This window comes from Lycium barbarum, chromosome 8 (genome assembly GCF_019175385.1).
Source record: "Lycium barbarum isolate Lr01 chromosome 8, ASM1917538v2, whole genome shotgun sequence".
Classification (NCBI taxonomy): Eukaryota; Viridiplantae; Streptophyta; class Magnoliopsida; order Solanales; family Solanaceae; genus Lycium; species Lycium barbarum.
This window is the reverse complement of record NC_083344.1, coordinates 6088020-6160108: the sequence shown is the minus strand read 5'-3', so window position 1 is coordinate 6160108 and position 72089 is coordinate 6088020. Positions and strand designations below refer to the sequence as shown.

Below are 72089 nucleotides of genomic sequence, written 5' to 3'. Positions count from 1 at the left end.
TGGAGTCTGGTACCTCGCCGGACCAGCAGAGCCCTCATACCTTGCCTGAGGTAGTAAGGTACCTGATGGATCCATTAAGTGTAAAATTAAGGTATCGTCCTATCTGGGCGGAGCGATCCTTGTCCTACGGTGGCTCCGTAGTTTCAGGCTATCTGAGCCTTCTCGGTAATTTGTGCAACTCCCAAAAACATGAACAAAATATATTTGGCTAAGAAGCCCATGACTTTCGTGAATTTACTTGTACTTGTCTTGGAATCATGATTTCACGAAATAACTTGTAAACATGGTTTCATGAAATAGCTTGTAAACATGGTTTCATAAAATAATCTTGTAAGCATGGTTTCATGAAATAACTTGTAAAATAGTTTCATAAGATGACTTGTCATAGTCTTGCAAACATGTTCTTGATTCACGAGTAATACAATAGTTCATAATCATATATTTGTAGTTGACTTGAAAACATGTTTATAACTTGCAAAATAACTCATGCAGTTTCATATGAACATAATGAGAACACATGAGGAAAAAATCATGATTCATGGATTAAGCTAGGATCCCTAATGTCCGTAATGGAAGATTAGGAATACAATAACGAACATAGATACGGAATTCATGTACATACATACATAATTACGGGCTACCAATATGTTGGGTTTAATGCCCTACGATTTGAACTTCATAGATTTTACGAAACGGATCATGGGGAAGAACGTAGAGATTCCCACATGTGGATGGAAGTTCTACATACCTTAACCTCCCGCTTTTGAACGTATCACAATGTCTTTCAATCCCTTCAACTTCAATCTATAGCAATACAAGTCATAGGGATTCTATATTAGCAACCATATCCATGTTTTGTTCATCTAAGCATTTTATCAAACACTTAATAGGCGTGAAGCTTTATAACCCTCATTAATGGTGTTTTCTTCACCAAATCCCCATCCTTTTACTTCTAGCTAATTCTACAATCTCCATTAGATGTAATTAACATCATTTTTCATCAACCATATGAATACAACAATCCCAAGTCAACAATCCAACAATTCTAGCATAATTCATATAATCATCTTCAACAAACCCAATTATTATTCTCCCAAGAATTCATCAATTCACAACTACAAGTGAATAGGGAGTAGAAATATTACCTTTTGGGTAGTCACCACGAAATCAACACCCCCAAGTCCGATCTTTAGCTTAAAATGACGACCACAACTTGTACTACAAATTATCCTTCACGAACTTTGGGATTTGGGGCCTTAAAATTGGTTGATTTTCTCCTTCTTCTCTCTAGATTCCCTTCTCTCTCACTTCCTCTCTCTAAAATCTGAATTTTGGAGAAAAAGTGGGCTGCTAGGGTTTTATTTTCTATATATACCAAGGGGAAAATGGGTTGACCCAACTTGAAAATGGGTCGGGACTGTTCTGTCTTAAAACGTCCATATCTCCCTATCCCGACGTCACCTGTGAACTCACAACCTATGGTTGGAAAGGTATTTCAATTATCTACAACTTTCGTTCTTTGAGTTTTCCCAAATTCTCAACTTACGATGGGGTTATGGCCTCCCGAAGTCAGGTGACCCGAAACTCAACTGCGGACCAAAACACGCCCATGTTACGGTCCTGTAACACAAGGGACGGACTGTAACGTGGCGTCGTACCTTGTCGAAAATTTCCAGAAAGTTTCTGGAAATTCTCCCTGTGTTACGGTACACTGTTACGGTCCGTAACACAAGGTACGACCCGTAACCCAAGGGACGGACCGTATCCTTGGACCGTATCGTGAACAAAATTTCCAGTGAGGTTCTGGAAATTTTGTCTGTGTTACGGCTCACTGTTACGGCCCGTAACACGAGTTACGGTCCGTAACGTCACCGTAACGCAGACGACTTTTCCAGCGAATAGGCTTCACTCAAATGGGCATAACTCTTTGCACAGATGTCCGTTTAATCCTCATAATATACCGTTGGAAAGCTATTCAATAGGGCTACAACTTTCATCAAGGAGGTTCTTCCAGATTCGCAATGGATCAAGGAGTTATCGCTGCCCGAAATAAGCCTATCAACCATTTTTGCAAACGTTCAAACCTACAGTGTTTTCACTAGACTTCTAATGATATGAGCTTATACTTAGTTCCAAGATGCGGGGTGTTACAATATCTCCCCCTTGGGATCATTCGTCCTCGAATGATGGATAATGGTTGAGAATATGTCTGGACATGGCTTGACTACATGAACATGAAGGAAACTTGACATGAAACATGGAGACTGAACTAACATGACATGGTTACATGGAAACGTGAATACTGAGACATGAACATGGGCACTGGATAGCTGACATGAGCGTGGAACATGAGACATAACATGACATGGGGTATGGAAACTAACATGATATAGTTTCATGAAAACATCAGTGCCTAAACATGAGACATGAATAGTGAATACATGAACTCGAATGTGAAACGTGAGGCAGGAATACATAAGGGACATTATAACTCGTCTCCAAAATGTCATTAAGCCATCATTATGTCGATACTCGTAATCCTTGTTCGACACACAACATATACCTTGCTTTCCTTAACAACTTTCGTCTCCTACCTCAAATGTCTTTGAAATCTCATTTAGAATCATTAAATATTACTCCTTACTCATCAACATGTCGTATACGTCATACCCTTCGTGGGTCTATTCGCGGTATACTAACGGAGAAATTTCCTAGGTGTAACATTCTCCCCCTCTGTTGGAACATACGTCCGCAATTGATAACATTCAGGATTCTACAAAATTTTCGCCAGAGTTTCCCCTGTATTATGGCACTACCAACCTGTCACAACAGCCCATAATATCATTGCCTCACAGGGCTACATCACAATAGCATTATAAATTGGCCACACACGACCAAAAGCATGAAAAGAAAGCTTACATACCTCAAAATCTTGGTGTTTCATCATAAATCTCTTCTGCGGGATGAAACAAGTGCGGGTACATGGATTTCATATCCGTCTCGGCTTCCCATGTAGCTTCCTTAACTTTCTGACTCCTCCACAGGACTTTCACTGAGGCTACTTCCTTAGTCCTCAACTTGCGAATCTGACGGTCAAGAATGGCTATGGGGATCTCCTCATACGTCAAACTATCCTTAACTGTTATAGTATCAGTAGAAAAAACCAATGACAGGTCTCCTACACACTTCCTCAACATGGATACATGAAACACTGGGTGTACAACAGCCAAATCTTGTGGCAACTCAAGTTCATAAGCTACTAGACCAACCTTTCGTAGAATTCTGTAAGGTCCAATATATCTGGGACTTAGCTTCCCTTTCTTGCCAAATCTCATGATACCTTTCATGGGTGAGATTTTAAGGAACACCCAATCATCTACTGAAAATTTTAAGTCCCTTGGCCTCACATCTGTGTAAGACTTCTGGTGACCCTGAGCCATTTTCAAACACTCCTGTATTAACTTAACTTTCTCTATAACCTGGTAACCCAAATCTGATCTTAATAACTCTGCTTCACCAACTTCGAATCAACCAATTGGTGATCTACACCTTTGCTTAAAAGGGTTTCCAACAGTGTTATCCTAATACTAGCATGGTAGTTATTTTTGTAAGTAAACTCAATAAGAGGCAGGTGGTCATCCCAATTACCATTGAAATCAAGGACACATGGTTACTGAACTGAATGAATACATGACTACTAAACTGCTGAGATACTAGATTGAATGTCTATTGAATTGACTGAAGACTGGCTGACTGAATACTGAGCTAACTGAATACTGGATTAGCTGAATACTGAGCTGGCATGAATACGTGAGTACTGGACTGATACCTGAGTACTAAGCTGACATAAATATCTGAGTATTGAACTAACATGAACATCATAACATGAGATCTGAATAGCGTATCTGTCTGACCATTTGTCTGAGGATGAAAAGTTGTGCTAAGGTTCACCTCCGTACCCAAATCCTTTCTGAAAGGATTTTCAAAAGTTCGCTGTGAACTGAACACCAAAATCTGAAATAATGGACACTAGGGTCCCATACAATCCGGAAATTTCATTAACATATGACTTGGCATAATCTTCTTGTTCAATCTGTGGTCTTAACTGGCAAGAAGTGCGCTGACTTCGTAAGTCTGTCCACAATCATCGAAATTTAAATCATGCCTCCTAGCTGAATGAGGTGGACCTGATACAAAGCCCATATTGATCACTTCCCATTTCCAGACAGGAATATCAGCATTTTGAGTCAAGCCACCAGGCCTCTGGTGTTCGGCTTTCACCTGCTGACAATTCGGGCACTTAGCTACAAAATCTGCCACATTCTTCTTCATGTCGTTCCACCAGTAAATCTCCTTAAGATCATGATACATCTTAGTGGAACCTGGGTGAATGGAATACCTGGAATTGTGAGCTTCTGACATAATTCCTCTCTGAGTCCATCAACATCTGGAACGCGTAATCTGCCTCGATATCTCAAGGTACCATTATCTCCCTCCTGTTCAAAAGCTAAGGCTTTCTATTCGGGAATCCCCTCTTTCATCTGCAGTAAGTAGGAATCACCAAACTGCTTCTCTCTAACTTAAATGACCAAGCAGGAATGCCATGTCCTGGGCAATAACTCCACCCACTTCGGAGTCTGAAAGTCGAATTCCTAGCTTGGAGAAGTAGTGAAATTCTTTCACCTTAGTTCTCTTGTGTGCCTAAATCATGAGCCATACTTGATTTTTTTTTTTTTGAGATATTTCCTAAAATACTCATAGTACTGTTGTGTGCTAAGTCTTTCACTAGCACCTTATATATTAGAGTCTTGTGCAATGGCACTATCCTGGTGACACATATCTAGGCATAATCTTATAGCTTTTCTGTGATCGCCTAATCGATAATAATTGAACTTGACATGATTTGTTCGACGATCATTCTACTCATTTCGGGTTAGGCATATTCCTTATGAAGACTATCTCATTATGCCAACTTAACTGAACTGAGGTTCTTCATGTCTCATACTAACCATTCAGGTCTTCAATTATCTCGCTGGACTTACTAGCGATTTATGCATCTCCCCCTTAGACCAAGGCTAACATCTTATACTTATAAATTCTTCCCTTCTGATGGGATTGCAATTAACATTCCTTATCTTCTGTAATTTCTTTGTACTCTCCAACACTGACGATTTTTTTTGACTCATATCTGAGCAATTTCTCATGGGGAAAAACTAAATTTACTTACATAAACAGGTTGCTACTGTATTCGTAACTGGTATACTCCATCTTAACGACTTAACTCTGCTCACACTGTAAATATTAGGACAACCCCTTTTTGACAACTCTTAAAGGCTATTCTTCTGTAGTTTGCTCTTTTACGGCTTAGCTGATTTCTTCTTCCACTAATCTCTCTACTCTGAACTTAACTTAAGCCCTTGGTTTCTAACACACATTCGGATGTATCCGAACTGCCACCCACTCAAGGTGTTCATCTGAATAGGAAATCAAATTATATTTCTCAAGGTCAGCCGTACTCGTAACTTAGTCAAATCTTATCATTACTGTTGACATGGCTTTTCCAGACATATTACGAACTTATATCTTATTCTCCTTCTATTTCTAGGAAATATTTGGCAGAGTTTCCTCTGTATTTCTTACTATCCCAAAACCTGCACGCAGGAAATACCAACAATGCCTCACAAGGCCAACATATATACATATATCATATCATATCGTAGCCACACAAGGCTCCCAATTTCGAAAACAGTATAAAAATGATGAACTTACCTCATATGTCCAACTCAAACTGTACCTGCTACACTTTCCTGTTTATTTTCCCTTTCAATCTTTAACTGCAGATGGAGTGGGTCCTGATGACTTCCGGTAGAAAACTGTCTACCACCACTCCCTTGAGATCCTCCATGATTTACCTTTTTCCTGTTGACTTAGCTCCTTTTCTAATTTCTCTGATATCCTCTCCCTGTTGTATTCCATTCTCCTTTCTCAAGAACATCATTATCATTCAACATACCATTCATTCGACTACACCCCTTCTCGGGAAACTTACATTGTATTCCACTTTCAATAGCACTTGAAGTCTCATTTGTTACCAGTAAGTACTGCACAATTGTACCCCCTATGGGTAAACATCCTTACTTGGACCTTGAATTTTTTGTTCATCCCCTGCGCATTCGAAACTTACGTAATCCGAGAGGAAGAGAAGTTTCTTATTGCTCTAAGCTTCATGGCACGATCTAGAGTAGAAAGAAATGAGACAATCCTGAATGTCTTGGTGGTCAACTGTTTATATGTGTGGCGCGCACACACATATAAAAGTGACCCCACTGGACACGGTTTCATAGACTCCCTAAGACACTTGAACCTAGGCTCTGATACCAAGCTTTGTCACGCCCCGAACCATGGCCTGGACGTAACACGGCACTCGGTGCCTGACTGCATGTGACCGAGCGAACCACATGGCTTGTTGAACTATCATGAGGCATACATGAGCGAAAATATAACGTGAATGCATGATGAGCCTTTATAAAACGTAGTAAGTCATAATACTTAATAAAAACACTTGTTCAAACATGAGTGCGGAAATAACATGAATGAGCCAAAAATGGCTATACGACTCCGAATGTCTGACATAACATAACATAACTGACTTGTCTAGTCTATGAAACCTCTATCATGAGTCTGACTGGAAAACATACTTACTGGGACAAGGCCCCCAGCATACCTTTAGATGCATAATTAATCATAAAATAAAAGTTGACTAAACCCCGAATGAGATGGGGCTCACCAATAAGCTGATACGAATGTTGTCCTACTGAGCAGATGTGTCGTCCTGTATATCAGTACCTGCATCGTGAAATGCAGGCCTCCGGGCAATAAAAAGGGGACGTCAGCACATTGAATGTACCGGTATGTAAAGCAACCGAGAGAAACAACATGGGACATGGAATAACATGATAAGAACTGAAACTGAAAACTTGGACATGAACATGAGCATGAGCATGAGTACATATATATATATATATATATATATATATATATATATATATATATATATATATATATATATATAACATGAGTAAAACATGATAAGTAGGGAGAGCATTTCATAACCGACGTATCATATCATATCATATCACCACGTGGGTACGTGGAGTCTGGTACCTCGCCGGACCAGCAGAGCCCTCATACCTTGCCAGAGTATAAGGTAGTAATTTACCACGTGGGTACGTGGAGTCTGGTACCTCGCCGGACCAGCAGAGCCCTCATACCTTGCCTGAGATAGTAAGGTACCTGATGGATCCATTAAGTGTAAAATTAAGGTATCGTCCTATCTGGGCGGAGCGATCCTTGTCCTACGGTGGCTCCGTAGTTTCAGGCTATCTGAGCCTTCTCGGTAATTTGTGCAACTCCCAAAAACATGAACAAAATATATTTGGCTAAGAAGCCCATGACTTTCGTGAATTTACTTGTACTTGTCTTGGAATCATGATTTCACGAAATAACTTGTAAACATGGTTTCATGAAATAGCTTGTAAACATGGTTTCATAAAATAATCTCGTAAGCATGGTTTCATGAAATAACTTGTAAAATAGTTTCATAAGATGACTTGTCATAGTCTTGCAAACATGTTCTTGATTCACGAGTAATACAATAGTTCATAATCATATATTTGTAGTTGACTTGAAAACATGTTTATAACTTGCAAAATAACTCATGCAGTTTCATATGAACATAATGAGAACACATGAGGAAAAAATCATGATTCATGGATTAAGCTAGGATCCCTAATGTCCGTAATGGAAGATTAGGAATACAATAACGAACATAGATACGGAATTCATGTACATACATACATAATTACGGGCTACCAATATGTTGGGTTTAATGCCCTACGATTTGAACTTCATAGATTTTACGAAACGGATCATGGGGAAGAACGTAGAGATTCCCACATGTGGATGGAAGTTCTACATACCTTAACCTCCCGCTTTTGAACGTATCACAATGTCTTTCAATCCCTTCAACTTCAATCTATAGCAATACAAGTCATAGGGATTCTATATTAGCAACCATATCCATGTTTTGTTCATCTAAGCATTTTATCAAACACTTAATAGGCGTGAAGCTTTATAACCCTCATTAATGGTGTTTTCTTCACCAAATCCCCATCCTTTTACTTCTAGCTAATTCTACAATCTCCATTAGATGTAATTAACATCATTTTTCATCAACCATATGAATACAACAATCCCAAGTCAACAATCCAACAATTCTAGCATAATTCATATAATCATCTTCAACAAACCCAATTATTATTCTCCCAAGAATTCATCAATTCACAACTACAAGTGAATAGGGAGTAGAAATATTACCTTTTGGGTAGTCACCACGAAATCAACACCCCCAAGTCCGATCTTTAGCTTAAAATGACGACCACAACTTGTACTACAAATTATCCTTCACGAACTTTGGGATTTGGGGCCTTAAAATTGGTTGATTTTCTCCTTCTTCTCTCTAGATTCCCTTCTCTCTCACTTCCTCTCTCTAAAATCTGAATTTTGGAGAAAAAGTGGGTTGCTAGGGTTTTATTTTCTATATATACCAAGGGGAAAATGGGTTGACCCAACTTGAAAATGGGTCGGGACTGTTCTGTCTTAAAACGTCCATATCTCCCTATCCCGACGTCACCTGTGAACCCACAACCTATGGTTGGAAAGGTATTTCAATTATCTACAACTTTCGTTCTTTGAGTTTTTTCCCAAATTCTCAACTTACGATGGGGTTATGGCCTCCCGAAGTCAGGTGACCCGAAACTCAACTGCGGACCAAAACACGCCCATGTTACGGTCCCGTAACACAAGGGACGGACCGTAACGTGGCGTCGTACCTTGTCGAAAATTTCTGGAAATTCTCCCTGTGTTACGGTACACTGTTACGGTCCGTAACACAAGGTACGACCCGTAACCCAAGGGACGGACCGTATCCTTGGACCGTATCGTGAACGAAATTTCCAGTGAGGTTCTGGAAATTTTGTCTGTGTTATGGCTCACTGTTACGGCCCGTAACACGAGTTACGGTCCGTAACGTCACCGTAACGCAGACGACTTGTCCAGCGAACAGGCTTCACTCAAATGGGCATAACTCTTTGCACAGATGTCCGTTTAATCCTCATAATATACCGTTGGAAAGATATTCAATAGGGCTACAACTTTCATCAAGGAGGTTCTTCCAGATTCGCAATGGATCAAGGAGTTATCGCTGCCCGAAATAAGCCTATCAACCATTTTTGCAAACGCTCAAACCTACAGTGTTTTCACTAGACTTCTAATGATATGAGCTTAAACTTAGTTCCAAGATGCGGGGTGTTACAGATGCGGAACAGAACAATCTGTCACTAAAACTTTGCCTCTGGCGTGAGGGTGTTTTTCCAAATTCGCGTAGCAGTTGTCAACTTTGGCACTACTGCCCATTCGGGATCTGCCGACCGTGCAATCACTGAGGCCACCCATTTTCTGATGGAGATTGTATCTTTCTATTCAACTTTGTAGACAAACTCCCCTTCCTCCGCCGCTGTAGGCGCGGTATAATCCTCCCCGAATAGTATTTTATTGATGGCTGTCGGGGAAACATCAATCTTCTTCTTTCGCACGACTACCTCATTCATGGCCGGCACTTGAGTTGCTCGCTGCCCTTTTTTCTGTGCTTTGAATACAGCAGCCCCATAAGAAGCGTAGAATTCCAGAACAAGAGCCTGGATGTAGGACCCCACAGAGTTTTTCAAAAACTCTAACTTATGGAAGCGGATAGTGTCACGAATGCCTGAATATCCATCGAGACCATCGAAGCTGACGTTCCTCTCCTCGAAGATACTTCGCTTTGGGTCCTGCCCCTCATTCTTTGCCAGCTCACACCCTATGTTGTACAAGTCTTTAGATCCCTCCACAGAAAATCAGAGGTCCTACTCATACATAACCCTCATCCGAATGTCAGTTTCTCTCCTTTCCTGCTCGCACTCTTTTTTGCGCTCCTCCGTAGTAGGTTGTCTAATGGGTGGTTGAGGTTGGTGTGTTAGTGTGACAGCCCGCCTGGGTTCACTATGTCCCATCCAACTAGACGAACTCTCCTCATCATACGAGGAGGAACTTTCGGATGGTGAGGCTGGCCTGGGAGGTGCAACTGGCCTCGTTGTAGCCCTGGTGTCTTTGATTTGATCTTCGTCACGCAACCGTGAGGTTACTTTGCCTGCGCCACGACCCTTTCCTTTGCCTGCAACCTTGGATGAAATCTTTTTTCCTTGCCTTGGGTTACCCATACCTGTGGAAGGCAAAGTTAGATAAGAAGCTGTTCAATTTATACAACTCATTGGTTGAAGGTCAGGACTTCACTTAGCTCATGCACCGTAACACGGTCGACGGACCGTCGATGGTGTTATGGGCCGTAGCTTCAACCGTAACTCAAATGGTTCATTTATAACACAGGAAACGTAACATGATCGACGGACCGTCATACGAGTTATGGTCCGTAACATTGAACCGTAACTGGACCCAAAATTCCAGAAAGTTTGCTGGAAATCATAGGTGTTACGGTATGATATTACGGACCGTCACACGTGTTACGGTCCGTAACACCTCACCGTAACGTCACTCAAATTTCCAGAAAGTTTTCATGAAAATCCTCGATGTTACGATGTGGTGTTACGGTCCGTCAACTGGGTTACGGTCCGTAACACCTCACCGTAACATCAGCCAAATTTCCAGAAATTTTTCATGGAAATCATCGGTGTTACGATGGATGTTACGGTCCGTAACACACGTTACGGCCCGGAACGCTGAATGACGGGCAATCAGTTCACAGAATGCATAGCGTGGCCAAATTTTCTCGTTTAAGCACGAGTCCAAGATTTTCGACTTTATGCTCCTTGGGTATGGTGGAAAACACCATTTATCCCCTCACATACCTCGGGTTACTCAGACTTCACTCGGTTTTACCAAAGTTTTCTTTGGAACCTTTTATCGAACAGTTGATGGGCAAACCAATTTAGTAATTTCACGAATGAAACTTTCAATCGGGATGCCCTCCGACTCAGTGGGAGACAATGTGCTTGTGCCCACGAGTCGCTCAAATAGCAAACATACCAATCCCAACCCCCAACCATTGTTAAATCCCGCGCAATTATTCAATGGGGATTCGAACTCATTCAACACATTCAACACAGTAATTACAAGGCATTGCATACGAATTTACTCATGAAAGATCATAACAATCTTGTCGATAGATTAAAGAAGAAGAAGAGTCAAGACATGGTGATACCTGATCGTTGGCGATGCTTGGATGAAACTCAAAATTAAAGTAGGGATTTTGACAAGAAAATAGCAACTATGGTGAAAGAAATATGAGGGAGAGTGGGAGATGAAGAGAAGAAGAGGGAAGTTATTAGGGAGAGGGAGTTGAAACGTTGAAAGCACCGGTTAATTTTTGAAATGGTAACCGTTGGGTGATGTATTTAAACATGCCCGACCGTTACATTCCATGTTACGGACCGTAACATGAGATACAAGACGTAACTCGTGTTACGGTCAACCAAACGACCTCGTTTTCCTTTTTCATTAATGACATGGCACTACAGCCGACGGACCGTAACTCGTGTTACGGTCCGTATTACCTGGCGTAACGGGTGCAAAATTTCCAGTGAGTGCCCAGATTTTTGTTAAAGTTACGATCATGTGTTACGGTCCGTAACATGGGCGATGGTCCGTAATTCAGACCGTAACACTTTTCCTCATCCTTCAGTGATTTCTGGATTTTCTGTTCGCTTGTTACGCTCCATGATACGAATTGTAACATGAGTTACGGGCCGTAACGTGGAGCGTCTCGTCTGTGAAAACTCAGCAGTTATTTTGCCTCTTCAGTTCTCAGAATCCTACCACATTAGCAACATCAAAAACACAAAAGAAAACAAAGGAACTACAAAATTTAAACTACTTACAAAGCGGTAAACATGGGTTGCCTCCCACACAGCGCTTGGTTTAACGTCACAGCTCGACGTGATACCTCGATTTCGAGTTCAGGAACCGTATTTCAAACGATATCTATCAACGACCTTACCATTATCAATACACCAATGGTAATGCTTCACTCTTTGTGCATTCACTTTAAAAGTCCGAGTGCCATCCTCGGACTTCACCTCAATGACGCTTCCATTTGGGGAAACATTTGCAATTTCAAAAGGACCTGACCATCGAGACATTATCTTGCCCGGAAAGAATTTTAGGCGTGAATTGTACAACAAGACCAAGTCCTTCGGCTGAAAAATCCCTTTTGAAGATTTTCGAGTCATGATAGTATTTCATCTTTTCCTTGTACAGTGTTGCACTTTCATAGGCATTGTACCTAAATTCATCCATCTCATTGATTTGAAACAACCTCAGCTTTGTTGCTTCATGCCAATCCATGTTCAGCTTCTTCAATGCCTAAAGGGCCTTATGCTCAAGCTCAATTGGAAAATGACATGCCTTCCCAAATACCAACTTATACGGTGAAGTCCCAATAGGCGTTTTGAACGCCGTGCAATATGCCCATAGAGCATCATCCAACTTTTTGAACCAGTCAGTGCGATTCACATTGACCGTCTTTGCCAAGATTTTTTTTATCTCTCTGTTTGAGACTTCAACCTGACTACTCGTCTGAGGATGATATGGAGTGGCAACCCTGTGATGCATGCCATATTTTTCAAGAAGATCAGCAAATGGTTTGTTGCAGAAATGAGAACCACCATCACTAATAATAGCTCTAGGAGTGCCAAATCTAGTAAAGATGTTCTTTTTTAGAAAGGCATTGACTCTCCTTCCATCATTGTTAGGCAAGACCACCGCCTCCACCCACTTAGAGACATAATCCACCGTAACAAGAATATATTTCAGGCCATATGAGCTCACAAAGGGCCCCATGAAATCAATGCCCCACACATCAAAGAGCTCCACCTCACGCACAAAATTCATCGGTGTTTCATGCTTCCGACCTATTGTGCCCTGGCGTTGGCATTTATCACAAGAACGTGCCAACATATTCGCATCACGATAGATGGCTGGCCAATAGTAGCCACACTCTAGCACCTTGGCTGCAGTTCTATTTCCACTGTGATGCCCACCAACCGGAGAATCATGACAGGCCTTCAAAATATCCATCACCTCAGATTCAACCACACATCTTCTAATCATATTGTCTGCACAAGTCCTGAATAAGTAAGGCTCATCCCAATAATACTGTCGACAATCTCTCAAGAATTTCTTCTTTTGATATGCCTTCAAATCTTCAGGAACAATGCCAGTTACCAAATAATTGGCAATATCGGCATACCATGGTGCCACATCATTGGAGATTACCAAGACTCTTTCATCCGGAAAAGTGTCATCAATATCCAGCACATCAATCGGTCTCCCCGGTGCTTCCAGTCTGGAGAGATGGTCAGCTACTTGATTTTCTAACCTTTTTCGGTCTTTGACTTCAAAGTCAAATTCCTGTAGCAACAACACCCATCTTATCAACCGAGGCTTAGCATCCTTCTTAGCCATCAAGTAGCGCAAGGAATCATGGTCAGTGTGAACCACTACCTTGGCACGCAACAAATAAGCCCGGAACTTTTCAAAGGCATAAACAATAGCAAGTAGTTCCTGCTCCATTACTGTATAGTTCAGTTGAGCTCCATTCAGTATTTTGCTGGCATAATAAATTGGGTGCAAGATTTTGTTGAGCCGCTGACCAAGCACAACGCCAATTGCAAGACTACTGGCGTCACACATTAATTCAAAGGGCAACGACCAATCCGGGGACACAACAATAGGGGCTGAGGTTAATTTTAACTTCAACTCGTCGAAAGCCTTTATGCACTTCTCATCAAAATTGAATTTGGACTCCTTTTCCAAGAGTTTGCACATTGGATTTGCAATTTTGGAGAAGTCTTTGATAAATCTTCTATAGAATCCGGCGTGCCCCAGGAAACTCCGAACTCCTTTTACTGAAATGGGTGGAGGGAGTTTTGAAATCACATCGATTTTGGCTTGATCAACCTCAATCCCTCTTTCGAAAATCTTATGGCCAAGGACAATTCCCTCCTTTACCATAAAATGACACTTTTCCCAGTTGAGAACGAGGTTTATCTCCTCACACCTTTTCAGCACCCGATCAAGATGGTCTAAACATTCATCGAATAAATCTCCCACCACAAAGAAGTCATCTATGAAGACTTCAAGAAAGTTTTCAACCATGTCAGAGAATATCGACATCATGCATCATTGGAAAGTAGCTGGGGCATTGCAAAGACCAAATGGCATTCGGCTGAAAGCGAATGTCCCATAGGGACAAGTGAAAGTAGTCTTTTCTTGGTCTTCTAATACAATGTTGATTTGGTTGTAACCTGAGTACCCATCCAAGAAACAATAATAAGACCTTCCAGCTAGCCGATCAAGCATTTGATCAATAAAAGGCATAGGGAAATGATCTTTGCAAGATGCCGTGTTCAGCTTCCGGTAGTCCATACACACTATCCAACCGGTGACAGTTCTTGTCGGAATCAACTCATTTTTTGAGTTAGGGACAACAGTGATGCCCCCTTTCTTTGGCATACACTGGACTGGACTTACCCATGGACTGTTGGCAATCGGGTAAACCACCCCAGCATCTAGCCACTTAATAATATGTTTCTTCCCCACCTCTTACATCAGTGGATTCAATCTTCGCAGATGCTCAACACTTGGTGAACTTTCCTCCTCCAACTGAATTCGGTGCTCACAAATTCCGGAGGGAATCCCCCGGATGTCTGTAATAGTCCAACCCAAAGATCTTAAATGCTTTCTCAAAACTGCGATGAGTCTTTGAGTTTGGCCCTCGTTCAGAAGCAATAACACAATAACTGGGAGGGTGTTATTTGCTCCAAGAAACACATATTTAAGATGGGATGGAAGTTTCTTGAGTTCCAACTTCGGTGGATCAATAATTGATGGTTTTGCTGGAGGAGTTGTTCGTTTCTCTAAATCAAGAGACAACTTCTTGGGCTCATAAGAGTAAGACCCCAGACCGGTGAGTGAATTCACTGTCTCAATATATCCCTCCATTTGTTCTGCATCAAAATTCAACAAGATGGCCGATAATGCTTCACCCAAGCATTCCTCCTCCATTTTGAATTCTATCGCTTCATCCACCACATCAATGGAATTAATGACTGAAATACTTTGATAAAGACTAGGTAATTTCGTGCCTTTGCTGGCGTGAAAAGTCACCTCCTCATCGTTCACCCGGAACTTGATTTCATTCTTCTCGAAATCCATAAGAGCCCTCCCCGTCACAAGGAAAGGTCTTCCTAGAATAATAGGAATTTCTTGATCAATAGCACAATCAAGAATCACGAAATCTGCCGGCAGTAGGAATTCCCCGATTTGAACAAGCACATCATCAACTACCCCCACTGGCCTTTTTATCGATTTGTCAGCCATCTGCAACCTCATGGTAGTTGGCCTTGGAATCCCTAATCTTGATCTCTTGAAAATTTCCAGGGGCATAATATTTATGCTAACCCCGTTATCACACAAAGCCTTGGTAAAATCCTGCTGCCCTATGGTGCATGGAATTGTGAATGCTCCAGGATCTTCCCTTTTTTGCACTGTGGTCTTAGAAAGAATAGCACTAACGCGATGAGTGATACCCACAGTGTCATGTTTCAATGACTTCTTCTTCTTTGTTAAGAGACCCTTCAAATACTTAGCACACCCAGGCATTTCTTGGACAGCGTCCATGAAAGAAATGTTCATCGTCAACTGCTTGAGTTGATCATAAAATCGCAAACACTTGTCATCTTCTGTTTTCCTCACTAGCCTTTGAGGAAAAGGCGGTGAAGATTTGAACAATTGGCTCAAAAGGCGTAGAGCGCCAGAAAGTTTTGCTTTCCCCTTTTCCTGGTTTTCTGTTTGTGCCTTGAGATTATCAAGATTCTGCTCCTCTTTAGCTATAATAGGGACTTCCTCCTCTGTTTCTTCCTCCACAATATCATCAGATACATCAGGCTGCGCTTCTTCTTCAACAATTTGCTCGAGATCAATCACCTTTTTATCAGCACCTTGAAGTATTTTTCCACTTCTGGTGCTAATAGCTGCTACATTCTCCACAGAGTTTACTCCACTACCTTTTGGATTTGGAACTGTATCACTTGGTAGTTGTCCACGTTGAGGAGTATGCACTTCTCTGGAAAGGTCTCTGAATTGCGATTCAAGCTTCTGAATGGAAGCTGAATGAGATAGTTGAACCTGAGACATTCCCTTGATTGTGCTCTCTGTTCTGTCCTGATTCATTAGCATTTTCTGTATCATACTTTTCAGTTCCGCAAAATCATTAGCAGTGTTGCCAGCAGAGTTGCTAGCTGAATTGTCTCTCCACTGTTGGGAATTTGATGCTTGCCCCCTTGGTGGAATGTAGGGGTTCGAGCTCTTGTTGCCATAATTGTTGTTATTGTAATTCCCTTGATTTGGATTTCCCTGATCATTTCTGCTATAATTGTTCCCTTGAAATTGTTGTTGAGGCTTTTGCCATGGGTGATGGTCCGGACCTTGATAATTTTGCCTTTGATAGCCCCCTTGCGAGTTGTTGACATTAGCATCTTCATACTGTTGTTGCCCATCTTGGTACATCCCTTCAGGGACTTGATACATGCCCTGTGGAAGAGGTGGTAACTCCTCAACAATATTTACCCCTTGTGCATCATTTTCTGCCAACTTCTTTGATAGTAGATTCACTGTGGTTTGCAATTGAGCAAAGGCATGATCTTTCTCATGGTTTTCTTTTGCAACGGCAGCTAGTGATGGACTACCATAAGAGAGACTCTCACTATCAGTTGAATGCCAAGCTTGATTGTGGGTGATGAGTTTATCAAGCAAGCGGGTGATGACAATAAATGACTTGTCCATGAAGCATCCTCCCGCGGCAGTATTGACAGCAATCTGATTCATTGTATCTATGCCCTTGTAGAATTCCTCCGTGAGAATAGCATCCGGAAACCCGTGAGTTGGAGATTGAGCTAGATAATACTTGAACCGCTCCCATGCCGAATATAATTGTTCCCCCAGGAGCTGTTTGAACTCAAAGATCTTATCCCGAAGTTCAGCCTTTTTGCTCGGTGGGAACCACTTCTTCAGAAATGTGTTGGCTAGCTCGCTCCAGGCATGGATAGAATTGCTAGGAAGCTTTTCATACCATTCCCTTGCTTGGCCAGCCAAGGAATATTTGAAGACCCGTAACCGCAGTGCATCAGCAGAAACAACACCTTGGATTGTTGAGCACACACGTGCAAGAACTTCTTCAAATGTCGAAGTGGACAATCCTCCAAAGAATTTCGAAAATAACCTTCAAGTTTCAGCAGCTGATAGATAGAACTATCAATTTTGAACGTAGCATTTCCAGTCCTAGGAGGGACCACAGCAGAAGCATAATCGGCTTCATTGATGAATTCCGCAAATATATTCTCCTCTTCGTCCTCTTCTGGTGCAGGTGGGTTCACTTGGAGTCCACCTTGGTTTCCCTGATTTCGATTTTGTCTTCCAGCCATGTTCACCTAGTTCACCACAACAACAAACAAGGTGTGATGGAATAGAAAAAGTTTTAAAGAAGAGTACGCACAATCAGTACTTTCTAAACCGTATTCCCCAGCAACGGCGCCAAAATTTGATACGCTCAAATTACACCTATTAATGGCGTAAAGCGGACGTTGTCAAATATAGTAACACAAACAAGGTTGGGGTCGAATCCCATAGGGAATATGGAGAGAAAAGGATACTAATTGTATGCGATACTATTCTTTAAAGGCTTTAATCCTATTCCGGACAGTTTGATATAATTGTTGAGTAATGTAATTGAATACTTTGACTTGAATTGTATTTAATGCGAGAGAGAGACCAAGGTTGTGTTCCCCATTTTGATTAGATATTATGCTTCAGGTTTCAATGTGATATATTTCTAATGGTTGTTATAAGAATATGCACTTGATCTCTTAAGGACTTCCTAATGTTTCCTAACAGTTAGGCCGTATTTCCTCTTTATAATTTTTCCAAATATAAAAGAGTTGAAATCGAAGAGCGACCAATAATGTCAATTTAGACTTGTTCTTATCCCTAAGTTAGTCTATTAAACGAGAATTAACTCCCCGAGTCATTGTTATTCAATCTTACCAATACTAACTCTCTTTTCCAAGAAAAGTTAGTATAATGGCTTAGGCTAATGCTTGCAATCATTACCTATCGCTAACGCACAAAGATAGAATAAATACTAACAACCATTATGCGTATATCAATAGTAGAAACCCATTCACATAATACCTATCATGGGATCCACAACCTTAGTATTAAAATTAGCTACTCATCATTTTGGTTAACAAAGAAAGCTTAAGAGTTAACATAATATACTTACAATGCTAATACAATAAGGAATGGAAGTGAAGTTGTTGCTTTAAATGCTCCAACCACTTCAAATATTCAAGACTTAAAGTTAAAGCTCTCCAAGAAAAATCAGAATTCTGAATTAAACCCTACTTTAAGTATTTATAGGGCTAAAAATCGCGCCAAGTTTTTGGACAAAAACACCCTTACGCGGCATTGTTACGGACCGTAACACAGGTTACGGTCCGTATCTCCCAGCGGATCATGGCCTCAGTCTTCAATGGCCAATGTGTTACGCCATGACGTTACGCCCCGTAACCTAAGTTACGGACCGTCCTTCTGGGGCGTAACCTGTGACACTACTTGGGCAACTTTCTGGAAATTTTCCTCAGCTTACGGTACACGTTACAGCCCGTAACATGAGTTACGGACCGTCCTTTATAGCGGCACGTATCCTCTCTGATACGGATCACGTTACGGCCCGTAACATGAGTTACGGACTGTCTTTTAGCTCCAAGTTGTCCGTTTTTTCAGCATTTCTTATCATTTCTGATCCTTATTCAACCAACTCGATAAAACACAAAAATAACATATGAAACGATGTAAAAACACTTAAAAACAAGCAACACTTCTAGTTACAAAGGCATGAAACGTGCCAAAATTCACGGCACATCACCTACCCCTATGTAATAATTTAAAAAACAATTAAAAAAAAAAAAGCAGTCATCATATGAATACATATTTTACAAGTTCTGCACTAATCTAACAAGTTCACAATAATCTCTCTTTAAGGCTATATCGCATGTCAGATCCAACTCTTAACTTTTTTCCCTATCGCCCTCAAAAGGACGTGGCTAAAATCAAAGTTGTAGGACTCAAGAAATTTTTTCCACAAACAAACAAGCTCATTCTTCTTATTTCAGGAGCTTGAAGGAGTATAGTCGTCTTTCGGTTTTTTTAATCATCAAGTATGCAGAGCTTACGAATTCGATTAATTTAGATTATTGTCACATGTGGTTTGTTTAAGGATAAAGTGTTTGTTGTTAGAAAAATAGGTAAACATAATCGAAGATGAAATGGCTTTTGAGGCGTGAAAGAATCAACTTTCGTTAAAGAGATATTGCCCGTATACAAATTGGGAAAAATACAAACAATTCCCTTCGGGATACAATAAAGCCTATGTTTATATCTGCAGATTTTTCTATATGCTACTTCAAGAGTGTCCTTATATTTATAGAATTTGAGAGATGACTTTTCAGAATAGTCATGCCCTTTCACAAACGGATGTGTCTATTTACTTTAAGACCTCTTATATTACAAACTATCTAACAGTGTTCCCTATCAGATATTAAATAACAAATATGTACAAATTTCGCTCTAAGAAAATTTATTCAATATTTTTTTTAAAATGTTTGGTTCACGTTAAATCATGACGGAACTTCTTCAAAAACATTGGAATTAGGAATTGTTATGTTGATCCGAAATTATTGGTCTGAACTCTTTTTCTTTTCTATACTTTTCTTTATTCAGGCTTCTGTAGCTATAAATTAACGTTGCTTCTCTAATTTTTCTTTCTCCTTTTTGGTCTTTGTATTTGTTGATTACTTGCTAAAATAGTATGCACCTCTTCTTGTAGGGGTCATTTGGTGCACGGTATAAGGTGGGATATCCCTCACTAATTTTGGGATTAATTTTGTACCATCTTTGGTAGAAGGTATAAATTTATCCTGGGATTAATTTATACCTTCTACCAAACAAAGTATAAAATAAAGTCCAAACTTAATGGTTGGATATCCCAACCTTATCCATTGAACTTGGGTTTATTTTATCCCATCTCTCATATGGGATAAATTAGTCCCGGAATTATAATCTTGAAATTATAATCCTGGGATAATTCAGTCCGCGTACCCTACAACCCCTATAGGGTTTTGAAGATCGTCCCAAAAGGAGTGAATTAACTGACATAATTGGGTTGGGCTGGACCAACCGTTTGACAGCTCCACATGCAAACAACCTGCAATAACCTACTAATTCATAGTTGTATGTTTGAAGACTGCAGTTTTATTTTCTTCTAAGAAACTGAAACTAAAACTTTAGAATTATAAGTTATAGGCAGATCAGTTCTCAATCAATGATTATAACATGTGCAAGAATAAAACATACTTTCCTTTATTTAATAGATGAAAAAAAAAAAAAAACTAAACAAAGTAGTGACTCCTAGTAACAAGTCTGGAAAAACAAAATCCTAAATCCCTAAAATCTATAAACTTAGTAGGATCTAAACATCTAAATAATAACTAGCAAGTAAAAAATAGATATATAAATAAAGCATTATGTCATCCTTTTTGTAACTCCTCTTTTCTCCAGTTTGGCTTGGAGTTTGTCCTCCTTGTCCTGCAAATTCCAAACATCAGCCTTGGCCTCATATATTTCTTTGCTCCTATCAATTTCACTTTCTTGTTGGTAATTCCTAATGTCGTTTGTTCGTTTGTCTATCTCTTCTCTCGTTTCTACCAATTTCTCGTAGTTCTTGTCAATTGTTTTGGTCTTTGAGGATGACATTCTTGCTGTTAGTATATCGAACCAACTGTGAATGCAAAAGTAACAAAGTTAGTGAAAAATTAAACCAAAATCTCACATATAGTAGAGTAGCTTCTTCTTTATTACGTTTAAAAGTTTCTCTTTCTTTTTTTCTTATGTAGAAAAACATATTGATTCTGTGACCTCAACTTACATCAGTGAACAATGTATAGCATGCTTTTAGAACTAAATTTACGTTAAAATACTTTCAAATACATCCTTGTGAATGTGGTATATATAAGAACAAGTAATTATATATAGCTAATATATTCAATGTAAGAGAAAACAGACTAAAAAATTAATTAAAAAGAGTTAAAAATTGTGAAATAAAGTAGAATTAAGAAAAGTGCTAGGAATTAAAAGAAAAAAGAAGAGCAACGTTGATTATTGCTTAGCCTTAAGAAAAAGCAAATAACTTACGTTGTTAATGAAGCCTAACTCAATTTGTGTCAAAGAGGCACCTTAATTATTACATGCGTATACTCAATTATGATTATTTATATAGACACCAATGCTTTATTTCTTTCCTTATTTTTTCTTCTCTTTTTTACTCGTGCCATCAATGAGACATTACTAAAATTAAGAGTTACCATATTTTGAGGGAGAAATACCAAATTAAAGAAAACCGCCTAGGAAAACATTGGAAATTTTAGGAAAAGTTTAACTTCAATAAAAGAGAGGACAAAGTAAAGAAAAAATTGAAATGAAATAAGGAAATTAGAACATACGGGATGTGAGTTCTTTTTGTTTATTTTGGGTTTGTTTAGTTCATTTATTTTAAGGTAACTCAAAAAAAAAAAAAACACTAAAAGTGAAATAATAGTACCATTGAAACTAACTACTATGAAAATGTCAAGAAAATAAATATATTGTTTTACATTATGCTAGTTTAATGTACACGTTTTCTCAAAGCATGGGACATTATATTGTAGCTATCCCTGTGTATTCCCATATATTATTATTTCGTTATTTCATGGAAACTTTTCCTTTTTTTTTTTTTTTTCTGAGTTCTTACATTTAAATTTTCCTAAATTATATTTCCAAGTGTCTTCAATTCCTAGCATGTTGCTTTTCAACCCGTATATATTTTCCTAGTCTACACTCTACAATATGGTAAGTTTTATTTTTAGTTAATATTTTCAATTGGCACATTAAAACAGAAAATGAAAAATAATAAGGAAAGAATACAAATATGTTTACGTAAGAAAAGTACAGAATTTGTTAACGTATTTGAAATGCGACAAACTCTCTAGTATCTTGATTTAGTTTATATTTTAATAGATTAATTATGTTACAAATTGCACTACGTGGTTCGAGTTTGACATAGAGCAAGAATGGACAACCACGAGAACTTGACGATGAAGAATAGGTTGGAAGAGGTGAGAGAACATATACGATAGCAAACAATCTACATTAAAAACCTCGAGGTGCAACAAAATCACAGACATGATACAAGGAGAGAGATTTGATGTCTCAAATCATCTGAATCAACTGAAGGATACAAAGATTAAGCTCGAAGATAAATTGATTGAAAATGGTGTTAACTATCCTAGTAAGTCATAGATTTTAGGGATTTAGGACATCCCAAAATTTGTTTCTAGCTAGGACTTCAAATTTTATATCTCAGTCACTACCTTCTCTCCCAACAACAATAATAACATAACCAATATAATCCCACCAGGTGGGGTCTGGGGAGGGTAGAGTGTACGCAGACCTTACCTCAACCTTTTGACGGGTAGAGAGGTTGTTTCCTATAGACCTTCGCTCTGGTTGTTCTTTATTTTTTTCAGATATTAAAATAAAGGGAAGTGATAAACACATACTAGTTAAATGCTTATTTTATTAAATCCATTTTGACAAGTGATAACTTCATAAAACATCAATGGATTGTGTGGTGAAGTGATAAGTACTCTTTCATCCTTAATCAGAGGTCTCAAGTTCGAAACTTGCCGGCATAGAGTCGCCATTATTAGGAAGCGCTTGGACTCCCGGCGTGAATCTAAATTTAGTTGGACCCCAACGGATGGGAAAAAAAACACTCGGTAGAAAAGCTTGAGCTATGATGAGAGTGCAAATCATTTTTTATCATATTACATTCTAAGTTTCTTTAATTACTGCATTGGATTGCATAGCATTGCGTATTTAAGAGGAAACTTTTGCTCGATCAAGTTAAATCATCGAGTGCCAGTCATAGCTCGGCCAGAAGTCGGGTCGTGACATATAACTAACTCTTCATACTACCATTTTTATGGAAATTTGAAAAATAAAACAATAACCTGCTACAACAAAAGAAATTATATATAATGTAAAAAATATTATACGTCCTCATACGTACATATAACTTAAATCCTTATTTTATTAATTGCAATTTTGGCGAGCGATACTAGCTCACTTTGGTAGAACATAGTTTGTGGTTCATGTAGAGACACAAGTTAAACACTTTTTGCTTAACCATCCAGTGTCCGATGCTCATTGGCCCAACTAATTCTCTGAAAGTTTGGCATCTTGACGATCTTCATGAGCGGGATCGTTGTTGAAGTACCTCTTCCAGAACCAATGTTTCTTCCAAGCTCTTTCATTCATTTCATCAATTGGAATTCCCTTAGTCTCAGGAAGAAAGACAAATGCAAAAGTTCCCATTATAACAATCCAAACGGCAAAGAAGAAGAAAATCCCAGACCTCATGTGACACAACATTGTGAGAAAAGCTTGAGCAATGATGAAAGTGCAAATCATGTTCATGCTAACTGCAAAGAAAAACCCAGCAGTTCTTGTCTCCAATGGGAAAATCTCACTTGGAATTAACCATCCTAAGGGTCCCCATGACCAAGCAAATCCCATCACAAACACACAAATAAATGCAACCACAATATGTGCATAGTACTTTGGTATAACATTTGTGGATTTCAAATGCACAGCAAGAATCCCCCCTGTAATACACTGAACACAACAAGCCAAGCAATCACAACAAGCCAAAAAACATTTTTTAAGTTTTAAATACTACTAGATGGGGAAGAACAAAAAAATTATCAATTTAAATAATGTAATTTTCCTAGTCCTTTAGAGGAGGAACCAATTGGATACAAGCTAAGCCAATTAATTGGATAGTGAGCTAAGGATTATATATGACTAGTTATATATAGTTATTTTTAAGGTGATGCGTAGTACAGAAATGTGAGAGGCTGGCTATGGACAGTTTTAGAAGAGGTAGAGCTAGGCCGAAGAAGTATTAGGGAGAGGTGATTAGACAGGACATGGCGCAGGTCCAAGTTACCGATGATATCACCTTAGATAGGAGATTATGGAGGACATTAGTCGTAGTATTACTATTGTAGGCCCTTGTGTTTGATAGTAGTTTGCCATGTCTTGTTATACTGCTTTGGATTGCTTGTTCTTTTTTTCTACGTCGTCCTATTATTTTGAGTTATTACTGCTTATTATTACTGTTTGTTATTATTGATGCTTTTTCATCTCTCCTTGATCCAGGGGTCTATCGGAAACAACCTCTCTACCCGTCAAAAGGTAGGGGTAAAGTCTGCATACACTCTATCCTCCCCAGACCCCACCTAGTGAGATTATACTGGGTATGTTGTTGTTGTTGTATATTGTTAGTCAAAACTCAAATTGAAAATATTGATGTACCTGGGCAATGAGCATTTGTACAGCACCTTCAACAAGTAAACCTCTTCTTCCAAATCTATCAACACCAAGTATCGCGACCAACGTAGAGATCACATTGACCGAACCAGTCACAATAGCCGATAACAGCGAGGCATTTCCTCCGAACCCCATCGTCTGAAATAACACAGGAGCATAGAACATGACAACATTTATGCCAGTAAATTGCTGGAAAATTTGAAGAATTGTACCACATATAAGTTGTGGCCTACTAGATTTTTTCATCAAATTTTTAAAAGGGTGTTTGATTTGGTGTGCCAATTGAGTGGCTTGTAAAATCTCTTGGTACTCTTTTTCAACATCATCAACACCCCTAATTTTAATAAGAGTTTTTTTGCCTTGTTCTATTTGGCCACGTTCAATTAAGCTAGTTGGTGTTTCAACAATGAGTAAAGAGCCTAGGCCAAGAAATATTGCTGGAAATGCAGCACCACCAAGGGAAACTCTCCATCCATTTGGGTGCATTTTTGAAGTTGCATAGTTGACAATGTTGGCACACAAAATGCCAATTGTGATGAGCATTTGGAACAAAATATTGAGACCTCCTCTGTACTTTGGTGGAGCTATCTCTGATATGAATAATGGCACTGCCTGCAAACAATTTATCGCACTATTATGAATATGATAATAATGGTCAAAATTGGGTTCAATTGTCAACTACCTCTATGGTAAATAGCATTGACTGTTGATTCTGAAGTAACTAGAGTTACATGTCTTTTCCAATCAAGAGTTTTTATGCATTTTCACGCCCCTTTGAGACCCCAAAAAATGAACAAATTCCTTTGTTTTGGAATATGATGTATATCAGTTGGAATATTCTATATATCAGAATATACACTGATTTGTTCAAAAGTTAGTTAGAGTTAGTTGATGTGTTAGGAAGAGTCACGTGTGAATCATGTCCACAACTGGCATGTTAGTTACAATCATATATAGTCCACTTACTTTTAATGATGATTTTGAATAAAATACAATACATATTTTCCTCTCCTCCTCTCTAACTGTTTTTCTTTCCAAAATGTCGAGTATCCATGGATGAGTTGAAGCTCATCTCGTGGTGTTGATTCAGTAAATTCATATGGTATTAGAGCAGGTTACATGCGATCACTGTCTACATCAGTAAAAATCCATTGGAGAGTAACAAATCAAAGCTTGAAGTAAGCTCAAACATGACATGAAGTTCAAATACCACAAGAGAAGCAACAAACACAATTGATCATCATCATCATCCTTTGTATCTGCAACCATCTGATGTACCTAGACTTGTTTTGATCCCAACAAAACTCAAAGGACCAAAAAATTATACATTGTGGAGCAGATCGATGAAGTTAGCATTAAGAGGAAAAGGTAAACTTGGATTCATAAATGGAACTTGTATAAAAAGAAAGTACAAAGATGATTTAGAAGAATTATGGGAAAAATGTGATGCAATAGTATTTTCATGGATAGGAAGTACTGTCTCTAGTGAATTGAGAGCTAGTATTATGTATGCTGCTAGTGCTAGACAGATATGGGAAGAATTTAGAGCAAGATTTGATAGATCTAACCTTACAAGGATTTATCACTTATGTTCAGCAATAGTAAATTTGAAACAAGGCAATAATTTTGTTACTTGCTATTACACTAAGATGAAGGAGCTATGGGATGAATTGGATGTGATGTTTCCCTTGCCATCTTGTTGTGAAGAATCCAAACAGTACAGATCATCTCAAGTCTCAAAGGCTAATACAATTCCTTATAGGATTAAATGAAAGTTATAGTAATATAAGAAGCAATTTGTTGGCAAAACGAACTAGTGTGACTGTGAATGAGGCATATGTAGTGACTGCATAGGAAGAGAGTCAAAGGTCTCTAGGTGTGATTGATGCACATAGAGAACCATTGACTATGCTGGCAGGAAAAACACAAGGTTATAGATACAGAAAACCAGTTCAAGGATCAATACCACGACCACCATGTGGAGAATATGGTTATAAAAGACATAGAACTCAAGATTTCTACAGACTTATTGGCTATCTTGCTGATTTCAAAAGCAAAAAGAAGAATAGGCAAGCATCTCAGGGCAAGCCTTTTGCCAATTCAACTACTGCTGAACCTAGTGGATCACAACATGGAAATGGAGGTTTATTCACACCACAACAATATCAGGAAGTGTTCGACAAGCTTGATGAGTCTGCACCTACCAACTATATAGCAAACATGGAAGGTATATCTTCTCTTTTAGCCAATGCTGTAGCTTATGAATGGATAGTTGATACAATCTAAATGTGAAATGGTCCCTGTGCTGCAAGACCTTCTATGTTTAATAACAAACTCAGTTTGGTAGCACTGTTAAAGTACTGAGGTCTGATAATGGTACAAATTTTTTTAATTCTAAGTGTAGTAGTTTGTTTGCCTCACATGATATAATTCATCAAAGTAGTTTCCCATATACACCACAACAAAATGGCATAGTGGAGAGAAAGCATAGACATATACTTGAGGTTGCTAGAGCCTTGAGATTTCAAAGTGCAGTTCCCATTGGTTTTTGGGGTGACTGTGTGAGAACAACAACATACTTGATTAATAAGTTGCCTTCACAAGTCCTTGCAGGAAAAAGTCCTTATGAAATACTATTTGGAAAAATACCATATTTAGATCATCTAAGAGTATTTGGTTGTCTTTGCTATGCTAGCAGATTGCCTAGGGTGAAAAATTTGATGAGAGAGCAAGAAAAGCTGTTCTTATTGGATATTCAGAAAATCAAAAGAGATATAGGTTATATGATCTGATTTCCAAAACAATATTCATTAGTAGAGATGTAACACATTTAGAGAATCTGTTTTTCCTTTCAAACAAGATAATGCTATTCTACAGGTTGAAGATATGTTCTTAAGTGACAGTAGTTCAACTCAAGATGGACATGAAGGCCATAACAATGTACCATTTCCCTCATATATATCAGAGGATCACACTCAACATATTCCAAGATCACCAGAGCCTGCTACAACCACATTTCCTAATGATCACACTGTTATGTCACAACATGAAGTCATAGCTTCTGTGGATAATGTTGAAGAAGAGTCATCAAAGGACAATCTTGATGAAGAAACCAATGATCTTGTAGATATGCCCTTGGCGTATGATGATAACATGGAGCTGCCCTTGCCGAACTAACATGAAGTAGTGGATGATCATATGCCCATCCTACCTGAAGACCAGCAGCATCAATATGCAAGGCCTAGCAGAACCATTGAGCCTTCTACTTGGCATAATGACTATGTCATGGCACCTAAACCAGGAGGACAGTGTCCTTATCCTATTTCCAATCACATTTCATACTCACACTTGCCCTCAACTTATCAAGATTAATTGAGATGCTTCTCAGCAGCAGTAGAACCTAAGACCTTCAAGGAAGCTGCAAATGATCCGTTGTGGATAGAAGCCATGCAAAAGGAGTTAGATGCACTAGAAGAAAACAATACATGGAGCTGGTTCCTTTGCCACTTAGAAAGTAACTTTTTGGCTCTAAGTGGGTGTACAAGATCAAGTTGAAAGCTAATGGTGAAGTTGACAAATACAAGGCAATGCTGGTGACAAAAGGCTACACACAAAGAGAAGGATCAGACTATCATGAGACTTTTTCAACAATGGCCAAAATGGTCACTGTCAGGACAATCATTAGTATTACAGCTGCTCATGATTAGGAGTTATTTTAAATGGATGTAAACAATGCTTTTCTTCGAGGTGATTTGGATGGGGAAGTTTGCATGTCCCTTCCACAAGGTTTTCAGAAACAAGGGGAGTCAAGAGTGTGCAAGCTGGTCAAGGGGAGTTAAGAGTGTGCAAGCTGGTCAAGGGGAGTCAAGAGTGTGCAAGCTGGTCAAAGCTTTGTATGGACTCAAACAAGCATCAAAACATTGGAACATTAAGTTAACCACTGCCTTGGTGAGGGCAGGATACTCACAAAGTACTCATGATTATTCTTTGTTCACTAAGCAGGACAAAGGGAAGTTGGTCATAGTGCTTGTATATGTGGATGACTTGCTTATCACAGGTAACAACACAGAGCTCATTAATGAGACAAAGTGCTACTTGCATAGCCAGCTCAAGGTGAAAGATTTGGGTATTTTGAAGTACTTTTTTTGGGGATAGAAGTGCTGAGGTCTAAACATGAAATTTTACTCAATCAAAGAAAGTATGCTCTTGAGTTGATTACTGAGATTGGCTTAAGTAGTTCTAAACCAGCTTCTACACCTTTAGAAGCAAATGTCAAGCTAAATTCTGTGGAATATGATGAAGTAGTGAAGCAGACAGATGACAAGTCATTAACAAAAACAGATGATCCAATCCTGACTAATGCAGGAAGTTATCAAAAACTAGTTGGCAAGCTGATATATTTGACTATTACTAGACCAGACATATGCTTTGCAGTACAAGTGCTAAGTCAATTCATGCAACTTCCCAAGAAGTCACATCGGGATGCAGCCTTGAGAGTGGTCAGATATGTAAAGAAGTCACCTGGACTAGATGTATTACTGCGTAGACATGCTATTACAAAGATGACTGTATTTTGTGATTCAAATTGGGCTGCTTGCCCCAACACTAGGAGATCAGTTACAGGCTTTTCTATACAGCTTGGTGGTTAATTAATCTCATGGAAGTCCAAGAAACAACATACAGTTAGCAGAAGCTCAGCAAAAGCTGAGTACAGATCAATGGCTTCAGTAGTGTCAGAAGTGGTTTGGTTGCTGGGATTACTTGAGGATTTGAAGGTATCAGTTACTTTACCAATACAGGTGTTTTGTGATAGCAAAATAGCTATTCAGATTGCAGCGAACCCAATATTTCATGAGAGAACTAAACATATCGAAATTGATTGTCATTTTGTTAGAGAAAGATACAAGAGTGGCTTGATTCATCCTACTTAACTTAATACAAAGTTGCAACTTGCAGACTTGCTTACCAAAGGCTTAGGAGTTGCACTGCATCATTTCCTTTTATCCAAGCTCGAAGTTCTTGATATTTTTACACTCACCAGTTTGAAGGGGAGTGTTGGAACATGATGTATATCAGTTGGAATATTTTGTGTATCAAGTGTATATCAGAATATACACTGATTTGTTCAAAAGTTAGTTAGAGTTAGTTGATGTGTTAGGAAGAGTCACGTGTGGATCATGGCCAGCTATATACAGCTGGTATGTTAGTTACAATCATATATACTCCACTCAATTGTAATGATGATTTTGAATAAAAATACAACACACATTTTCCTCTCCTCCTCTCTAACTGTTTTTCCTCCCAAAATGTCGAGTATCCATGGATGAGTTGAAGCTCATCTCATGGCGTTGATTCAGTAAATTCATACTTTTCTTAGGAACACATACAAGCGCACTTTATTAGGCTCCATTCGACCATAAATGATAGTATCTCAGTATGAGTTTATATAGTTATATACATCATCGGTGTAAAACAAGTTTTGTACTAGTAGATCAATCAAATGATATCTACATATACGCTCCTTAAAATGTGAGATTTGTAATCTTGGATCGGTCAATTTTACCTAATAGTATAAAAAACCTAAACATTATTAGTGCGCAAAATTTAAACTCGTTCGGTATTTGCAAGTAATGGCTAGGCTACTATTAGTTTTTGCAAATATCAAAATTTGGGATTTGAAACAGTGGTGAGATATTAAAAATATGCAAGTGAAAACGTTAAAAGTAACACAAATTATACCGTTTATGGGGAGTTATAATAAATACAAATAAGACTTTTATGACAGTATATAAACAAGTACAAAGCAGTATGCTAGCGTATGGTATACTGCTTATAGAAGGTTTGTCGCTCAATCATAATTAACTAATATGTATCCATACCTACGAATGATATTCAACCGTTACAAACGCGACTTGGTTGGCCCAAAAAAGATAAAAAATACTATATATTTCAGGAGTTATTAGATTAGTTGGTGATGAACAAGTAAGAATTGTCTTCAAAATGTTTTCTATTTTTTGGCTTAAAAAATAAGGTATCACACTTTTTTTTCTATTTTTTGGCTTAAAAAATAAGGTATCGCCCATTTAAAAGTAACCAGATACATCACTTTCCAATTTGAATGACCTTTTAAGTGAAATAACAAAAGATAAGTGATTTTTCCGATACAAAAAAAATATATGATTTTTTAGTGAAATAGCAAAAGATAAATGACTTTTCAAATACAAAAAAAAAAAAAAAAAAAAAAAGGAGTGACTTTATTCACCTTTTTATAATAGTTGAGTGACCATTAATTTTAGATATCTATGAGGTGTCAATAAAAACATAAAGATAAAAGAATTAACTAATCATAAAATCGATCAAATTGAACCGACATAATCTACAAACCCGTATATATTTTGAACATATTAATTTTTTAAAGAGTTTAACTTTTATGCACCAATAGTATATAGTAAAAGGTCAACTTATGATGACTGATGACGATATGCGTTGTCTATATAAAAATTGTTCACTTTTTTCTGAAGTAATTTTTTTACTTTTTTTTTTAAATAAGTGTTTTTCATGAAAATTTCAAATCAAATTTGAAGTTGTATTTCAAATCTGGAAACACAGCTTATAACTTGCTTTTTTCTCACTTTTTATTTTTGAAGTTATATTTAAGTCACATTCAAGCATGGACAACGTTCCAAATGTAGGGATCTAGTAGATCAGTTAGTTGACTATCTGAACTTTTCATCTTGTTGGTAAGAGTTCGAATCTCCATGTTGTAATTCCCTCTCCCATTTCCTCTTCTCCTACCCCCTATGTAATAATTTTTTTTTTAAAATAAGAAAAATGTTCTAAATGCAAAAAATATAACCAAACACAACTCTAGTTGTCAACTCCAACTTCATAATTTTCAAATAAAAAAAAATTAAAATTTATGGCCAAACACCTACTTATTAGTAGGGGTGTTCATGGTTCGGTTTGGGTCGGTTATTGGTTAAAATCATAACCAAACCAATTTAGTCGGTTTTTAAATGTCTAAAACCATAACCAAACCAAGTAAAATAATAACCACCGGTTTGGTTATTGTCGGTTTGGTTCGGTTTGATTCGGTTTTTCGGTTTATGACTAGCCGTGACAATTCAAATATTCTCTCTCTACATTCTTCAAATTTCTTATGAAGCTTTTTTTTCCTCATGGCCCACAAGGGTGAACTTTGCTGCATATTGAGGGAAAGACACGCTGTTGGCAAATCAGGTGGACCAAACTTGCAACGCAGTTTAGATTCAAAAGAACAAGTCAAACAAAGGTTTCAAAATACAAACAACCCTTATGCTTACGACTTATTAGAGTTGGGCTTGAATTGTTGGACATATTCTTTTAAGACATGGGCCTTAAAAATAAGTAGATCAAAATTAAATTAATAATTAAAAGGTATAAAATATCTTGAATTATTTATGAAAAGCTAATATTATACATATAAATAATTATAAATTTTATGTATATAAGTATCGGTTTGGTTCGGTTATTTATTCGGTTATTTTTTACTATAACCATAACCAAACCAAATATTATCGGTTTTTCAAATTTAAAACCAAACCAAACCAAACTAAACCAAATGTCGGTTATTTTATTCGGTTTGGTTAAATTTTCGGTTTGGTTTTGGTTTTAACCAAAACTGTGAACAGCCCTACTTATTAGTATTATAAAAATTCTTTACACCACGGCCAATATAATAAGTTAAAGCTGCTCCTTTGGCTATCATGCGTCACGACATAGTTTTTTGACACATGTTTATTCAATGTTTACTATGACATATGTTTGTTTTTCTTTTTACTAGAGAAAGGACAGAAAATCAACCAAACATTCGGCTCGATAGATTCCTAGACTAATATTTTATTCTGGATTATCATTTTCAGAATATATAAGTGGAAATAAAATATAAAAAAATTACCTGGTTACCAAATCCAACACCAGCACCAAGACAAAGCCTTAATGAAATCTAATTTATTCGTATTAAAGGCTAAAATATTCCGACGTTGAAAAAGATTACAATTAGACCTCTCTTTAACAACGGTCTTCTATAACAATGTTTTGCTATAACGATCAAGTTTTTCTTAGAACCGATTTTTCTGTTACGTTATAATAGCATTTCTCTATGCATCCAAAATAGTCTTTGGACAAATGACGTGTTATATGAAGGTTTGACTGTATTTAAATATTTTACGACCGCACAAGGCTTTTAATTAAGTTTACATTCGGCTCATTAGATTCCTATAGGCTATTTTACTATGTATAATTATTTGTTGAATAAATATAATTGGACAAAAATAATAAAATTGTTACCTGGTTGCCAAATCCAACTCCAGCACCAAGAAAAAGCCGTCCAATGATAAGCATAGGGAGATCAATTGCAGCAGCATTTAGGATAACTCCAATGAAAAAGAACAAAGAGGCAAGTTGCATTGTTAATTTCCTTCCAAACCTCTTACAACACTTTGAGGCAAAGAAACAACAGACAATTGCTGATAAATACAATGAAGATGTGAACAATTGCAACATTTGGTTGTCATACTTGCAATAGTTGTCTTCTTTGGCCCTATGCTTTCTAACATATACTTTTGGGAAGAACTTCTCTAAGAAATCATCCATGGATGTCACCCCACCTATACAAATTTATCATGAAGACAAAGGCGGATTTAGAATGTGAAAATTATGGATTCTTACAACAATCTCAAATTAATTGACAATAACAATTGAGTTCACAGTCAAATATTTATAAGTATTTAATGAACTTCTTGAATACACATACAACAAATGAGAAAGAGTTATTGGTTTCCCTAGAACCGATACGTAAAGTTTTGAATCCGCCCTTGAAGATATCAAAAATAAAGTAAAAATTTAAAAAGGAGCATTTTTTAGTTTGAGATAAAGGTCAATGCAATGATAGTGTAAAATGATTTTTTATAATCGTGGTGTTCGTGGGCTAGCTTGCGTGCACCTTCACTAATTCTAAAAGAAAAATAAGTTTTTAACCTCAATGCTAGAAACACTTGTTTTTCCAATGGACGTGTCAGAAACATACTTCTGAGGAACACATGTTTCTAGTAGTGCTTGCTGTAACATGTTGTAACCGTTAAACTATACTAATAGTTTGAATATAAGTGTATATAACTTAAACTCTTTGGTGAGAAGAAGAAAACAACATAAACCCCTTTAGTTTTTGCTTTGACCCTAAATTCCCAATAAAGTTGAGCAAGATTATTAAGTTTTGTTCATTGTGTACATTATCATATTAAATTGAGCTATGACGAACGTTAATTGCTTACTGCAAGTAAGGTCCGTTAACTTGAAAACTAAAAAACTAAACAGATTAAACTCCATTCACAACGTAAAAACTATGTACATAACTTAAACTCATTGCATAAACATGAAAGAGTTAGTACCTGAAATCCCAATATCATAGCCAAACATAAGACCACCAAAGGCTGCAATAATGGAACAAATCACAACCTGTGCAGTGAGTTTATCATTACTTTCCAGTTTGTCAAAGGCATGCGGCATATTGATTTATGCTATATAAATTTTGAAAAAAGAAAAATAAAACACTGTCTGTCTCTCTTCTTCTTCTTTTTTCTTGCTTCCTACTACTCAAAAAGATTGTCAATGTTTTTTCCAAGAATCACAAAAAGAGGCTGATAGAATATACATATAACATATGGGTACATAAATATAACAACTGCATGAGACATAATAGCGATATTTGTTCCTATTTTTATAATGAGGATTCAATATATAGCATTTCTAGTCCCTGTTGTTTGTAAATTTTGATTTTAGTCCTTATTGTAATATTTGGTTAATAGCCTATTTATCAACTTTTAATATATGCTTATTTTGAAAGGGGTTTTTTGTGTGAAGTATTTTTTCAAGAAAATTCTTTCAGAGAGTAGCAAATTGTATTTACAAAGAAATAAGCATTTTTTGACTTCCAGAAGCTTGGCCAAATAGATTATTAAGTGTATCTAATTTTCAACTAATTGAAATGTGCACTTCTGATCCGCTTGGTAGTGAATTAACACAAATTTAATGAATTATTAACTGTTTATCATTCATGTATTATGTTAAATTCGTACTGCATAAGATACATACAATTATAGTTCTAAAAAAAGATCTAGAAGAAGGGGGACTTGGCCTTACCTAGGATAACGTTTTTATCCTTCACATAAAGAGGGAAGGGGAATCTAATAATATAGACATTCCAACTCTCGTAAATAAGCTACCTATACAGTTAACTAACAAAAACATTTAACTTGTTGTATTTGAACCTTATAGAGGCCATTTGTCTCGTGGCAAGTTGGAATGGACCTTTAGCCCCCACAAGAAGTTGCTGATAGGAATCATAAAGGACTCATTCTGGCTTCTCACGGCTAAGTTGGCTAGATGATCTACGACCTTATTAGACCCCCTAAACTAATGCTCCACCTTGACATTAGCATAAATTTAGATAAAAGGGGTGCAGGACAAAAAACTCCACCACCACAAAAGGTGAAAGTATGGATAGGTAAATTTAGTAATTAAAAAAATAATTAAAGTAGCCATCTCACCTTGTGCGACAAAGTTATAATTAAACCTATCAGTACTTATCTCAGATTTAAGAAAAATTATGTCATAATGATATCTTCATGATTTAGAACATTCACTTTCTTACTATCCACAAAATGTAGTAAAAAGTCTGGCCATCTCACAAAATGAAATATATGTTTGTTGACAAAATATATGAAGATTCACCTAGTTGGAAATTGGAATCATCTTCAAGCAGCAGTAATTTGGTATTTGGTGGTGCTTGATGGAATTGTAGCAATTCATAGTAAAATCACTAATTCAAAGTGCACTATATAATTAAGATAAGATGTGATTGAAGTAATTGAGAGTGATTTTGAAACTAAGAAGTTGAAAATGACATCATCTTGTGTTGAAAATAGTCCAGTGCCACTCAGAATAACACCCAAAATTATCATCCATATCCACCTCCCTTGGCTATATATGGCTATATATGAGAATGTTGTGGCCTCTCCTAAAGTGTTCATGAATATTTTGCAAAAGCTCCATGTTATCATGAGAAACGAGTTAGGGATCCCTGTTATAGGGGAAAAATCGATTAGATCTGCATCGCCTCTTTGTCGAGGACTACTCGTGGTGGTATTGCAAAGGTTTTTGGGTAGAAAAGATGAAAGGAAGCAACATTAGGTTTTAGTTTTCCTTCTTGAGCCACGAATGCTACATTTATCCTTTGGAAATACTATATTTCATTGTTATTCCACTACGAAAGAGTTTACTATTTCAAGGCAATGTACTCAAATCCTTCGTATTGCAACAAGTCTCACATGCTACAGTTCCACCTCATCATGGTTTGGCTGAATATGTGTTAGAAATAGAAGCCATCATGCCCCGACCGCAAATGATGGAAACAATTTCCTAAAGCACCATCAACAGTGTCTGATCTTATTGATGGCAAGTTTGAGAAAGGGTATCTTGCCAAAAGGGTATCTTGCCAGCAATAAGATTAGACACTGTTGATGGTGCTTTAGGAAATATTATTTCTATCCTCTAAGCTTGGGCATGACGGCTTCTATTTTTGGCACATATCCGAACAAACCATGATGCGGTGCAATTGAAGTTTGTGAGACTTCCTACAACACATGATCAAGAGAAGGATTCTAGTACATTGCCTTGAAATAGTAAACTCTTTCGTAGTGGAATAATAATGAAATATAGTATTTTCGAAGGGTAAATGAAGCATCTGTGGCTGAAGAAGAAACTAAAAACTAATGTTACTTCCTTCCATCTTTTCTCCCTACAACTTTTACTCTACCACCACGAGTAATTACCTCGACAAAGAGGCGATGCTAAACCAGCCACTTTTCCCCTATAACAGGGATCCTGAACTTGGCTCTAATGGTAGCATGGAGCTTCTGCAAAGTATTCATGAACACTTTAAGAGAGACCAAATGATTCTCATCTATTGCCAAGAGAGGTGGATATAGATGATAATTTTGGGATGTTACTCTGAGTGTCACTGGACTGTTTTCGGCACAAGATGATGTCATTTTCAACTTCTTAGTTGCAAAATCACCCTCAGCTACTTCAATCTCCAATGCTTGTTTTATCAAGAATCTCTAACCTGCAAAAGAATTAGAGAAGGAGAAGTGAGTGAGCGAGGGTGGAGGGATAGTGTATCTGTATCACCATGAAAATGCCATTGGAAGAAGTGAATAAGGCACATGTTTTTCCTACTTTCACCGGGCTAGTAATTATTTTTCTAATTTTAAGGAACTTATTTTTCTAAAGACTTTTTAAAAATGCACTTTGACCAACCAAACATGGATAAATTGAAAAAAAAAAAAATCCTCCTTACCAAACACACCCTTAATTATATATCTTTTCATCTCATTTTGGTGAGAGTAAATGTTATTCCATTGAAAAGCTAGTACGAAATGGTAATTGAATTAACATCTCCCATAAAATTCATATAAATGAAAATTCGGTTTAAAACTGGTAAAATGAAAAAAAAAAAAAAAAAAGGTCAACCTTTAAAAAAGAAAATGGATAAATCAAAGCCTACTTATATTGCGCTTTGTTTTATTCTTTTTTTTAGGTAACAACCTATTTTTCTTCTACAACAAAATTTTTAGTAGCCGAAAAGAGTATATATGTCAATGAGTGTAATGAACCATTCTGTTTGATGATATATTGGTAGAATACATTGATGTTTTTTGCAGCAATAATCGGAAGGAGAGAAAACAAAAGTAAATAGTTAAAGGATCCTTGTCATGAAAAGGAGATAATAAAGGTATATAGTTGAAATAGTCTATGGATTAATTAATTAGGTACAAATCCTCTACTTCATAATCATATCACAATAGTTATATGCGAACTATATTTAATGTAGTGATGTAGGTGTCCATGTCGCTTTGAAGTAAACATCACAATGATTATATAAGAAATTACATCACTAATCTTGAAATGGATGATCCTGAACTTTTAAGCCTCGCTTACCTGGTCCCATGAACAAGCCTTCAAGCTGAAAAATTAAAACTTATTAAGCTTGAAGTTTTATCCATCGGGCAAGAGGAGTGATCAAAAGTTAATTTCCAACTACCCATCTCTAACTCTGAGACCATTCTTGTAAATCACCCCTAGTGAGGGTGTCAGTTTTGTTTGTTTGTAAAGCTACTTATGTTGAACCTAATATTCAAATAAATTTTTAGACGATTTTCTAATCAAATGCATAGGTATAAGCATGGGTATATAATTGCAAGGAATAATCAGATTAACTAATGTATGTATAATAATATTACACATATATATTTAACATATAACATAAATAGTAATATTTGGTAATCTTTATGTAACAAATGAGACTGTTTGTAAAACTAGTATAATTATTTGATGTCTTAACATAAAGTATCAAAATAACTGAACAAAAATCGAAGAAAAATTAAAATGATAATTGGAACTATTCCAAGAAAATTAGTTTGTGCTATACTCAATATATGAATGAAAATATTGGCATGGGATGGTTTGTTTTTAATAAATTGTCGAATCGATCCTTTGCCATCAGATCTAACCTTAGCCATCTAAAAAACTAAGATAGAACATAAAAATATATAGGTAAAATAAAAAGGACGGATAGTGTTGTCCCTACGACATGAGTCATGCTACATAAAACAAATCAATATTCTTCAAGGTATTAAAAATGTGAGACAACATTTTTCATATCTCCATCTATTTAAAACAAAAATTAACGAATATATCAAAGGAGAATTTGATCTGTACTATACATGATTGACTCAAATTTATTTACATTTTCCAAGCATTCACAGATTTCAGCATCATCAGAAGTAGAAAATCGAAGCACCACATCGTCAGAGAGAAAATCAAATATTTTTTATTTGAGAAAAACAAATATAAGTATTATTAGATAAGTAATTTTACAAAATGGAATTCCAGAGATTTAAAGGAAAATAAATTACCCTTACTTACCTCGGCTACGCAAGAAATTAGGTTGAGTTTGGAGGAAAATCAGTATTGTGTAGATAAACAAAACTACAAATAACAATGAAGTTGAGAAGAAGGGGCAAATGTATATAATACCGGCAATATTTATATTGCTATGCTAACTTTTTTGACTTTAGTCAGGATTCATTGTATTTAGCAAATAAATTTGATTCTGGTAATCGCTTATTTAATGTGATTCTCTCTTGATTTAAAAACTTTATAAAGGTTTTCTGATTAGTTCTTTCATCAGTAGATAGAGAAAAATGATGTCATTTTTAATATCTCAAAACGAAATAAATATACTATCTAATCAATGAACTCTATACCCTCTATGTCATGACCCAAAATCTCCTAAATCATGATGCCACCAACACCCAACCCAATAGGCGAATCAAATTCCATTTTTAGCCAGTTTTCATTAATTACATGCATAAAGTAAAGTGTAAGAAGAGATAATAAGTCATAAAGGCGTCTTAATAGTCATAAGTGCGAAAAAACGTAAATACACCCCCCCAAAATCAGGTGATAAGAGTACAAGAGCAGAAAGTAAAGTGAGAAAAGAGAGAAATTTCATACATATAGTCTAATTGATGAGTTATGATATTGTGAGTTATGATATGTTGTAGTTTTGAAAATTTGACAAACACACCAAGGACCGGGTCCTTCATCAGGTCCCCTGGGCATTATACGAAACATGACAGCTGGTAAAGCTGCTGCACTGTTCAGGAAACACTGCAGCAGCACAACTGTGTGTGTACTAGAAACTAATAGCCCTTGGAAAGTCACTATCCATGGTCACATGTTTCTCACATGTTCTCTATATTGGTCTCATATATGTACAACATGTTGGGATTATTTGACCTAACACTTGAAAATCTGAAAATTATATTTTTCTCAAGTGCAGCCGCCACCCCTCTCAATGTGCTCTCAAGAACACAACCTCAGCAAGCCAAAGGACCAGATCCCAAAACTGAAGATGCTTCAAGTCCTTAGGTTGTTGAGTCTTTGTTCCTTTATTATATAAATTGTAAACCTATTCTACACTTTTAAGAAGTTGTTTTTAGGTGCTTGAATTCTAAGAGGCTACTTGTAAGAAGTTTATCTTCACAAGCTTTTGAGTGGTACACTAGGCTAGAATTAGTCTAGGTGTATTAGTTTGAATTCTCAGAAGTTGTTTGTTAGATGTTCACCTAGTTAACCTTTGAGTGGTACACTTGTCTAGGGATAGGCAAGATGTATTAGTTTGCTTGGCTAGAGGTAGTCGAGAGTTACTTACAATTGAGACATTATAAGAGAGAGGAATTAAGAGTTTAATCCCTAGGTTGCAATAGGTTGTAATCTGAACATTGCTCAGTTTAGTGAAGTTGGAAATCCTACTGGGGTAGGTCATGATTCTTAATCCCTTGAGCAAGGAGTTTCCACGTAAATATCTTGCCTTCTTTACTTTCCATCATTATCTGTGAAAACATTTTAGGGACCAGGCCCCTTAGACTATTTTGGTGATCTTTCAGGTGGTGAACTAGAAAGGGTGAGTCCATAGGTTCTATCAATTGGTATCAGAGCAGGTTCTTTCTAAAAGAGTAATACCTAGAAAGGATCCTCGTCATGGCTAGTTCACAAACATGAAGAAAGGATAATCTTTCACAAGACTACCAAGGTCTAATGGAGAATTCTATGAATGGTGGAAGGCAAGAATGCAAGATTTTATTTTGACTGAGGACCCTGAGTTGTGGTACATTATTTGTGACGGGCCTCATGCTTCTGTAAAAGATTATGAGGTTGAAGAAAAGTCAGATCCAAAAGAAGAGAAGAAACTCAGTGATACTGACAAAGAAGGCGTACAGAAGGATCTCAAGGCCAATAAAATTCTTATTCGTACTCTTAGGTCAGAAGAGTATAATTTTATTACTTCTTGCAAAACGGCAAAGGAAATCTGGGATGCTCTTAAGAATGTCTATGAAGGATCTTGTAGAGAAAAGCAACTCAGAATTGAGATGCTTACCATAAAGTATGATTTCTTCAAAATGAAGGAAAGTGAGTCTGTTCGTGATGTGTACACTAGATTCACTTCCATCATTGAAGAACTTCATTCCCTTGATAAAATTATTGAGGAGCATCTCTTAGTTCGCAAGTTGCTGTGGGCACTGCCAATTTCATGGGAAGTAAAAGCTAGTACCATCCTTGAATCCATGGATTTGGAAGAACTGAAACTCAATGAACTGATCAATGACCTCAAGATTTATGAGCTAAAAAGAAAAAATGAAGAAAACAGGAAGCAAAGAAGGAAGAAAAAGAAGATATTTGTCAGATTAGAAAAGAAAGGTGACTCAAGTGGAGATGAGTTTGAAATGATACACATCACTGAAGGCTTGTCAAAGTTAGGAAGCAGCAGCAAAAATGTCGAAGAAGAAAAAGAGAAGTACCAGGTACCTGAGGACATGTTTAACTCAAAAACGAAAGCTGACACCTTGGTCGAGGAAGCTCTAGCTGTTTGGGAAGACTTCTCAGATGAATCTAAAGATAGTAGGGATGTAAGGGAGACATCCAGGATGAATACTGATAACGAAGCTTCAGGATATAACTCTAACTTTGCCCTTATGTCAAGATCAAAAGATGAGAATGACAAAGAAGAAAAATGCTTCTGTGGATCTGAAGAACGGCTTAGGACTCATTATGATTATGTTGGTCATTTTAAGGACTTGAGTAAAGAAAAAGCTCAGTCAGCATGGAGAAACAGAGAGGATGTTGAAAGCAAACCAATACGACCGGGACTTGGTCCTTGAACAAAGAAGAGCCTGTTACCTGCCTGTGCGAAGAGACATCAAGTTCATCCATTCTATCATTATTTGGGGCGCAAGCTGATTTGGGTTCCTAAGTTCTATGAGTAATTGAATGAGAGGGCTAGAGTGAGAAAGGAGCCGTCAACAAAGGGTTGGTTAATGTGACTGCTCTGAGCACAAAATTGAAGAAATAGTTAATCTTATCTCACTCAAGACCTTGAAAGGTGGGAGTGTGTCGAGTGATAACATGAAGAGATAATGCACTCTTTATGTGAGAAAAAGTCTGCAAGACACTCTCTCATGGATTTGAACGTGCATACCATGCCGAAGGGTTGAAATGCAAGTGTACTAAGCTGGGTTAACTACAGGGAGTTCAATATAGTCAATCTTATCCTGTCAACAGATGTATACTTGGTCCCTATAAATGATGTAAATGAGCAGGATACAAGTTCTAGAGGACCATGTCTATATGATATCAACAGTAAATGACAACAAGTAGTGAGCTGAAGACAAGACAAGGGTAATTTTTGTTGATGATAGGTGGTATTTTCATTAGGCTTGTGCTAAATGAATATGTGTTCGGGATCATGTTCCTGGGAATTTGCTGTGAGCTGTCCTCTGAAAGGAACGGAGATTACAAAAGCAGAGTAAAACAGAGCGTAAGGTCAAGACAATAATCTAAACTAAGGATAGAAAATGAAGTAAGTACAACCCAGTGACCAAAGAATGCAAAAGAACTTGGTCCCTTCTTATATAGGACCTGAGGTTTCTAAGCTATCACTTCAGCTTGATAAGGTTCCTCATTTATCAAGACAAGAGCTTTATTCCTCCTAAAGATGACTCAAGAGGATAAAAGAGATGGACGTCCACCTCGTGGACAAAAGTTCTGAACAAAGGGATGACAAATAAGGAAAATCGTCCTTTGTGTTTGCAAACTTGTAAACCATCAAAAGGCTCCCTACTCTAGTGCAATCAAGGATTTGCATAAAGGTTAGGAAGGACGATGTTAAAATCTCTGAAGTGTCAAGGAAATCGCTGTTGTATCCAAAGGCTAATACCACTACCCTTGCGCTAAGTGCTGAGTTGCATACTAAAACTCAACCAAGTTCAAAATGGTCTCTTTAGAAAGGTATCTAAGAAGGGATAACCATATCTTAAACAATTGAAGAACCTGATCATCACTCCTTGTCAAGAGACAACATATGCTTGTTGGATATGCTAAAGTCTTTGAACTGGGTTATTTATGAATTTAAAGAGAATTCATGGAGTGGAGTTGAATATGCAATCAGGGATGTCATCTAAATCCTTGAAACATTGTCTAAGCTTCATAGATTAAGTCAGTTGAAAATGTGGATGCTTCAAATTATCTAATAGCTCCTTAATGAATGGAAATGTTGAGAGAAGAGGTACAACTCATGAAGTGTTTTTTGGAGATATCTAACTTGTTCTTATACCATTACAGGTATGCTCACATGGCAATTTCAGGACAACCTAGAATTAGAGACATTGCACTCTTCAGAGCTTTTGCCTAAGCTATCTTTATAAAGATCAAGGGACCAGGTCCCTATGACTCAGGTTAGTAGTATGTTCAAGCATTTACATTTTAATTTTGCCTAAGTGTCATGTCATCATCAGTTCCCTCTTACTTTTAAGCCCAAACGTCTCATTTTTCTTCTGAATCGACCCGGGTGTAAAAGTACTCTGTGTTTAAACCAATAGGAATTGGTTCTTCTCCTTTTATAAGCAAGTTTACAATCTTTCCTATTCTCCCTCACATATATCACTCAACCCTTACACTCCATCAAATTCCACTCTCTTCTCCATCTTTCTGCTTAAAATAGACCACGTCGAATTTTGAGTCCTCATCTTCTATTAGAACAGAAACCAACCCCACTCGCTCATCTTCCAAAGAACCCACGCCGACAGACCCACTATCATCCTCCCTCTCTCAAGAAGGTCACACTTCTACTATCCAAAAATCCAATGTGCTCTCACCTAAACCATCTGTTCTTGGTCCCTCTACAACTCAAGAGAAACAAAAATTAAAAGTTTTTGTCTCAGAATCTACAAAATCCTCTTTGTCTGACAACCCCGACTTTGAAATCAGTGCCTAAACCGTTACTACTTCCCAACTCTTTGGTCTTACGGAAGAAACAGATGAAAATGATGATGGGATAGAGGTGTCAAGTAAAAAAAAAGGTGTTGAAGTCTATAGGCTAGTAGAGGTGATGCATGAGACCAAGGAAAGGGTCTTAGAAGAACAGCCTAAAAAATCAGGAAACTCCAACCCTTTAGCCAGTATAGAAGAAGTAGAAAGTACCATAAATGCTAATACTATGATTGGTAGTTGTGAAAAAGAGGTTAGGTTGCCTATAAGGGATATTATCTTGGATACCGAGGTTAAAATAGGTAGGGCTGTGTCAGGTGATGCAACAGATAAAAGTGAGTCAGTGAAAAATCTGGTAAAAATACAGAAGATGTTGCAGTCCATGTGGGTAGTGATACTGCTAACGTAAGAAGTGAAGATGTGAATGTTTGTCTAGATAATGCTGGTGATATCCCTGATGGCATTGTACTAAATTTTGTAAGTGATATTGTTGAGAAAGAAGTGATTGAAAGGTAATCTGGAAAAGTAAGTATGGAAGCACAGGAGAAGTCTGGAAGTTTGAGAAAAAGTTAGTAGAAAATGAATGGAACAGAGAAACTGTGGTGAAACAAAGTATGTGAGTAAGGGACCTGGTCCCGAGGAACACTGTTTGGATATGGTACCCTTGTCCTCCATTGTTGTACCTCTGGAAGGATGCCCAGGAAGGGAATCTGGTGCTTCAAAATCATCAGGGAAAGGAAACATTACCAAGAGTAAACATATTGCCAAAACTAAAGTTGTCTCACAGCCTAGCAAGAAACCCTTCACTATCAAACTCAAAACTCAAACACAACCGGACTCCATTCCTAAGACTGACAAAGAGAAGAGTCCAAAGAGTAAAAAACGATTAGTGACGCCAAGAGACAAAGAAGAGGTAGTGAATGTGGTTGATAACCAAGGAAAGAAAGAAGAAAAGTCTCCCCGGGAAAGAAAAAGCTCTAAAAAGAAGGTAAAATTGAGAAGTGAGAAAGATACTGCTAAATTGGACAAGTCTCAGAAAATCTCTAAATCTCCTAAAAAAAGAAAGGATGTTAAAATTGAGGAAACAGGTTCATCTAAAAGGAAAAAGGTGGAAGTTGGGAAGGGACCTGGTCCTTCACGACAGGGAGCACTTTAAGAAAAATGAAGAGATGTCGAGAATTAAGAATCTAAAAGGACAAAAAGTGCTACTTGGAAGAGCGCTTGATCCTGAAACAGTTGGACATCAGGGATTGAATGAATTGATGGAAATCTTAAAAGCTCAACAATGGGACCATCTATTTCAAGGGCCTTCTCTCACTTATGAGAAAGAGGTAGCAAATTTATGTGTAAATCTGCAGTACATTGACAACCATACCTTAGTGTGCAGAGTTAGAGGAGTCGATTTCACTTTGGATGAAAGTCAATTGGGCGAGATTCTAGGTGTCCCAACTGAGGGAATGAAAATGCTGGGAAATGACAGAAATCTCAAAGCCTCAGATAATTTCAAAAGTTTCATAGTCAAGATTGGAAAGCAAGTGACCACAGATACTCTATATAAGAAGCAAATGAAGCCACAATATCAACTTCTTTTTGAGTTGGTCAACAAGGTGGTATTGCCCAGTGTTGAGAAAAGGTGTATTGCATCTAAGGGGGATCTGTTCCCGATGGAGGTTTTGGATGAAGGACACTTAGTCAGTCTACCCTCCATCATGATTGAGCATATGATGAAAGTCGTAAATACAAAATATGGCAAGCATGGTCTACCTTATGGTTTTCTCCTGACAAAAGTTTTTGATCACTTCAAAGTTGTTACTGGGAAAGCTACTAAAGGAATAAGGAAACATATGTTCTCATTGAACACACTAGAGGAATGTGGCATTGTGCAAAAAAAAGGGGGGAATAGGAAGCGCCTATACTATTTCAAGTCTCATTGAGGCAAATGAGAAAATGTTAGCTGACATAGAGAGGTTGCAGGTTGAAAATACCTTGTTAAGAGCAGAAAATGCTAAGCTGAAGGCTGGAGGACCTAGTCCTAGAGAGACACAGACGACAGAGGTTGCTAAGTTCAGAGGTGAAAATAAAAGTCTGCAGCAGAAAGTTGAACGACTTCAGGAGCAGATCTTGGAAAATCACAGAGCTGTAGATGCCAGGCTGGACATTATGCTCAAAGCTCTCAACCCTATCAAACCTGCAAACATATGATCTATCTCCTTTTATCCTTTTTGGTCCCCTTGCCTACCCCTGGTCCTAATTCTGTAAAATTTCTTTTTGGCCTGTAACGATGACTATGGCAACTTTATTTTGTATATTTATGCTTCAAGTGACTACTAGATCTCAATGACAATTGCTCTGTTTTGTGCATATGTTCTCTCCTTCATATTGTTCTGATTGTTTCTGTTACTGATCATTCTGAGTTGCCCAAGTGGTCTGAGTTAATGAGTCTAAACTTCTTCAGGCTTGTGTTAATCTTTTATATCTCTTTTTAATGATGCCAAATGGGGGAATGGGGATACAATCAAATTGATGCTCCATTAATTTTCAATATTGCACTTGATGTTAACGGCCACTCTCTCAGGGGGAAGTCCCAAATGAATATTGCACAGTTGTGAAATGGGGATACAATCAAATTGATGCTCCATTAATTATTCAATACTGCACTTGATCTTAAGAGTGTCGCTTGATATTAATGGCCACGTCCTCAGAGGGAACATCAATTACAAGTTTGTCATTATCAAAAAGGGGGAAATTGATGAGTTAAGAAATGTTGTAGTTTTGATGATTTGACAAACAACCAAGGACCAGGTCCTTGATCAGGTCCCCTGGGCACTATACGAAACATGATAGCTGGTAAAGCTGATACACTGTTCAGGCAGAACTGCAGCAACACAACTGTATATGTGCTAGAAACTAATAGCCCTTGGAAAGTCACTATCCATGGTCACATGTTTCTCACATACTCTCTATATTAGTCTCATATATATACAACATGTTGAGATTATTTGACCTAACACTTGAAAATCTAAAAATTATATTTCTCTCAAGTGCAGCCGCCACCCCTCTCAATGTGCTCTCAAGAACAAAGCCTCAGTAAGCCAAAGGACCAGATCCCGGAACTGAAGATGCTTCAAGTCCTTAGGTTGTTAAGTCTTTGTTCCTTTGTTCTATAAATTGTAAACCTACTATTCTCTTTTAAGAAGTTATTTGTAGGTGCTTGAATTCTAAGGGGCTGCTTGTAAGAAGTTTATCTTCACAAGCTTTTGAGTGGTACACTAGGCTAGAGTTAGTCTAGGTGTATTAGTTTGAATTCTCAGAAGTTGTTTGTGGGCTGTTCACCTACTTAACCTTTGAGTGGTATACTTGTCTAAGGATAGGCAAGGTATATTAGTTTGCTTGGCTAGAGGTAGTCAAGAGTTTCTTACAATAGGGACATTGTAAGGGAGAGAAATTAAGAGTTTAATCCCTAGGTTGTAATTTGAACATTGCTCAATTTAGTGAAGTTGGAAATCCTACTGGGGTAGGTCGTAGTTTTTAATCCCTTGAGCAAGGAGTTTTCCACGTAAATATCTTGCCTTATTTACTTTCTATTATCTGTGAAAACAGTTTAGGGACCAGGTCCCTTAGACTATTTTGGTGAACTTTCAAGTGGTGAACTAGAAAGGGTGAATCCATAGGTTCTATCGCTAATACTCATAAAGTATGGAAAGTAAGATACTATCTTCCCAAAACCTGATCTCAAGTACAAGATCTGCAAGTAAACGAATATATACAAGTCTGAATTGACTTAAGTACAATGGCAGCTCACCCCAAGGCCTCCTGAATCAACAACTAAGAACTCAGACGTCCCCCTTTCCTCTAGTAATAGTACCTGGGTCAAGATCTGCACCAAAAATAATGCAGCAAGTGTAGTATGAGTACAGGAAACACATGTGTTCAATAAATCTCATTGACCGACAAGGCTGAAGCAGTGACGAGGTTTAATTATAGAAAAGTATTATTTTAGCATTTAACAGGATTACTTTATCACAATAACGGTTCAACAAAACAAGATAGGAAAATAATCCAAAGTAACCAAGTAGAATCAAACTAGGAAAGTCATTTTCCTCATTTCTAAAGAGTTTATTTTTCTAGAGAAAATATCATCCAAAAATTTTGATCAACCAAACATGAGAAAATTTAATACCCAACACATACCTAAATGACGTACTCTTACAACCATAAAATTGTTATGACATGTTTTAAGTCTACAAGTTTTATTAGTACGTTTGGAATTGCCCAGTCTTTTGTTTTTCTTACACTCTGTGACCAACCAAACACACTAGATTAACTGAAATAGAGGGAGTACTATGGAAAGATGTCATCAGTTACTTACTTTCCGGGATAAATGTTCACCACAAATCCATTCATGATGTGTGTTTAATTAGAGCTTCAACCACTCATTAGAACTCACTTTGTATCTATGAACATTGGCACTCTCATACAACCTAAGCATTCTAGTTTAAAAAGCATATTTCTTTCCTGCATGTTTTCTTTCTGGAAATCTTGGGCTATAACGTCATAAATGCCTGATATTTTTGGCTGGTAGCATAATTTTGTAGGACATACAGATAGATAGGACGTAAGCTTGTGAGTACTCTTGTAAGCCTTGCGCAAAGATCTTGATGTACTAGGAACCTCAATAGACCCAATGTGGTAATGTCCTTTGACACAGCTCAAAACGGGAGCTTAGTTCACCTAGCTACCCTTAGGAATCTAATTAAGGATAGGGATTTGGATTAGGGCCGGTTTTGTACTATATGGTGCACATGAACCCCATAATCTCTCTGCCAAACTAGGTATTTTATGTACATAATTTCGAGAATTGAACTAATTAATATTATCTGCTGGCTCCCATGCTTAGAAAGGCTGAATGGAGCACTTGGTTAATTGCTAAGTTATTTACCTAGGAGAACGGGGATCAACTTCCATTTAATACTTTTTTTTTTACTTTCTTTATTGGTGCACCCATATTCTAAAAATCCTAGATCTGCTTTTGACAATAAGCTTCGTTTACTCAATAGGCCGATGATAACATAATGCATGTTTTACTGAAATCCCACGGTAAGATAATTTAAAAGATTAAGTAACTCACCTCTGAACTATAGTTACCACTATTATCATCGATCAATTGTTAATTATAATGGATAATTTATTGTAGGTACAACAATTCCGGAAGCTATTAAAGGTGCTGTTGGCAGGGAAACAATAGTGGTATATGAGGGAAATCCATTGTAGTTGCTGATGAACCTCCCTATTGCGAAAGCGGCAGAGATAGCAAACACCTCAGAATTCCTCTTGGTGGAGAAGAACTAATAAGATTGGTTGCGGATAGAGTTCCAACATTGGTGACATTGATTTCCGGAAGGCCTTTATATGTAGAGCCTTCACTTTTGGAGATATGGATGCTTTTCTTTGCAGCTTGGTTACCGGGCACTGAGGAAGCCGGTATGAAACAGCAGGCTATCAGTAAGATCCTATGAAGCTTCATTGTTCCCTTGGATAGGCTACAGGCCCCATTTGTCGCACTTGGGCTTCGTCGTATGATGTTTCATTAAAGTCCAAATAATTATGAAGTAGTGTTATTAGTATTGGGAAATTTGCAGAATTGCCCTTCTTTTGAGGTGGTCTTTAAATTTTTCCCTCATATTTGAAATCTTTAAATTTTGCCCTTCGGCTAAAACCTATGGGTTCCAGGTTCGAACTCCCACACAGTCAAAATTTTAAAAAAAAATCGCAAGGCAGAGTTTAAATTTCACTATGCCCCCACCGGCATACACTTGTGAAGGAATTACCAAATTATGTCGGATCCGGCATACTTATGCCTTATGGGCAGACTTGGCATAAGTATGCCGGGTCCGGCACGCGGATTTCCCTTCGTTTGGGGTGGTCTTTAAATTTTGCCCTTCATATTTGTGGTCTTTAAATTTTGCCCTTTGCTTGGAAAGATGGGCGAATACATGAAGTTCTGGGTTCGAACCCCCGCTCAGGCATAAAATAAAAAAAAAAAATCGCAAGACAGGACTGGGGGAGTGTATGTCGGATCCAGCATACAATCTTTAAGAAAAATTTAAAGTTATGCCGGATTCGGCATAACTAAAAGTCTGCCCCTCAAGGCAAAGTCTGCCGGAGGGGGCATACAAAATTTAAACTTTGCCTTATAAGGCAAACTTTTAGTTATGCCTTAAGGAAAACTTACGCCTTATGGGGCATACTTTTAGTTATGTTTTATGGACACACTTTTAGTTAAGGCATTACTAAAGGTTTACCTTGAAAAGTTAAAAAAAAATACATATATATGCTTCAAGCCAAAGTTTACCCATATGGCATAAGTATGCCCCCATTGGCATAAGTTTGGTAATTCCTTAACAAGTTTATGCCGATGGGGGCATACTTTTAATGGGCAAACTTTTATGCCGGATCTGGCATAAACTTGTGAAGGAATTATCAAAGTTATGCCGGAACCGGCATACTTATGCCAAGTATGCCCATAAGGCATAAGTTTGCCGGGTCCGGCATAACTTTGCTAATTCCTTCACAAGTGTATGCCGATGGGGGCATAACGAAATTTAAACTCTGCCTTGCGAATTATTTTTAAAATTTTGACTGTGTGGGGGTTCGAACCTGAAACCCATGGGATTTAGCGAAGTGCAAAATTTAAAGATTTCAAATATGAGGGGCAAAATTTAAAGACCACCCCAAAAGAAGGGCAATTCTGCGAATTGCCCGCATAACTTTGGTAATTCCTTCACAAGTTTATGCCGGGTCCGGCATAAAAGTTTGTCCATTAAAAGTATGCCCCCACCGGCATAAACTTGTTAAGGAATTACCAAAGTTATGCCGGACCCGGCATACTTATGTCAAGTCTGCCCATAAGGCATGAGTATGCCGGGTCCGGCATAAATTTGGTAATTCCTTAACAAGAGTATGCCGGGTCCGGCATACACGCGACCCAAACCTTGCCTTGCAATTTTTTTTAATTTATGCTTGAGCGGGGGTTCGAACTCAGAACCTCATGATTTCTGCGTGAACGCTCAGAGTTGCAATGCGAAGGGCAAAAATTAAAGACCAGCAATATGAGGGGCATAATTTAAAGACCACAAATATGAGGGGCAAAATTTAAAGACCGCCCCCAAAGAAGGGCAATCCGCGCAAAAAAATGAGTACTATTTGATAACCTGTGTTCTTTAATAGTGTGAATTATGCCATATAAGAAGGAGAACAGTGTGTATAGAACAAAAAAATAAAAAATAAAAGCTACTCTCTTGGTCCATATTATTTGTGTTTTTGTGTGTTTCTTAAGAAATAAATTTAATAGTCTTAATCATAAGAGTATTTTTTGAAACTACAATTTATCTCTCCTTCAACAACACTCCACTAATTGGAACAGTAAGGATAAATTTGGAAGAAAAGGGTCAAACTTGAAAATAAACAAGGAACACAAATAAGAGAATAAGGGAAAATGGATACATAAATTAAATAGAGGCACAAATAAAGGGGAGCAGGGAAAAGAATTGTACATGGAAGGAAAATAATAAAACAAGAAAGCAAATACAAGATGTAAGGATAAGGATTAAACATGGATGGAAACTAAGTTGAACTAGGAAACAAATAAAAGGGAATAAGGAAAAGGATTAAACATGACAGAAAAATGAATTAAACAAGGAAACAGATAAAGGGGAACAAGGAAAAGGATTAAACAATGATGGAAAATAAAATCAAATGAGGAAACAAATAAAAGGGAATAAGGAAAAGTAGTAAACATGGATGAAAAATAAATTAAACAAGGAAACAAGTATAGAGTGGGGGAGGGGGGAGGAAATGATCATACATGGAAGGAAAATAAGTAAAACATGGAAACAAACAAAGGGTACAAGGGTAGGAATTAAACATGGAAGGAAAATAAGTTAAACAAGGAAGCAAATAACGGAATAAGGAAAAAGTTTATCCATGGAAGGAAAATAAATCAAACAAGGCTACAAATAAAGAAAAATGATTAAACATGGAAGGAAAATAAATTTCACAAGTAAACAAGTAAAGTGAAAAAGAAAAGAATTATACATGGAAAGAAAATTAAACAAGGAAGGAAGCAAGTAAAGGGAAAAAGTAAAGGGACTAAACATGAAAAGTTACTTAAACTTAAGAAAGTAACAAACAAATAAGGTAAAACAAAAAAATGATACAAGAAAACACAAAATAAGACTAAACATGAAAAATAAATAATTAAAGGAAAGGAAAGCGGATATACAATGAAAGCAAATAAAATCAACTAAATAAGGAGGTAAAAAAAATTAAGGAAAAGGTAGCACAATTAAAACTAAGGTAAAGAAAATAAAAGGAGGATACATCAAGCAAAGAAAAAAAATAAGGGAAAAACAAACAAGAAATTCCACATAAAACTAAATCCATTATGGTTAGAACCTAAATATCCCCAGTGAAGTCGCCATGCTATTGCGCCCCATTTACCTCGCGGAAGACGTGTCAGGACACGTGACAACTCTTTTAGCGGATTTAAAAGAGAAGAGTCGCCACCTAATGAGTTGAGGTGTGTTAGGGCACCATTTACTACTACTAATTGCAAATAACTCTGTTTAATGCTAGTCTGCATAACCAAAGATCGAGTAAGGGTTCAAATTACCTCAAAAGGAAGGCCTAGTGTGAGCTCGTGGTCCGAGGTTTTTTCCGGAACGAGTAGTACATGGACATCATGGGTCCCCTACAGGTCATGGCTATTTGGAGAAAACATTACCATTTAGCATGTGTGTACAGATATGTGGTGGAGAGGGAAACTTCATTGTTATTTTATTTCCTTTGGTTTGAGTATTGCTGTTCGTTGTTGATAATTGGTGACTTATTCTGAAAATGGATTATTTGAGGATATTATTTGCGATACATGTTTATTGTGCTTGTCTGCCTATTTCGTTTATTTTATGTATGTATGAATGATACTAATCTTAGTTGGTCTATGATACCTACCGGTACGCGTGTTTGTACTGACCTACACTTGTTGCACTTTTTTTGTGAGTGCCGACTTTGAGCCAGAGACGTCTTCTAGACCTCGCATCTAGTTGAGGTTATTCACTACAAGATCAGAGGGTGAGATCCTATCCATGTCATGTCGCCTGAAGATCTTTCTTTATTTCAGATGTCTATTTTCATCACAGACATTATGTTATTTTTAGACGTACTTCTCTTTTAGACATTGTTGGTTAGAGTTTTTGTACAGTGACTTTCAAATTTTGGGGATGTAATAGCTAGATTTCTGCACTTTCTATTTATTTATATTATTGTTAGGTTCTCCTTATCATTTATTTGTGAGCAATGTTTTATAATTGGAGTAAGTAATTAAGATTGGCTTGATAATGGGTTAAGTGATCGGTTCGCCCACTATAAGACTAGTGTAGGTGCCACTCATGTCTGTTTGGGACGTGACAAAGTTGGTATCAGAGCTTTAGGTTCGTTGATATCATCATAAAAGGACATATCTAGTAAAGTCCTGCGGATCGGTACGAAGACGTCTGTACTTATATTCGGGAGGCTATGGGACACTAGGAAACTTCAATTTCTTTCCTTCTTTCATGCTAATTGATTCCAATTGGTATCTGGATGATTCAAATTGGTATATGACTTTTCTTTCAATTCTCTCACAGATGGTAAGGATTCGTGCGGTAGCAGCAGCTAACGAAGTACCTGTGCCGGTCGCTGGGGTCATAGCTCGAGGGGCATGACAGGCCACTAGGGCCGCAACTCGTAGATGAAGAGGCCACGCCAGGGGCCGTGGTCGTGGTAGAGGCAAAGGAGCAGCAGCATTAGCTGGGGGCGGGGCTCCTGCGGCTGGTCAGTAATACGCTGAGTCCCCCGAGCCTCCAGTTGTTCAGTATGAAGAGGCAGAGTTTGCAGCAGCACTAGCTTCGCCAGATATTATTGCTACTCCAGTGTTGTCAGATGTTATGGTTCGAGTACTGAACCTATTGAATGGTTTAGCAGATGCAAGTATGTTACCAGCAGCAGCAGGTAATCAGGGTGCGAGAGCAAGTGGTCCGGCTCAGGCTCAAGTTCAGGCGCCAGGGGTACAGCATGCCGCAGTCGTGGCTCCCTGTTTGGATGAGGCCCCAGGACCTGAGTTATTTCCTAGACCAGCGGGAGGACCAGTGATGACAGGTGATGAACATGATCTATTTTGGAGGTTCACTAAAATGAAGCCTCCAAAGTTCTTTGGTACTGAGGCAGAGGATGCCTATGAGATCATTATTAATTTTCACGAGAGGATCCACAAGATGGGGGTAGTTGAGAAATATGGAGTAGAGTTCGTGACTTTTCAGCTCATGGGAGACGCTAAGCTATGGTGGAGGGCGTTTGTAGAGTGTAGAGCAGCAAATTTGCCTCCATTAACTTGGACTCAGTTCTACCAGATATTTCATGAGAAGTATGATCCTCGTACTTTGAGGGACAGGAGGCGTGATGAGTTCAGTAATATTGAGCAGGAAAATTCTTCTGTGGCTGCTTACGAGCCCGATTTCACTCATTGGCTCGTTATGCTCCCCAGCTTTTGCCCACTGAGGAGGACAGTGTTAGACGTTTTGTGAAGGGGTTGAAGACTGCCCTTCAACTTTCGGCTCTGCTGTTGGTGACCAAGGGTTGTACTTTTCAGGAGGTTGTAGATTACATAAAGACTGTTGAGGGTGTTCGTCAGGATGGCTACAACAAATTACAGAGAAGAAGGCCCGAAAGGGTGGTAATTTCAGTGGTACGTTTTCTAAGGGATGGGGATCCCAGAGTTATTCGAGTCGTCAGGTTCAACAGACTATGCCGGCTTTGGTTGGGGGCTCATCTGGAGTTGTTCAATACTCTATCAGCTAAGCAGGGGGCTCTCAGTCCCGAGTTCCAGATCAGGGAGGCTATTCAGCTTCGTCAGTGTCAGTTCAGAGGCCCACTCTTGATCGTGGCTGCTTTGAGTGTGGCGAGCAGCGGAACATCAAGAGATTTTGTCCTAGACTCAAGCATGGTAACCAAAGTGGTCAGTTTCAGGCTCCCAGGTCCCCAGTTGCTCTATCTAAATGAGGGGGATCTTTCGGTGAGGACCGTGCTCAGACTGGGCGGGGTGTTCACATGACTGATAGAGATGGCTCTCAGCCTAACAGGGGCGGTTATCAGGCTGGTAGGGGTGGTGCTCAGATAGTTCAGGGAGACCATGGAGGTTTTTAGACTAGTGAAGGGCGTGCCCATCTCTATGCTATACCAGTTGAGGGCTCAAACACAGTTATCACAGGTCCTATCTCAATCTGTTGCCGGTAGGATTCTGCACTATTTGATTTGGGCTCCACATTTTCGTATGTGTCTACTTATTTTTCTAAGAGTTTTGATACAACTTGTGACTTACTTAATACTCCTATTTTCGTGTCTACTCAGGTCGGAGATTCTGTTGTGGTAAATAAAGTATGTCGGTGTTACATTGTTATGATTATGGGTTGTGGCACTTGGGTAGACTTAATGATTTTAGACATGGTAGATTTCAATGTTATTCTGAGTATGAGCTGGATATCTCCCTACCATGCAATCCTAGACTGTCACGCTAAAACTATCACCTTAGCCATGCCCGAGATACCTAGAATTAGGTGCAAAGGAAATTTAATCCTTCTCCAAAGAAAACTATCTCTTATGCTCGTGCTAAGAAACTTGTTTAGAGGGGGTGTTTAGCTTATTTGGCGTATATTCGTGATACTGATACTGAGAACCCACCACTTGAGTCAGTTCTTGTAGTTTGTGAGTTCGCAGAGTTGTTTCCTGCGGACATACCTGGTATGCCACCAGACCGTGATATTGATTTCTGCATTGACTTAGAGCCGGGGACTTGCCCTATTTCTATCCCTCCATATCGTATGGCTCCAGCAGAGTTGAGGGAATTGAAAAAATAGCTTCAAGACCTTCTCAGTAAGGGTTTTATTTGCCCGAGTGTCTCTCTGTGGCACGCTCCTGTGCTTTTTGTGAAAAAGAAGAATGGGACTATGCGGATGTGCATTGATTACTGTTAGTTAAATAAAGTCACCATCCGGAATAAATATCCCATTCCTCGCATTGATGATTTGTTTGACTAGCTTCAGGGAGTATGTGTGTTCTCCAAAATTGATTTGAGGTCGGGCTACCATCAGTTAAAGATTCGGGCTGAGGATATCCCTAAGACAGCTTTTCGGACTAGATACGGACATTATGAGTTTCTTGTCATGTCTTTCGGGCTTACCAATGCCCCTGCTGCTTTTATGGATTTGATGAACCAAATTTTTAAGCCATTCTTAGATTCTTTGTTTATTGTATTTATTGATGACATATTGATTTATTCAAAGAGCAAGGAAGATCATGAAAAATATCTGAGGGTTGTCCTTGGATTGTTGAGGGATAGGGCGTTGTATGCTAAGTTCCCTAAGTGTGAGTTTTGGCTAGATTAGGTGTCCTTCTCGGGGCATATGGTTTCGAAAGAGGGTATTATGGTTGATCCTAAAAATATTGAGGCAGTCAGAGATTAGGCTAGGCCCACGTGTGTGACAGAAATTCGCAGCTTCATAGGGTTAGCTAGTTACTACTGCCGGTTTGTGAAGGGGTTTGCTTCCATTGCATCACACTTGACCCCTTTGACTTAGAAAGAGGTACCTTTTTAGTGGTCTGATGAGTGTGAAGAGAGCTTTCAAAACTCAAGACTTTGTTGACTACATCACCGATTCTTGCTTTGCCCGTGAAGGGTAAGGATTTTATGGTCTATTGTGATGCGTCCTGTTCAGGTTTGGGCGCTGTGTTGATGTAGGATAAGAGAGTTATGAGTTATTGCCTATGCTTCTAGGTAACTGAAGATTCATAACAAGAATTATCCTGCTCATGACTTAGAGTTAGCAGCAGTGGTGTTTGCATTAAAGATTTGGAGACACTATCTCTATGGTGTCCATCACAAAATATTCACTAATCGTCATAGCCTGCAGCTAATGTTTACTCAGCGGGAATTAAACTCTAGGCAGAGGAGATGGATGGAATTATTGAAGGATTATAATACTACTATTTTATACCATCCTGGCAAGGCAAACGTAATGGCGGATGCCTTAAGCAGAAAGTCAGATTGGCTCGTTTGGTCACTTCTGAACGTCCATTAGCCATGGAGGTTCAGGCTCTGGCTAACAGTCTGGTGTGACTTGATTTCTCCAGCTCTGGCAGAGTGTTGGCCTTTATTGAGGCAAGGTCATCTCTTCTAGATCAGATTAAGGCAAAACAATATGATGATCCGGGTTTATGTAAAAGTCAGGATAAGGTAATGAGTGGTGAGGCCAAGGACGCCGTGATCGATGAAGAGGGCGTGTTCAATATTAAGAGGCACGTGTACGTTCCTCGAGTGGATAACTTTATTTAGACGATTTTAGAGGAGGCCCACAGTTTTAGATATTCTATTCATCCTGGTGATACGAAGATGTACCGTGATCTGAGGTAGCATTACTGGTGGGCTAGGATGAAACGTGATATAGCTGAGTATGTTTCCAAATGTTTAAATTGTCAATAGGTTAAATACGAGCACCAGAGGCCCAGCGGTAGTCTTTAGAGGATGCTCATTCTTAAATGGAAGTGGGAGAGGATCGCTATGAATTTTGTGGTGGGTCTTCCAAAGACCTTGGGTAAGTTTGATTCGATCTGGGTCATTATTGATCGGTTGACTAAGCCTGAACATTTTATTCCGATCCAGCTTACTTATAATGCTGAGAAATTAGCCAAGATCTACATTCGTGAGGTTGTTAGACTACATGGGGTTCCTATTTCCTTCATATTCGATAGGGGCACGACATTTACATCTCAATTTTGGAAGCATCTGCATTTGGAATTGTGTACTCGGTTGGACCTTAGCACAGCTTTCTAACCCCAAATAGACGGTCAGTCTAAGCGAACGATTCAGGTTCTTTAGTTATCATTCGAGCATTAATATGGCTCCATTTGAAGCACTTTATGGGAGGAAGTGTATATCACCTATTGGGTGGTTTGATACATTCGAAGTAAGACCTTGGGGTACTGATATGTTGAGAGAATCCTTAGATAAGGTCAAGGTGATTCAAGAAAAGCTCTTAGCAGCTCAGAGTAGGCAGAAGGAGTATGCAGATCGAAAGGTCCGGGATCTTGAGTTTATGGTAAGGGAATAAGTTTTGTTGAAAGTCTAACCCATGAAGGGTATGATGAGATTTGGGAAGAAAGGTAAGCTTAGTCCTAGATATATTGGCCCGTTTGAGATTCTCGATCGTATTGGGGAGGTAGCGTACGATTTAGCTATACCCCTAGGTTTGTCCGGTGTTTCATGTCTCTATGCTGAAGAGGTATAATGGTCATGGGTTGATAAGTTGGTATTTTACCAACTTATCTCTTCTTTAATCTTATATTTTTGTTATGTTTGATTTAGAAAATAGTGCATTTAATATCTTTTACATCTATTTTACAGGTTTTATGTGATTTAGAAGTTATCGGAAGAAACCAAGTGCAAATAAAGTCAAAAAGAAGTCAAATTGGACAGTTTTGCAAAAACGGGCCAGATTTGCAAAACACGAAAATCAGGGGCCGTTTTGGTCTAATTTTGAGTGGGAAATTTTGGGACTACAAAAGCAAGCTTGAAGACATTATTTTGCATCTTTGGCATTTCAACACAAGTCTTGGAGAGCTTTGGAGAGCTAGGGTTTCATCCTCACACTTTGGAAGAGAAGATTTGGAGGCACCATATGAGAAATTCTTTACCCATTTCTTTATATTTTGCTATTTATTGAATATGTATGTGTGTAGTACTTCATTTCAATACTTGAACCTTGTTTATGGAAGTATACATTGTTTAAGTTTGGATTGAATCTCTTGTTTTGCTTATGTGTTGAATGATTTTATAATTAATAGAAGTGAGTTAATGTTGTTTTAATTATTCTTGTTCTTTAATGTTTCTTAAGGGAATTGCTAACCCTAGGACTCGTCCATTTATTTTGGTTTAAACTTGGAAGAGGCAAACTCGAGATTGGGAAAAAATAATTAACAAGAATTTGGGGCGTTAACCCTCATCTAATGGAAATCGACCTAGGGATAGGCGACACCACTTGTAGCCATATTCGGGTGTTCTTAATGCTCCTAATTGCTTTAGTTAGGTAGTCTAGTTAGTCTTCGGAAGAAGCTAATTTAGAGTCATTATCCGAGGCTAAGTAATATAAACTCATCATTATTTGTAAATCATGAAATACATTGGATCATTACTTGAGCGTAGTTTCCTTTGTATCCATTCTTGTGGCCATTGATCATTTTACTTGCTTTCTAGATTAGTTTTAGCTTTGTTAGTTTTTAAATCAAAAACCAATATATTATCAAGTGTTTGGCTTAGCTTAGGAAGCGATAATTCCTTACTTATTAAAATCGCCTAGTATATTGTTTCCTGTGGGATCGACCCCGACTCACAGTTGGGTAAATTGTATTGCGACGACCATGTACACTTTCTCTTTGAGAAGTGGATTTGGACGTTATCATGGGTCCTATATCATTCGTTAGGATTCAGTTCTGTAAGATAAGAACTTGTCCCATGAGGAGGAGCCTGTTGCTATATTAGATAGGGTGGTGCGTAAGTTAAGATAGAAAGAAATCCCGACAGTTAAGGTCCAGTGGAAGAATCATCCTGTTGAGGAAGCTACTTAGGAGACCGCGTCAGATATGCGTAATAAGTACCCCTATCTTTTCACTGAGTCAGGTATTTTTTCCCTTGTTTCTTTCCCTCTTATTCGTTCGGGGATGAACGGTTGTTTCATTGGTATCTGATGTTACGACCCGCTTAGTCGTTATGCTTGCATTGACCATTCTACCCTTGCTAGTACTTTCCCGAGGTTAGAAATGAGCTGACCTAAATAGCTTGTGGTGTGTTTTATGTTGTGGTTGCGACTTATAATTGCCTCTGTGATGTGTTTTTAACTTGGTCTCTGTGTTGGCTGTATTAATAAGGCCTTAGAATGATTTTTTGAGACTACGTATAAAAAGTGGAAAATTTTCGGGCTTACTGCCTAGATTTCACCGCTACAGCGGAAGAATCTCTGCTGCCACGAGCCCGCTGCAGCGAAGGTTTGATTTATCAAATGGCCGCTGCAGCGAAGCGGGGACCACTGTGGCGGATCTCAGTAAATTAGAAACCCGATTTATATACCTTGTTTTGACCCCACTCCTCACATAATCCCAAAAACAGTTCCCAAGAGTATAGAGGCGACTATCTAAGGCTAGGGCACTATTCTTTATCAAAGGTAAGCCTTAATCACTAACTTCTACGCGCAATGTTCCTAGTTGATTCTTGTTTCAATCAAAAAGACCTTTAATGGGAATTGAAGGGTAGAACACAAAACCAAGGAAAATCCTAGAATACTAATAGGTATTGTTTATTGTTGATTAATATTGTTTGTTTATTTAAGAATAGAGATTATCGCTTCATAGCATGAGAACTTGTTATTCAATGATGGAAATTGGTTGTTGAGACCTAGGGTTCCAATAAAAATAGGAACTTTGGCTAAAATCAAATTGGTAGGATTAAAATGATTAGAGAACCCATGAATTGAGTTCATACTCCATTACTTACTTAAGCATTATGATTTCTAGACTTTGAACGTTCCGAAGCTTTGATGAAAGGAAAAGCCATTGCAGAGTGATTGCATTGTTCCAGTTCGACTTCGAGGTAGGTTACGGTTTGCTTGAGTTAGACTTTAATTAGTTGATTGTATATGTCATAGAATCTATAGGAGAAAGCATGTCTAGGACTTCGTCTATGGAGTTTGGGTGATTGTTGTTAGTTGTATGATTTAATTGTGCAAAGCGATTCTCCATTGTTAAGGCTGATGAACTTGCATTGTATTCTTGAAATTGTTGAACAAAAGGTGTTCATATATACCCTTCAGAGATGAGTTGCTGTTAGTGACATGTTCTATTATATTGAGCAGATTATTATGTGTCTTGTTGTGACTTGTGTTATTGAACTATACTTCATTGATTTTGACTTGATACGTGTTCTTGAATCATTCCTGGTGATTTGATTTTGAGACGTTGTTGTTGATGATTGAGATGGAATACATACATCTTTTAAGGCACATTTGACAGGAGGTGACGATGTAGCCTAGTGTGAGCTCATGGTCCGAGGTTCTTTCCGGAACGAGTAGTACATGGACACTGCAGGTCATGGCTATTTGGGGAAAACATTACCACTTAGCATGTGTGTACAGCTATGTGACAGAGAAGGAAACTTCATTGTTATTTTATTCCCTTTGTTTTGAGTATTGGTGTTCGTTTTTTATAATTGGTGACTTATTCTGAAAGTGGACTATTTGAGGATATTATTTGTGATACATGTTTGTTGTGCCTGTCTGCCTATTTCATTTATTTTATGTATGTATGCATGATGTTAATCTTAGTCGGCCTATGATACCTACCAGTACCTGTGTTTGTACTGACCTACGCTTGCTGCACTTTTTTTGTGAGTGCAGACTTTGAGCCAGAGACGTCTTCCAGACCTCGCATCTAGTTGAGGTTGTTCGCTACAAGATCAGAGGGTGAGCTCCTATCCGTGTCATGCCGCCAGAAGATCTTTCTTTATTTCAGATGTCTATTTTCATCCCAGACATTATGTTATTTTTAGACAGTACTTCTCCTTTAGACATTGTTGGTTAGAGTCCATATACGGTGACTTTCAGATTTTGGGGATGTAATAACTAGATTTCCGCACTTGCTATTTATTTATATTATTGTTAGGTTCTCCTTATCATTTATTCGTGAGTAATGTTTCATAATTGGTGTAAGCAATTGAGATTAGCTTGATAATGGGGTGGTTCGCCCACTATAGGACTAGTATGGGTGTCACTCACGTCTGTTTGGGATGTGACACTAAATAATTTACTTACTATTTGTAAATAATAAAATTATAGGAATACAATATTTTTATAATAGTTGGTATAAAAATAACAGTGAGATGATAACGATAATCGCAATATAATAATATTATAAAATAGCCACAAGTATAAACACGACAGGGATATGTCGCTAATAAGAAAAAGCTCAATTAAATATTTATATGTACATGAGTAGTATTAGTACAACAGCGATGTTGTGATGAGGAAAAAAATATATAAAATAATAAGTTGAATAGGTGGTAATAATAATAATAGTAGTAATACAAATAATAGAGAAAATTATTAGAAATTTTACTTCACCTTGTGACAAAATAATATGATTGATATATTAATAAAATAGAAGCTCAAAGAGGTAAATTGGAAGAAAGAAGGGACAAAATTGGGTGTCAACATAAGGGACGCATGTGCGTTCCTCATTTAGGTGGTCTGATTCGATTGATAATGGAGGAGGCTCATATCTCTCGGTATTTTATTCATCCAGGGGCGATGAAGATGCACCATGATATGAGACAGCACTACTGGTAGAGTCGGATGAAGAGAGAATTGCAGATTTGTGGCTAAGTGCGGAAATTGTCAGCAAATCAAGTATGAGCACCAGCGACCTGGTGCTGTACTTCAGAGGATGTCCATTCCCGAATGGAAGTGGGTGCGTATTTCCATGGATTTATTTATGGGACTTCCGAAGACCCTGGGCAAGTTTGACTCAGTTTGGGTTATTATTGATTGGTTGACTATGTGTGCTCATTTCATCCCTGTTCAAGTTACTTATAATGCAGAGAAGTTGGCCAGGATTTACATCCGTTAGATTGTACGATTGCACAGTGTTCCTATTTCCATCATCTCAGATCGAGTTTCCCCATTTACGTCCTACTTCTGGAGGTCATTTCAGGTAGAGTTAGGTACTCAGTTGGACTTGAGTACATCTTTTCATCCCCAGACTGATGGTCAGTCCGAACAGACTATCCAGGCGCGCAAGGATATGTTAAGAGCATGTGTTATTGACTTTGGTGGTCACTGGGACCAGTTCCTACCCTTGGCAGAATTCGCGTACAACAATAGCTACCATTCGGGTATTGATATAGTGTTGTTCGAGGCTTTATATGGTAGGAGGTGTCGTTTTCCTATTGGGTAGTTTTATGTTTTTGAGGTTCGCCCGTGGGGTATAGATTTGCTTAGAGAAACCTTGGACAAGGTTAAGTTATTCAGAAAAAGTTTCTGGCAGCTCAGAGTCGGCAAAAGATGTATGCAGACCAGGATTCAGAGTTTATAGTGGGCGAGCAGGTTCTTCTGAAGATATCACCCATGAAGGGTGTGATGCGATTTGGGAAGAGGGGCAAATTGAGCCAGAGGCACATTGGCCCATTTGAGATTCTCCGTTGAGTTGATGATGTTACTTATGAGTTGACTTTGCCACCAGGATTGTCAGGTGTTCATCCAGATTTCCATGTTTCTATGCTGAAGAGGTATCATTCAGATGGGACTTATATTGTTCGTTGGTATTCTGTGTTGCTCGATGAGAATCTGTCCTACAAGGAAGAGCCTATTGCAATCTTAGATAGGCAGGCTAAAAATTTGAGGTCTAAGGAGATAGCTTCTGTTAAGGTTCAATAGAAGCATCATCCTCTTGAGGAGCCCACATGGGAGACTGAGTTAGATATGCGTGCCAGATATCCCCAGTTGTTTGTTGACTCAGGTTCTTCCTTCCCCCCCCCCTCTGTTTTGTTTTTCTTGTCGATCGAGGACGAGCGATTGTTTAATTAGTATCTGATGTAACAACCTGTTTGATCGTTATGGCATTTTGACCCTTTTATTCCCATTGACCCTTTCCCGAGCCTTATGAGTACGATTTGGACTCGCGGGCATAGGTGATACGGTTCTCGAGATGATCGAGCGAGGTTTATAATGACTTGTGCAAATTAGAGCTTTAAAGCGAAAACCGATTGAGTAATAGTTGACTTTTCGGTAAACAGACCTTTTTTGGGAATCCGTCGATTTTGAGAGGTACGGATGGTCATTTGTGACTTGGTAGGATAATCAGTTCGGTTCCCAAGGAACTTGGGAGCGTTTTGGGTTATTGATTGGAAGCTTGATCTTTGGCCATTAGGTGTTGACCCGGTTGAATAGACCTCCGTTGGGAATTCCAAGACCACGAGTTGTTTTTATGTGTGATTGCATGCTTGGTTTGTATCTATGAGGTCTCGAGTGATTGCTGGATTTCGGGTTGGACTTGTGAAAAAACAGGATTATTCTAGTGTCTGGTGTCCGTTGTAGCGGTACTAGACCTGCCATAGCGGGTAATTGATGTTTGGTTAGGAAACTACTGCGGATGGTTATCCACTATTGCGGACTTGTGACCACTGCATCGGGATTACGTGATTTCAGAATCATTAAAGGTTAGGATAAAACCCTTAAACCCCTATCATTTCCTTCATTTCTTTCTAAGCATATTTGCAGCAAATTGAGGAGCTCTTGGCTGAATCTTGATTGTGCTGAGTTTTCTAACCGAGTATTCATTGATTTAATCTTCCTAAGCTCGAATCCATGCTAGAAATCCATTATAATCAAAGAGAGAGAGAAATGGGGTTTGATGATAACTTCTTGAAATGAGTTCTAATCTTTCTAAATGGAAATTGTTGGTGGATTTGATTAATATATTCATAGAATTTGATGATTTCATAGCTTATAGGCTTGAATCTTCCATTTATGTTGATTAATTTAAAGGTTGAAAAACTAGGGTTCATACCCAAATTGGGGGTTTTCAATTGAATCTCCAAAATTATCCTATTCTTGAGTTATTTTAGCAATTGTTTAGTGGAATTGAACTCCTAGAACATGGAATTGCATATTTCACTTTCGAAATGGCCTTTTTATCCTTGTGAGCCCGTTTTCCCCTTTCTCCATAATTGAATTTGACCCAAATGAAAAGTATAACAATGTGGGTATTTTTCTTCATATTTCTAATATAGAATTAGAAAATGATTAGACTTTGAGCATTTAGAGGCGCAACAAAAGGGCAAAGCAAAAGTTTGATTATTCGTGGCTCCTGCTCGGCTACCAGGTAGGTTACAGTTTACCTTATGGTTAGACTCCGGTTAGCGAGGCATATGTAGAGTTAGTGATTGTTGGAGAAAGCATGTTATGCCTTCAGGTATGAAGTTGGGATGGATTACTTAGGTTGGTACTGTTGTTTGATTGTGGCTTGTTGCCTTGTTGTGGTCTATTGGCCTATTGCCCCGTTTGTGATACTAGACTTGATATTGATAGATCCTCCTAATATGTGTCCATGTGTGGCACCGTTGATATTGATAGATTCTTGTGATAGATGTCCATGTGTGGCACGATTTGGCATTGATATACTCTTATTGACATTGATATCATGCATGAATTCATACTTATACATTGGGATCAGGTTAGCAACACATATATTGGACGGGGTTGCACGTTTCGCAATATATATTGGACCAGGTTACACGTTCCACAATAGATATTAGATCGGGCAGTGCGCCACAACAGGTACATGGACTTCGCGAGTCCCCTCTGGGTCATGACTAGCAGGCGTGGAGGTATTCCTCCTGGAACATGTGTGTATCATTGCATTGCATTTCATTCTTATTTACATATTCAAAATGTTGGATTAAGACTTGGTAATTGTACTTGTGATGATATTCGGACTTGGTGATCTATACTTGTGGAGGCATTTGGACTGGGTATTTATTGATTGTGATTCTGTTCATGGACAATGTTGATTGTACTTGTTGTGAGCATGTCAACCTTTTAGTCTCTTACTTATAGATATGTTAGATAACTGTTGTCGGCCTATGATGCCTACTTAATACGTGTTGTTGTACTGATTATACCTTGCTGCATTCCTTTATGAGTGCAGAGTACGTGGCTGGATTGACTTCTTCCCCTCGAGACTGATACCGGAGGCATTGCTGATGAGCATTTAGGATGAGCACATGGCCAGATACGTAGCCCGGATGACTCCTCCTATTCTACTTGTCTTATTCGCTACTTGTGAGACAATATTTCATTTTGGGACCATGTATTCAGACTTTTAGTTATATAGCTGCTCTTGTACGGCCTAGACCAAATTTTGGGATTGATGTTATATTTCCGTACTTATTTACTTATCTATTACAGATTTGTTAGATATTTATGTTGGTTGGATTATTTTATTGTTGTTGAATATTGATAAAGGGACGGGTTTGCCTACCAGGTGGGAAAAAGGTACGTGCCCGCACGTTCCCCGATTTGGATCGTGACCATATCAATATTGTTAAAATAAAAGTTTTAGTAATAGTTATGTAGCCCTAGCTTACCATCTGAGCGCTATTTTTAAGGGCGACTATGCGCGACCACATCAGAAACCTTGACCGTGTGGTCGTGGAGAAGGGCGCGAATGGGTGGGCACATAGAGATTTGGAAGAGTTATTTATCTTGTATTATTATGCATGGGAAGGGACAAAAGGGAAAGTGAAGTTTGTCGAGGCGGTCAGCACATGCTGGTTACGACAACAATGACTGTAGATTCTTCTGTTGTTTCCGTTATTACCGATGATTCGTTCTGCAAGATATTAACTTGGTGGGTTTTTCCTATTTTTTTTCCTTCATTTCTTGTATTGCTTTTTTTCCTTTTCTTTGTTCGGTGGATTTGATTGTGCTTGTAGTGTAATGTACTTATTTTTCTTGTCTCTTTTTGGTACTTTGCTTTTGTAACGTTTATGTGCGATTTTTGGAAGCATGGTTGGGGTTGCAGGCTGATTTTCTGTAGTAATGATGAAGGATTTGTGTCCTTGACTGTCGTCTTATGCCCGGTTTTTCTAGGAAATGGGCATCCTTGTATACTGGATGGCAATTGTTTTAAGATCTTATCATTTTACCCATGGAAGTTTGTCTTAAGGTTGCATGGTTGGATATAGTCCATTATTTGCATTCGAAATTCACATGTTGTTTGTTTCTGATTTTAGAGAGGTCCATACGGTGGTACGTTGCATGGGGAAACTGCATGACATTCTTTTCAAACAACATAAACAGGAAAATAAGACACATAAATTAAAATAAATGAATCACGACAATGTTGATAATAACAATACCTATGCCGCAATCCCAAACTTATTGAAATTGGTTACATGAATCCTCCATAATCATATTTCAAACAAGGAATGACATGGACAATATATTTTCAATAAGTTTCTTAGCACATGCATTGCACCTGTATGTCGATCGAGTAGCACAGTATTAGTGCAAAATGATATCAATACTATTTAAATTAAAGTTTGAGTAACAGTTATATAATCCAAGCATACTAAATATCGAACAAGACATTCTTTACTTAAACAACTTAAACAGGAAAATAAGACACATAAATTAAAATAAATGAATCACGACAATGTTGATAATAACAAAACCTGTGCCGCAACCCCAAACCTATGGACAGTTACATGAATCCTCATAATCATATTTCTACATTAACACAAGGAAGAACGTGGGTAATATATTTTCAACTAGTTTCTCGGCACGTGTATATCGATCGAGTAGCAAATGACTAGTGCAAAATTATATCAATATTATTAAAATAAAAGTTTGAGTAATAGTTATATGGTCATAGCTTACCATCTAAGCATTATTTTAAAGGGTGACTATGCGCAGCCACATCGGAAACCTTAGCTGTGTGGTCATGGTGAAGGGCGTGAATGGGCGGGAACATAGAGATTCGGAAGAGTTATTTTTCGTGTATTATAATGGATGGGCAGGGACAAAGGGAAAGTGAAGTTTGTCGAGGCGGTCAGCACATGCCGGTTATGACCATAACGACTGTAGATTCGTCTATTGTTTCTTCTATTACCGATGATTCTTTCTGCAAGGTATTAACTTGGTGGGTTTTTTTCAATATTTTCCTTCATTTCTTGTATTGCTATTTTTTTTTCTCTTTTTCCTTGTTTCTATTGATTTGATTATGCCTGATGTGTAAAGTACTTCCTTGTTTCTGCTTTTTTTCTTTTTCCTTGTATCTGTTGATTTGATCCTACCAAGTCACGAGTTGTTTATTTCTGATTTTGCAGAGGTCCATACGGTGATACGTTGCGTGTGGAAACTGCATAACATTCTTTCCAAACAACTTAAACAGGAAAATAAGACACATAAATGAAAACAAATGAATCACGACAATGTTGATAATAACAATACCTATGCCGAAATCCCAAACTTGTTGAAATCGGTCACATGAATCCTCCGTAATCATAATTTAAACAAGGAATAACGTGGGCAATATATTTTCAACTAATTTCTAGGGAAGTGCATTGCACCTGTATGTTGATCGAGTTGCACATTATTTGTGCAAAATTATATCAATATTATTTAAATTAAAGTTTGAGTAATAGTTATATAACCCAAACTTACCATCTTAGCATTGTTTTCGAGGATGACCGCATGCGGCCACATCGTAAACCTTGGTCTTGTACGTGTAGAAGGGCACGAATGGGTGGGAACGTAGAGACTTGAACTAGCTATCTTTCTTGAACTGCGCCTCTTACCAAAAAAATGAGCTTTTTCACCTTTGATCTGATCATGATCATGCATGACTATAGGATTATAAATACAACCTATAGGTGAAATATTGGCCAAAGGTATTGGAAATCCAGGTGGAGGTGGTATTTCATTTTTCTCTCACAACATTCTTCCCTCTGCTTAACAAATGGCTTCTTTCTGGACGAAAAATATGGTGATTCAAGAAACAAAAATGACTGAGAATGAGTGGTAACTCTAAAGCAAAGGAAACAAGAAAAGGGGGGAAAATATGATCTTAAATTAGGGATTATATTAATATATCAAATTGCGTCTCGAATCTCGTCATATTAACCATGTCATTTATAACGTAAGCATATAAAATGAAGAAAATATTGTAATTAATTTTACTAAATATCGAACATGACATTCTTTTCAAACAACTTAAAAAGAAAAACGAGACACATAAATTAAAACGAATGAATCACGACAATGTTGATAATAACAATAACTATGCCTCAATCCCAAACTTATTGAAATTGATTACATGAATCTTCACTAATCATATTTCTACATTAATACAAGGAAGAATGTGGGTAATATATTTTCAACTAGTTTCTCGGCGCATGCATTACACGTGTATTTCGATCGAGTAGCACATTATTAGTGCAAAATGATATCAATGTTATTTAAAGAAAAAAGGTTTAAGTAATAGTTATATAGCCTTAGCTTACCATATGAGAGTTTTTTTCGAGGGCGACCACGGGCTGCCGCATCGTAAACATTGGGCGAGTGCTCGTGGATAAGAGCGCGAATGAGTAGGAACATAGAGACTTGGACGAGCTCTTTTTCTTGAACAGCGCCTCTTAACAGGAAAGTGAGCCCTTTCACCTTTGCTCTGATTATGATCATGCATGACTAAAGGATCATTGATACTACCTGTAGGTGAAATTTTGGCCAAAGGTCAGGGAAATCCAGGAGGAGATGGTATTTCATTTTTTTCTCTGAAAACATTCTTACTTCCATCTGCTTAAAAATGGCTTCTTTCTAGACGGAAAATGGGGTTATTCAAGATAGAAAAAATGACTAAGAATGAGCGATAGGTCTAAAGCCAAGGAAACAAGGAAAGGGAGAAAATTATGATCTTAGATTAGGGATTTTAATAATATAATCATATTGCGCCTCGAATCTATTAATATTAACCATGCCATTTATAAGGTAATTAGATAAAATGAAAAAATATTGCAATTAAAATTTTACTAAATATCGAACATGAAATTCTTTACTTAAACAACTTAAACAGGAAAATAAGACACATAAATTAAAACAAATGAATCACGAAAAAGTTTATAATAACAATACCTGCGCCGCTATCCCAAACTTATGGAAATCGGATACATGAATCCTTACTAATCATATTTCTAAATTAACACAAGGAAGAACATGGGTAATATATTTTCAACTAGTTTCTCGGCACGTGAAATGCACGTATATGTCCATCGAGTAGCAAATGATTAGTACAAGATTATATCAATATTATTAAAATAAAAGTTTGAGTAATAGTTATATAGCGCTAGCTTACCATCTGAGCGTTGTTTTTAAGGGCGACTGTGCGCGGCCTCATCTGAAACCTTGGCCTTGTGGTCGTGGAGAAGGGCATCAATGGGTGGGAACATAGAGATTTGGAAGAGTTATTTTTCTTGTATTATTGTGGATGGGAAGGGACAAAGGGAAAGTGAAGTTTGTCGAGGAGGTCAGCAAATGCCAGTTACGACCACAACGACTGTAGATTCTTTTATTGTTTGTGTTATTACCGATGATTCGTTCTGCAAGATATAAACTTGGTGGGTTTTTCCTATTTTTCCCTTCATTTCTTGTATTGCCTTTTTTCTTTTTCTTTGTTTCCGTTGATTTGATTGTGCCTGCAGTTTAAAGTATTTCCTTTTCTTGTCTTCATTTTTTTTGGTGCTTTGCTTTTGTTACGTTTATGTGTGGTTTTTGGAAGCAATGTTGGGGTTGCGGGCTGATTTTCTGTACTAATGATCAAGGATTGGCATCATTGATTGTCGTCTTATTCCCGATTTTTCTGGGAAATGGGCATCGTTTTATCCTGGATGGAAATTGTTTTAAGTTCTTATCATGGATTCTTGTCGTGGTGTCGCATGGTTGGATATAGTCCGTTATTTGCATTCGAAATTTACGTGTTGATTGCTTCTGCTTTTGGAGAGGTCCATAGGTGGTACGTAGCGTGTGGAAATTGCATGACATTCTTTTCAAACAACTTAAAAAGAAAAATAAGATACATAAATTAAAACGAATGAATCACGACAATGCTGATAATAATAATAACCATTCCGCAATCCCAAACTTATTAAAATTGATTACAAGAATCCTCAAAAATCATATTTCTACATTAACACGAGGAAGATCGTGGGTAATATATTTTCAACTAGTTTCTGGGCACGTAAAATGCACGTGTATGTCCATCGAGTAGCAAATGATTAGTACAAGATTATATCAATATTATTAAAATAAAAGTTTGAGTAATAGTTATATAGCGCTAGCTTACCATCTGAGCGCTGTTTTAAGGGCGACTGTGCACGGCCTCATCTGAAACCTTGGCCTTGGGGTCGTGGAGAAGGGCATCAATGAGCGGGAACATAGAGATTTGGAAGAGTTATTTTTCTTTTATTTTTATGTATGGAATGGGACAAAGGGAAAGTGAAGTTTGTCGAGGCGGTCAGCACATGCCGGTTAAGACCACAACGACTGTAGATTCTTTTCTTGTTTTTACTATTACCGATGATTCGTTCTGCAAGATATTAACTTGGTGGGTTTTTCCTATTTTTTCCTTCATTTCTTGTATTGCATTTTTTGTTTTTCTTTGTTTCTGTTGATTTGATTGTGACTGCAGTTTAAAGTATTTCCTTTTCTTGTCTTCGTTTTTTTGGTGCTTTGCTTTTGTTACGTTTATGTGTGGTTTTTGGAAGCAATGTTGGGGTTGCGGGCTGATTTTCTATACTGATGATCAAGGATTGGCATCCTTGATTGTTGTCTTATTCCCGATTTTTCTGGGAAATGGGCATCGTTATATCCTGGATGGAAATTGTTTTAAGATCTTATCATGGATGCTTGTCGTGGCGTCGCATGGTTGGATATAGTCCGTTATTTGCATTCAAAATTCAGGTGTTGTTTGCTTCTAGTTTTGGAGAGGTACATAGGTGGTACGTTGCGTGTGGAAACTGCATGACATTCTTTTCAAACAACTTAAAAAGAAAAATAAGACACAGAAATTAAAACGAATGAATCACGACAATGTTGATAATAACAATAACTATTCCTCAATACCAAACTTATTAAAATTGATAACTTGAATCCTCACTAATCATTTTTCTACATTAACACAAGGAAGAACGTGGGTAATATATTTTCAACTAGTTTCTCGGCATGTTAAATGCACGTGTGTGTCCATCAAGTTGCAAATGATTAGTGCATGATTATATCAATATTATTAAAACAAAAGTTTGAGTAATAGTTATATAGCCCTAGCTTACCATCTGAGCGTTGTTTTTAAGGGAGACTATGCGCGGCCTCACCGGAAACCATGGCCTTTTGGTCATGGATAAGGGCGTGACTGGGTGGGAACATAGAGATTTGAAAGAGTTATTTTTCTTATATTTTTATGTATGGGAAGGGACAAAGCGAAAGTGATGTTTGCCGAGGCAGTCAGCACATGCCGATTACAACCACAACAATTGTAGATTCTTCTGTGGTTTCTGTTATTACCGATGATTCGTTCTGCAAGGTATTAACTTGGTGGGTTTTTCCTTCATTTCTTGTATTGCTTTTTTTTTCTTTGTTTCCGTTGATTTGATTCTGCCTACCGTGTAAAGTATTTCCTTTTCTTGTCTTTTTTTTGGTACTTTGCTTTTTTTTTTTTTTACGTTTATGTGTGGTTTTGGAAGCATTGTTGGGGTTGCAAGCTGATTTTCTATAGTAATGATCAAGGATTGGTGCCCTTGATAGTCGTCTTATGCCTGATTT

The 72089-nt window shown here is 37.8% G+C and overlaps 1 protein-coding gene and 1 non-coding gene across 2 annotated transcripts; one reads left to right on the top strand and one right to left on the bottom strand.

The window, feature by feature from the left end:
• The first annotated feature begins 17044 nt into the window (after nucleotides 1–17044).
• LOC132608475 (small nucleolar RNA R71) lies at nucleotides 17045–17150 on the top strand. The gene has a single exon (XR_009570394.1). It is a non-coding gene; the product is annotated as a small nucleolar RNA R71 (small nucleolar RNA).
• Nucleotides 17151–23405: 6255 nt separating this feature from the next.
• On the bottom strand, nucleotides 23406–34203 carry LOC132604965 (sugar transport protein 6-like). Its single transcript, XM_060318310.1, has 4 exons — nucleotides 34086–34203; nucleotides 32986–33305; nucleotides 24643–25269; nucleotides 23406–23940 (listed from the first exon to the last, which is right to left on the bottom strand). The coding sequence occupies exons 1-4, from the start codon at nucleotides 34201–34203 to the stop codon at nucleotides 23482–23484; spliced, it is 1524 nt and encodes a 507-aa protein (XP_060174293.1). The 3' UTR covers nucleotides 23406–23481.
• Between the last annotated feature and the right edge of the window lie 37886 nt (nucleotides 34204–72089).

Bases quoted from the DNA above. Each gene is read 5' to 3' on its own strand.
- LOC132604965 (XM_060318310.1), bottom strand. From the start codon at position 34,203: ATGCCGCATGCCTTTGACAAACTGGAAAGTAATGATAAACTCACTGCA. The intron at 33,306-34,085 runs GTACTAACTCTT...AAATTTGTATAG, and splicing joins CTATGATATTGGGATTTCAG to GTGGGGTGACATCCATGGAT. The intron at 25,270-32,985 runs GTAACAATTTTA...AATTGTTTGCAG, and splicing joins GAGTTGGATTTGGCAACCAG to GCAGTGCCATTATTCATATC.